Genomic DNA, 52658 nt, shown 5'->3' with positions numbered 1-52658 from the left:
CTTTCACAGATTGCTTAAAACATCTTATATAAGTGTTCTATAAGTCTTTTTCAGCTTGACTGATGATGCAATGTTAGTTTTGGTATTAACTGTAAGTCCCGTAAATGGATCTTTCAATATGATATCAACACACCTCAACGATATTGTGGAATATAGTGTAAGGTGATTCAAGATAAACACGCAAATACGTAAAGAACACAAGAAGATGCTTCAAAACACACGTTGTATTAACGTCGGGTGCTTAAGCACTTGATTACACAATACTCGTTCAACCTAACAACAAAGTGAACGGCTCCCTCTTACCCTATACACATATTCTATATACAGGGACACCAATCAAGCCCAACACATAGCCCAAGCCCACCGAGGTCACATTGTGATCTCGGCTTACATACACAAACACATAAACACAACCTACTATAATAAACTAAGTCCAAACCATAAATATAGACCCAACAAACTCCCCATTGGTTTGTAGCTTCGTCCTTTAGTCATGTTCCATGATATCAACATCGGCATCCTTTAAACCACCTGCCCAAAAACCTGTTCTGACAATGGAAGCTACCATTCTGGTGTATTCCATTGCAGCCGCTTCAAAAATTGGATCAGCAATGATTTGGAAATTGCTGAGAGTCTTGATATCACGCTCTCCAAACTTGAGCAAGTCCCTTGAATCAACAAACCTGTATTGCCCTTTACCATTCTGTAGACGTATGAAAACGGTAGTAGTCTCACTGTCGAACATTCAGAACCTCATATTATCCAGGGTACCATCAGGAATGGCACTATGAACAGGAATATGAGTAGCCTTATTTGTTGCAGGCCACATAACGTTCACCATGGCCTTCTCTGTCCTTGGATCCCTAACCCCCTTAGCCTTCTTTAGAAAAGAATCAGCAGTCTTCATGTTTGGGAGCCCATTATCGACTTGCCGTCTCAGAAAATTCCAGAAATCATTGGCTCGCTTATCGTGAGTTGGGTTGTGGAATGAAGCATTGATCAGGTCGCTGAGATCTACCTTATTCCAATATCTGAAGTCCTTCATCTTCTTATAGTCCTCAGTATTCCCAAACCTTCGTTTAACCCACCACATGTTCTTTTCAGCATCAAAACCTCATGACATGATTCAAGAACGATCACCGTATTTTTCTGAGAATCCCTTTTGAAAAGTGACAATTAACTTGTCTGGATGATCGAAAGATTCAACATTCTGATTAGAATTCTTCCTAATGAGGAGCTTTTTCTGATGCGATCCGATTGTTCAGCAGTCTTGGGTGTAATTTAAAGATAATGCTCCAGTGAGTCGGATGCGTCAGCATGTGCAGATGTATGCGCACCGGAGCTCCCACCTTGATCGACATTGGTTGATTTCATGACAGGGTCATCACTGCTCTTGAACTCATCCCCAAATTTCTGAACGAGTTTCTGTTGAAGATCCAAATACATAGCAGTTAGGCCTCCCATGTTGGACTAAAGCTCTTTGATTTTATAATCTTTATCAGAGTTGCTAGCTTCGAGCTCTTGAATACGCAAGTCCTTAATAACCGAATCTTGTTCGAGTTCAAAAACTCGACGTTGCAAAGCTTGTACGTCCACAGGAGCATCTTCTAGTACAACCTCTTTTCCTTTATTCTGCAAATAAGTGTCTTGCATGGCGAGAATCTGAGCAATCTTCTCGGAAGCACAAGAGCTAGACTGACCCTGATCAATTAGGTCAGATGATACAGATGGTGCATCAAAATGTGGGATATCTGCCTCAAAATCGAACGCTTGAGCAATGTCATCAAAAATCTATTCTTGTGTTTGATGCTCAGCAGTGGATGGACTCGCATCAACATGAGTCTCAGAAACTTCCGACTCACGTTGATGTTGTTGTTGTTGTTGGTTTGTTGTTGTTGGAGTAGCTTCAGTGACCAGCACGCCAGGTCTCGGATCTTTCTTCCTTCGTTTCCGTGGAATGAGATCGGCGGCTAGTTCTTCAAGGGTATCATTATCTTCATTTACAGTGACTACTTGAGAAGGCTTCAAGGCAGTCGACTGCAGCAGTTCTTTGAAGCTTTCAAAATTCTTTAATTGCTCAGCAGACGGAGCAGCTTCTGTTTCACGGTGTTCAAACTCCATATGTTGTACGGGAGTCTCCTCATCTTTTTCATCTGAAATAATCTCAAGTGTAGCTGTGCGCCTCTGAACTAGCGCCACATGCTCTTCAGCAACCTGAGCTCTAACTGGTACAGTCTCTGTTTCATTAAAATGGCCAAACTTGACTAGCTCATGAAGGCCCTGATAGACAACCTTTGACTCTTTCCTGGACTGCTTCATCAATCCAAAGGTATTGGGTCCCATCTACTTCATATCCAATGTCTCAACATATTTAACAAGATCAGTGTAACGTGAATCAAAGATCATCTGTAAGAACCGAGGATACATAAGAAACATTTATTTCTTCTTTCCCATCAGGTTTCTCATCATCTCATCGAAAACAAACTTGGAATAATTGAAATTCCCATTCATGATCAGAGCAACTACAGCCGACATCTGAATGTGGCTAATCTTGTCAAATCCTCCTTTTTGTCCCAACACACAAGTGAAGAACGTGTGTATCAAAAATCTCCTGTAAGGATGGAAAAGTTTCTTGATTGCATGAGGATAAGATCCCTCGTAACCCATTCTTGTTAATACTTCAGTAACAACAGCTGTCGAGTATTCCATTGGGTAATTAGGTTAATCCCCAAATGAAAGGACCTGGCGTATAATGGCCTCTGTGATGACGACCGGCTTCTTTTGCACTTTGGAGTCTATTGAAACAACTCCATCTACTCCTCGTTGGTTGATCGAAGCATTGTTCCAGAACTCTGTGATAATCTTCTTGCATATGACAGGAGTTTCTCATAGGGCGTGAGAAATCCTGCAAGTGTTGAGACCGACGATCATGGATTTGAACTCCTTATGTGCCAAAGGAGGGTCAAACAAGCGTCCACCAATATTGTGAGTATCGACGAATTTTAGTGGAGCCTGATCAGCCATTACTGCAACAAACGAGTCAAGTTAAAAAATATTTTCATAACTTGAATAACCATCGTAAGCTTAAGGGCACAATTGTTAATTTCTTAAACATTTAGGACCAATTGTGATAAAAACATATTAAAGGGACCATAAGTAATACATATAATGTTTTAAATTGGATTTCGGTCCAAAAATGTGTTTTCGGTCCACACAGGTGGATAATGGTCAAGGATAGAAGTTTTCCGTCAAAGAAACATGTTTTCTGTCCAGTCCCACCGAGAACACTGGTTCTCGGTCAAAGATGAGAGATCCTGGTCAATAAAAGTCAACCAAGAACTCTTGGTTGACCAAGGGTTTTCGGTCAACATATCTGGGACGAATGTCACACCCCGACTTAAGGCCTAGGCGTGTGACCAATAGTTGGTACCTGTTTTGTAAATATATCAGAGTTGCGGGTTTGTTTAGCGAAAGTCTTTAAATATAAATATTCATTTATAAAATGTTGGATTAAAATATCCTTTCAATGTTTACAAAGCATGTTTGAGAAAATAATTTTTTTTCAGCGGAAGTCTTGAATAAAATATTATTATATTAAAAACTCGGGTCCAAATACCCATTTAATATCTCAAATACATTTCTTTAGAAAACATAATTCTTTATAATATTTTGAAATAAAATATCTGAGCCACCAGATAGCATCTAATGACTATAACTCCAATATTCTATTCCTTCTTGCTTGTCTGTTCTAACCTTTCTTGCTTTCCTGTAAAATGGTTAGAAAATACGTCAGCACACAGCTGGTGAATGACACTGACTCTTTGTAAAAATCTTTTCAATACCTTTGTGAAACCAACAATAATACCTTTGTGACTACTCATTAGGCACCCAACTACATTGGGATCAAATTACCCTAAGTACCTTGTACAATCAATTATATACACAAATCGTTTCTCATCAAGCTTCCGGAGACATGTTGATGATTTGCATGGCCTCGGGAAAATGTCGAGTCACCATGTATCAATGGATCCAGACACATGTATACTCTTAATCAGAGTGTCCGTTTCTTATTATTGTAACACAAAGTTTTAAGGATTCCTGTTTTCTGTTTTCTGCTTCTTGACTTGTTACCTCGGACCAATAGTACGAGAATAACCTTTTGTATAAATAACTAGATCATCGATCTAGATTTAGACCTTTAGTTCGTTTTGTATAGCTTTAACCTTGATAAAAACATTTGTTTGTATAAAATATTTGGACCTTTAGTCCTCTTGTTTATTTACCAATCATATACTATGTTTCTTCTTCAGGAAGAAACGTATATACCGAGTTTCTTCTTAGAGAAGAAACATTAATTTAATTATATTCTTTGAATATTTATATTTCTTAATAATAAAGAAATACTATTTTAATTATACCCTTTGTATATACTTGCTTACGTTTCTTAATCAAGAAGAAACAATATTTTGACTATAACCTTTGTTTAAGAAAAGTTATATAATACAAAATCGTAATCAAGGTTTGGCTATATCTCCGACTATGGTCTAAGCCATCTATAATAATAAATTAATAACTTAGGCAGAACCCCTACCTCGCACGGATATTCGGAGTTATACGGGCAGCACTTCTACTCTATATACACGTTTATCGAGGCGTTCTTGATCCACTTTTCCTTGGCACGCAAATTGAGATGATGTGTAGGTGTCTCGGGGTTGTGCACGTACTTCGAGACGGAATATCGGCTACTTCTGGTTGGCACGCACTTCAAGGAAATCACGAGGTATTTGGCACAGATTACGAGGTGATGATTGTCGGGTCGGTGGCACGCAAAACGGTGCTAGTCACATAAAACGAGGTAGAGAGAGTGTGTAAATCTAGAGAGAGAGTGGCAATGTGTGTGTGAGAATGAGCCGTAGCCTCCCCTTTTATAGCCAATTTTACACCCCATTGCGATACGCGATGGAATTCTTCATGTGGCTGTCGCGTATCGCGACGCCGCCACTTCTGCATGAACGCCACGTGTCGCCACGTGGCCTGACACATCTGCCACATGTCACCAGAGTGTGACACGTGTCTCTAAGTCATCACGGACCATCGCGAAACGCGATGACCGTGTTCTTGGACTCATCGCGATGGGTCCCTGGATATTATATTTCATTTTTAGTCCCTTGTCTTTGATAGCTTGTCACATCTAGGTCTAATTCTCGTTATCCAAAAATACTAAGGCGGCTCTTAAAGCGGCTCGCGGCGATGCGAGCATGCGAAGTGCGCCATTTATTAAGTAGCCAGAAAACACACATAAAGCCCAACAGATTTTAACCAAATCAAAAGTAGCCCATTTTGAACATTTGATTCGAGGAGAGTAGTTTCGAGATGAAAACAAAAATTTAAGTAAAATAATAAATAAATATAAACAACAATAGCACGAAACACAAGTCTTCTTGTAATTTTAATAAAATTTTGGGATCAGATTTCAGTTTTTCTGATAAAATCGTCGTCTTTATGAAAAGATCCGAACATGGAATCTTATTGTTTAAGGTGTTGTCACAAGGATTCATGTTCAACGTTATTATGACATAAAGAGACAAGTTGATAGCAGGTATAAATACTTAGCATGATTTTCATTGCGTTAGTGATATGGATTAAGTGCAATTAGGCATAAAACTCATATGGACATCACTCATGGACCTGTGATGCCTCCTATCTCTTCTCAAATCTTATTTGGCTTTCCCCATATCACCCTAATTTGACTCCAACCCCCTAGTGCTTGATCAAATGATTTTTATAGATAGACAAATAAAATTTTAGGCTTCAAGGTTGAACGTTGGACTTAAATGCTTTTCATTCAGAGTGTTTAGGACTTACTTAAGTGCCCCACCCCTGTAGTTCTGGTTTGACCCTTTAAGCGTTAAAAAATATTTAATGAATACATGTATATATATAAAAAAAATTTATATTTCTTTTTAAATAATAATAAGCATAGTAGCACAATATTTTTGGTGATCAAGACACTAATGGCCTCGTGTATGACTGTGTAATTGCTTTTTCGCCTATCCTTCGAAGAGATGTATATGGAGACATGCAAATTTCTTCAAAATGACTTTCCACAGTAAGTTTAGCAAATTTAGTTTATATCACTTCAACTCTTACGCATCATGGAAAGCTACCATACAAATCAATGACTGTCAGAGCCTTTTAAGCTTAATAACTTCACCCATTAGGAACACGGAAACAATTTTTCTATCACTTTCCAAAGGTTGGATAATGTTTTGAAGCTTCAAAAAGATGTCAACTGAATAATCATATCACTTCCCAGAGAGTTACAAAAGACACAATTTTAAAACTCAGTCACCCCGGTCACTCTTAGTTTTCAGGTAAATGGCTATCCCATATGTCCACAAGTGGTTAACAGGACCAAACACATATGAGAATACATGTTCCTCAAACTTAGAAATACCAAGTGAAAGAATTCAAAACACAAAAAAACATCACAATCGCCTTGGATGCTTTCAGTCTTTAGATAAACGATCATGTAAATCTACGAGTAAATGACCGGACCAAGCATATATAAGTATATGTCCCTCAAACTTGAGAAGCCGACATAATTTTAAGCGAAAGTGAATAATAAAAGAAGATTTTTTTTAATGAAATAAGAAAACGGACACACACTATTTTTGACTTTTTGATTTTTCTCCCCCCAAATATGTGCAAATTTAGAAAATATGTACAAATTTATACTAAAAAAGACTAAGTCCTAGAAACGGAGCATTTTAAGAAAACTCACAAACGCATTAAATCTTGCTATTCCGACCGGTTTTGTAAATAAGTCTGCCACATTTTTATCAGTGTGAACTTGCTCAAGATGAATCAATTTTCGGTCGTAACAGTCGCGAAATAAAATGTATTTTAATATCAATGTGCTTGGTTTTTTAGTGTTGAACCATATTTTTAATGATTGCAATGGCTGCATCATTATCACAAAAAATAGGAGTGTCAAGAAATTTCAAACCGTAATCCAGCGATTGATGTTGCATCTAGATAACCAGTGAGCAGCAAGCTGACGTAGCAACATATTCAGCCTCGGCACTTGATGTAGATACTGTTTGTTGTTTCTTGCATTGCCATGAGATGAGACGATCGCCCAAAAACTAGCAGCCGGCAGATGTGGATTTCCTGTCACTGTTATCTCCACCATAATTGTTATCAGCAAAGGCATAAAGATCAAAATCTGAGTTTTTGGGATACCAAAAACCTAACTTCGGTTGTCCCTTCAGATATCTAAAAATACGTTGAACAGCAATTAAATGAGAAAGTTTAGGATTAGCCTGGAAACGAGCACATTGATAGACTGCGAACATGATATCAGGACGAATGGCGGTGAGATACATCAGGGACCCGATCATCGATCGATAGTACGTTTGATATACGAGACTCCCTTCAAGATCAGACGACAATAGAGGCCTTTCCACCATAGGAGTGGTAGCACTCTTGGAATCTTGAAATTCAAATTTGGCCAGCGTGTCTTCAACATACTTTCCTTGATGCAGCAAGATTCCTGTCGAGCTCTGACGAACTTGCAACCCCAGAAACGTTGTGATTTCTCCCAACGAGCTCATTTCGAACCTCTTCTTCATTACATCTTCAAATTCAGAACACAAATCGACGCTGGTAGACCCAAAAATAATGTCATCCACATAGATCTAAACCATAATTAAAAACTTTCCCGACGGTTGTAAGGAACAGAGTTTGTTCAATGGTCCCCCTTTTACAACCATGACCCAGAAGATGTGTCGTCAATGTAGCATACCACGCCCGAGGAGCCTGATGAAGCCTACACAACGCTTTATCTTACTTGTAGACATGAGTGGGATTCTTAGAGTCTACAAACCCCGGTGGCTGATCCACGTAAATCTCTTCTTTAACTTCGCCATACAGAAACACGGTCATAACATCCATCTGATACACCGTGAAACACATGAATGACGCATAAGCCAGAAAAATCCGAATGGCCTCAAGTCTAGCTACGGGAGCATAGACTTCGGTGTAATCTAAACCTTCAACCTGATGAAAACCACGAACGACTAACCGTGCCTTGTTTCGAACAATAAAGTTAATGTCAAATCCGTTCTGCTTCATAGAATCATCATCCAAACCAAACTCCAAGACCGCATCTATCGAGCCCAATGCACCTCCATAGATGAAGGCAATATGTACGATGAAACGTCATGTGGAGCTGAACTGCAACTCGAAACCAAACCCGATGGCTTGCTTTATTTTCTTAATTGTTTGTGGGTTCCCGATCGTGATGAACTTCGTACTTTCATTCTCGACGAAGCTCATATGTCGCGATATTCCGTGCATCCCCGTGCAGATAAGATGTATTTCTATCTTCGATCTATTTATTGTTGGCCGGGTATGAAAAAGTACGTGGCACTTTATGTCTCAAAATGTATTACATGCTCAAAGGTTAAAGCCGAACATCAAAAACCTTTTGGTTTACTCGAGCAACCACCTATTCCCGTTTGGAAATGGGAAGACATTGCTATGGACTTCATCACCAAATTACCCCCCCAACCACTCAAAAGCAAAATGATAGCATTTGGGTCATCATGGATTGACTAACCAAATCGGCTCACTTCAACCCGATCCGCTAGAAGTACTCGGTTGAACAACTCGCTCAAATCTATGTTCGTGAAATTATATGCCGCCATGGTATTCCGTTGACCATTATTTCCGATCGTGATGCTCGTTTCAACTCCCGTTTTTGGAAATTGCTTCAAGAAGCTTTGGGTACTCGTCTCGATATTAGTACCCGCTTATCACTCAAATCGATGTCCAATCCGAGCGCACAATCCAAACCCGTGAAGATATGCTTCGATTTTGTGTTCTTGATTTTGGTGGAAATTGGGATTCTCATCTCCCACTAATTGAATTCTCATACAACAATAGCTATCATTATAGCATTGATATGGATTCTTTCCAAGCTCTTTATGGTCATAAGTGTCGTTATCCGATTTGTTGGAACGAAATTGGTGAAACCCAAATCACTGGTCCCGAGATGGTCCAGGACACTACCGATGGTATCGATCAAATCCCCAAAAATATCCTCGCTGCTAGAAGTCATCAAAAGAGCTATGTCGATAAACGGCGAAAGCCTCTCGAATCCAATGTTGGCAACTTTGTCCTTCTCAAAGTATCTCCTTTGAAGGGGGTAGTCCGTTTTGGAAAAAGGAAAGCTAGCTCCCTGTTTCGTAGGCCCATTTAAAATCCGCGAAAGGATTGGAAAAGTGGCTTATAAACTCGAATAACCGCAAGAACTTACCGGTGTTCATCCAACCTTTCATGTCTCAAGCCTCAAAAAGTTCTTAGCCGAAGGTAATCTCCATATACCTCTCGGCGAAGTACGTATCGATGAAACCATGCAAATGATCGAAAAACCCGTTGAAATCATGGACCGCAATGAAAAAGGAACCAAACATATCCGCATCCATTTAGTTAAAGTCCGATGGGAATCACGAAGTGGCGCTGAATTTACTTGGGAACGAGAAGACGAGATGAAGGAAAAGTACCCGCATTTGTTTACTAAGGATTCTTCTTAATTTCAGGACGAAATTTCCTAAGTAGGTAAGACTGTAACATTTGTCATTTTCGGATTTTTCTTGTATTTGTATTGTATCAAAAACCCAACCCGTTTTGATCTTTCGGATCCGTCATTATTAATAAAACATTGGGTTTTATGTTCGTTTATGTTACACAAGTTTCGGATAAAGAAAACACCCTTTTCGATTCGTTAAAACACCTCTTATTGACGAAAAAAGACTTAAAAACAAACTTTAGGGACTAATATTGTCAATTATCAAAAGCTGGAACCAAACAACCCCCCCCCCCCCAATAGGTCTGTCGCGCCACGCGACCACCCTCTCCTTTGAGGCTGCGTGGCGCCTAGTCGCGTCTGCAGATCCAAGTTCACTTTTGGTTTGTTGTTTTGTGCATTGTTGACCATTCTAACCTATCACATGAAATTTTGCCCCATTTGAATGAACCATACCTCTACCATGATAAAAGCAATGTCCCATGCACCACTTAGGTTGTTCTTCTTCTCCAAACTCTCTCTCAAATCCAAGTGTTCATCTTCAACCTCTTGTTAGTTTGATTACTTAAGGTCAAACTAATGCTAACATTGTTTCTAACTAATTCTTATTACTTAAAGCTTGATGTTGCAACATATATATAATATACACCCCCTGTTTCCCTCGGCTTTCACTTCTCCGGTGACGGTTGGTTGAAGTGTTGTGCTACAAGGCAAGGCTACATGGAGGACTATTATAGTCCTTGATTTATGCTTTAATTCATACTTTAGTTTATGCTTTAATTTTGTTTATGCTTATCAATATTGTTTAGTCCTTACTTACTCTTAGTTTCCAAATCATTTTTAATAGTTCAATGGTAATGGGTATGTGGCCACCATTTTCATTTCATCCCGAGTCAAGAGCCGAACCAAAACCGAACTTTTGTTTAATACTTTATTGTTAACATATTGTAGTAAATATTTGAGTATTATTATTTTAAGTTGATTTAAATGAGTTCTATGGTATTGATATGTGGCAACTATCCTCAGTTTATTTCCGAGTCAAGGACCGAACCAAAACCGAACTCTTGTTTAAACACTTTATTTTAACATGTTGTATGTAAACTTGAGTATTATCATTTCTAAGTTATTTTAATAAAGTTCCATGGTATTGGATATATGGTAACCATCCTCATTCTTATTCCGAGTTAAGGACCGAACTAAACCGAGTTCACTCGCTTAAGACACACTAGTGTGTTTTGAGCCACCGAATCTCATATTTTCTATAAAACTATTTTATAAACTAATTTTAAATTGTTTTCTCAAAACACTTGGTATGTTGGATCTAACGTGATCTTATAACAATTTTGGACCGACAAAACCAAACACTCGATTAACGGACGTCGAGGTTCTTCTTAATATAACTACACACTTTGTTAAGTTTTTTTTATTTCATTAAGTTATCTCATAACATTTTGGAATCTCGGCTTCGAGCTTGACCAATTATTAAGACACGAACCGGCAAATCCGAGCACTCGTAAAATCTCGTTTTGGTAGTTATTTAACTTTGAAATATTGCAATTATACCCCAATATTTACTTAACAAAGGTTAAATAAAAACTAATTAATAGATTACTGAGACCCGACTTCGAGTAAACTTACTTTTCAAAAACCATTACTTTAATTCCTTATGTTTTTACATTTTAGCCATCAAACTTTAATTATTTATGTTACTTATCAAGTTGTTTTACTTTAAAGCCTTCAAAAATCATCTACTAACTCAAGACCCTTTTCAATTTAGGTCTTGCCCATTGAACTTACCCTTCCCCCATTTTATCGCAAACTATCCTTCAAGTTACTTATTTCATGCGAGAACATTTAATCCCCCGTTTTCATTTTATACTTTGGGGGTAACATGCATACTTATCCAAAACAAGAACGATTTATAATACTCTATCTTCAAACCACAAACTCTAGGGTGTATGATACTTAGAATACTTGCTCTATTGTGTGTTATATGTTTTATATGTTTTACGTGCACGAGTGTTTATTTTTATGTTGTTGTGGAACGAAATAAGTATGATCATACGCACCCCTAACTACTTAGCCTTGTGCAAGTAGCATAGGGCATCATTATCCGAGTATGCCGGTTGCTACCGATTATAAAGGATCTTCATTTACATATGTTTTATATACCACGATCGATTCTTTTATTTATAGTCTCATATACGTTTGTGGATTTTGCTCATATTATATATACTCAAAACTATGAAATTTCTCACCAACATACGTGTTGACAAATATTATTTTATGCATTGTTACATGTTTGATTATTGGTTAATTAGAATTCGAGGATGCTATTTTATTTTGAGACCGTTTAAGTTATTAGAAGAATGAACAATTAATTTCTTATGTTTGTTGTTATTTTGTATGAACAAGTTGTGTTATTTGGTTGATTGAATGAAATGAATGAGTTGTTTAAATATTGTCACTTTAATAGTGTTTTGTGTTCATGGGCAATCCGTTGCACCCCGGCATGTTCCGCCGCCTTTGGTCGGGGTGTGACAGATTGGTTTTTTACTATAAAATTGGTTGTTTAATTATAAATGATATATATCTTTTTTTAAATAAATCATATATTATTTTTTAGTATTTTCCTACTTTATAGGATTTTTATATCAAATATTTAGTGAGCTTAGTTTTTAATTTATTGAGATGTTATAACCCGTTTTTGGAATATCTGGGTTTGATGAGACCCATACCCATGAATTCGGGTCAAATGCATGAGAAGCCTCCATTTAAAAATCAAGCAAATCTGGTGACTTCAAAAAAAGGGGGAGCGACCACATCGTGACACGTATGATTTTTATGATTTCGTTTATATGTGTGTGTGTGTGCAGGTATTATAATGATATATTAATAATAATAAACTTTATTTTATTAAAACCCGACATTTCTAATTCACATTTTCTCATAGTTGAACGTCTTTACAAACTTCTTATATTTATTATATATATATATATATATATATATATATGTATTTATTTATATAAAATAATATAGATGTGTTAAACGTGTTATCTATATTTATACCTTTAGATTTTCGTTAAAAATCTCAAAATATATATTATATGATAACTAGTGTTTTTCCCGACGCGTTGTGCCGGGCAGGTCGGTAAAACACAAGCGTTGATACGGTAAGTCGACGCGAATTTGGTCGGTTTCGGTTACATGCGTTATTGTATCAGAACTAAGAAAAAAAACAAAAAGAATTATAAAAATTAAGGTGGCCAATGGCGTAGTGTCGGTCAGTAAAACTCGATCATTTGTAAATCCTGACCGTTATCGATCCCGGTCGTTGAGACGGTTGAGTCTACGCGAATTCAGTCGCATTTTGTCACATTCGTTACGGTACCATAACTAAAAAAACAAAAATTAACATTCGGTAGTCGTTTTCGTCATGTTCTTTACTGTACCGGAACTAAAAAACAAAAATCAGCATTGTGTCGGTTTTCGTTACGGTACTGGAACTAAAACAAAACGTGGTAAGTTTACACGAATTATTTCGGAGGCCGTCACGTTCGGCACAATACCATAACTAAAACAAAATAATAAAAAAGTACATAAACAGAATTCACATTCGGTAGGTTTTCAATATGTTCATTACGGCCGTAACTAAAACAAAAGAAAACAAAAACAAAAAAAGTACCAATAGGGTGCCTCAAAGTGGCCTAATCGGGGCTTTGCGGCACCAAACTCCTTAATTATATTATATAATAATTATGTATTTAAACGTTGGTATTAAATTATTTATCATATTACAAGTTAAATTTATTTATATATATTCATTATATTATTTATACTTTTACTTATTTAAATATTTATATAATTGTATTATATTTATACCTCATAATTTGTTTCTAAAAAGTATATATTAATGGTATTTTGTAAATAAAGCTAATAATGTTATAAATAAATGGTGAATAATAATATTGTTCTCACTATAACAATAACCGTATAGTTCAATTAACCGATAAATAACCATTCTAATCAAACCTAACTCAACCCCATCGAAATCTCAAATCTATTATATGTGTTATCTCATTTGTTAATAACTCATAATATTAAATTATTTAACTAGGAATCCTTGTCGGTGAATCCCGAAGGGTTAATGTTCTATCATCATCATTTGCGTTATCCTTGCTCATCTAATCAGGTGAGTATCCCACTCCCTCTTTTTATTGTTTTGGGGACATATGCGTTCGTAGATATTTTATTACTACATATTACTCAACTTGCAATTGTTAGTCATGGGTGTTTAACAATTTATGCCTAACGTGTTATATGCTTATATGCTTTACTTGAATACATTTCGGAGAGGTCCAACATATTCTCATATTAGTATGATCATACGCTCGTCGTGTTAGTCATCGTCTAGTTCATCTGGCATCGAGCTTAACGACAACATATCTACGTGCTTATGTAGTAGTCATCTCCCAGTTCGTCTGACACCGTGCGTATCTACAACTTATTACTTGCTCACTGGTTAAATTATTTATCTCACTTGACACAGTTTGCACTTTTATTTGTTATTATATATTCATAAAAATCTTGTGTTTTACTCACTCAACCTCGTGTTGACAAAACCTATTGTATTTTTGACGCATATGTAGGTTACCGCATGATATGATTATCAAGTTTTGTTTGAAGAAACTTAGGATGCATGTTTGAGAAGAAGATATACAAGAATTTAATTTTGGATGTTTGTTTACTTGTTTAATTATGTATATTATGTACTTTGATTATTTGAATTTGTTGGACTATTTAAATTGGAATAATAGATGTTGTAATTTTAATTTTGTATGATAGTACCTTGAGAGCTGTGAGCAATCAGCTCACGCCCCGACATTTCCGCCTTAGATTGGGTTGTGACAAATAAGGAGTACCTCGTTTTATCACAAATGTCACACAAATATAACAACAGATGTATTTTGGAATTCAAACAAATATCTTTTAGTAAGCTAAAGGTATATCTGATACATGACGGGTGATTACATGACCCATACCCAATGGATATTGGATTATGTATGAGATAGTTTAAAATTAAATTTGAGACTGAGATTACCGATATTCGTCTTGAACACGTCTTATTGTCATTCCCAAACAAGTTAATTAATTTTAAAATCAAGATGATTAGTTATTTTAAGTTATACAACAAGAAGTTTCGTTTCCAAAAAAAATTATCATTTTTTTAAGATATACAACAAGGCGTTTCGTTTTCAAAAGAAATTTATCACCACATTAAAAAGTATGCGATTATGATTTTAAAGACTTATGTAAACCTTCTTGACAATCACATGTTTGTAGTAGGGGTGAGAAAGTTAACCGCTATAACTGTTTAACCGAACCAAAACCGACATAACCAAACCGATTTTAGCCGATAACCGATATAACCGGTGGGTCGGTTTAATGAAATTTTAAAAACCGTCAAATACGGGTCGGTTTTGGTTAAGGATAATTCCAAAACCGCCATAACCGAACCGACCCATTTATTTAACCAACAATATGTTTGGGATTAACTTCCACCAAGCATGTTGTTGGATTATATCATTTTGATGTTTTTAGCTCAACGTTTGTTATCAAATGAAGTTGGATTATATAATTTCTTTTTAATATTTGATATTAACATTAACGATTATATACTTTATTAGATTATGTCATGTTAGATTATGTCATGTTGTTTTTTGTAATAATCGGTACCAAACTTTTAAGACCAGTTACATTCTTTTGGTTACGGTTAGACGACCCATAACCGACTCACTGTAACCTACAAAACCAATTAACCATAACCGCTATAACGAGTCAGTTATGGTTATGGTTATTCATTAACTGACATATCGGTTATGGTTATGGGTTTGGCTCAAAACCGCCTCAAACTGACCCATGCACACCCCATAGTTTGTAGCTTGGAAAATAATAAATTTGATTATAAATTCATAATCAATGGACCAATCAACATGTTAAGGTGTGGTGTTTCCATCTAAATACTACCCCCGCCTAATTATATTAATGTCATATTAGATTTTTCATTCCTTCAATAAAAAATAAAAAATAAAAAGACTAATTTCATTGGTAAATAATTACAAGACTAAACTTAAAAACTACATTTCATTTTGTAAACGTTGATAAAATAGATAATTTCAATGTTTTGCTAACTTTAGTTCGCTCAAATGATCACGGGGCTTGACAAAGAACTCTCACTCCCTTTCTTTGCATTTGCTTTTATGACACGCGTCTTGTTCCTCTTGGATGTTTAACTTTTGGTTTTGGGTTTATGGGGCGGGGCGCATACAATTGTGATGGTGATTGTACTTGGAAATTGTTGAATCCGGGCCATTTGGTTAAATCTTGAATGAGAATGATTTTGAAATTGTTGTCACATAAACATTCGGTTAATTAATGTTTAGAATGGATCAAACTTGGGACAATCTTGTGAGCTTGACTCCCTATCATAACTTGAACTCTTGGTGTGTTTTTTGTGGCCACACTTATTGGATGATAAATTCATTTTGAGATCAATCAAGGTATGAAATTGATGTTTGGAGAAAGAATATTAGAAATAAATTGGTGTTAGTTAGCATAGTTTATTTGGTGGGGGATGAGATTATAGAGTGAATTATTTTAAAAAAGTCTTAACCATCTTGGAGGTGGAAGAGTTGTTGCACGACGGCGTGATCAACAAAAGCTTATTGGCCACCAATCCATCACCACGTATGGGTGGAGCAAACGGTACCTAATATTGTCATAACACGGACTTTCTCCATGTCGTGTCAAGCCTGCTCCAATCACAATTGTATATATAGTCAAAACAGGGAGAGCGACCTAGGTGGTAAAAAAACACTGTGTATTTATTTTTCAAGATGATAACAAGTAGTAGAAAAAAAGTGGGCATAATTAAAGAGAAACAGCACAAATTAGTGTGCATTTGCATGATGATGATATGTTTGTGAATCTTAATTATATACCCATAACGTCAGTGCGTGATAAAAGAAGTGAAAGTGTAAGATTTTATTTGTGAATAAAAGAAGTAATGAGCTTGAAAAGACAATAATGCGTGCGTTGTTCCAATGGTTGTGTAACATAACCCTAAAAGACCAATTTTACCAACCAACACAAGGTAATAAGTTGTTTAACACCTCTCTCTCCTTCCTTTGCCCTTTCATTTCATATTTATATATTATTATTATTATTATTATCCCACCCACAAATACATATTTCATTGCAACATCTGTGCTTTTGTCTGTTTTATTCTTTCTGCAATGTCTTGTGTTCTTTACCCTATCGTCGTTCTTGTTAGATCTCTTTATCATACGCTAACAAAAGGCTGAATTGGATTATCTGACATTTTAGCATGTGTTCAATTGCATAAATTGTTGATATTTGATACAAAAAGAAGAAGAACCTGAATTAGGTTTAATTGGGTAATTTGAAAAGCTGAATTAGGTTTAATTGGATAATTTGACGTTTTTGCATGTGTGTTAACGCATAAATAATTGTTTTGATATAAGAAAAGGCTGAATTAGGTTTAATTGGATTATTTGACATTTTAGCATGTGTTCAGTTGTATAAAATCTTTTATATGAATGATTGAATGTTACAATTGTTGTTTGTAATTTGTGAATTTGATTAGGTTCTGTTACTGCATCGATATGTTGACATTGAACTGTAAAGAAATTTACTTTTTTGTTGATAGTTTGGGGATCCGAATTCCAAGTAGTTGTTTTAGATATCGAATGTTATGTTATTTGTAGTTTCAGATGGATGATGATGGATTGATGAGAAATTGGGGATATTATGAACCTTCTTCATTCAAGGAACCCCTTGGTCTCCAACTCATGTCTCCAATGCTTGACCACAGAGGTTCAAACCCATCTCCCCCCATCATGATCAACCCTAACGGCCTGCTGCCTTACCACCACCCTGTTTCAGAACCGCATCTTCCAATGCACTACAGGAGAGACGCTGGTTGGGTTCAAAGAGAAAGAATTCTTCATATGCTACCTAATTTCTCGTTCGTTCCTGATCATTCGCCTTCTTCATCCATGCTCATGTTGCCGCCGGTCGAATCTTCAAAGGAGATGATTGCAGAAGATTACCCACCTGGCGACGGTCAGATGAAGAAAAGAACCGTGGCATCAATTGCTGCACCCAAATCACCAAAAGCCAAGAAGCCAAAGAAAGCAAGATCTTTACCAAGAGAAACCGGGAACACCTCGGGTCAACGGGCAAAGTCAATGAAGAGAAACATGGATGTGGTGATTAATGGAATAGATATGGATATTTCTAGTATTCCAATACCGGTTTGCTCATGCACAGGGGTCCCACAACAGTGTTACCGGTGGGGATGTGGCGGGTGGCAGTCGGCTTGCTGCACAACCACCATATCCATGTATCCGTTGCCAATGAGTACTAAACGGCGTGGGGCCCGCATTGCGGGTAGGAAGATGAGTCAAGGTGCGTTCAAGAAGGTTCTGGAGAAACTTTCATCTGAAGGTTACAACTTTGCTAATGCAATTGATTTGAAGGCTCATTGGGCAAAACATGGTACCAACAAGTTTGTAACCATCAGGTAGATCAAAATCTAAACTTGTTTGGTTTTATAACTTGTATATATTCTGGTACCCCTGTTAACCCATGATTTTTCAGAGCCACGATACCTGTTATTTTTTTTATTTGAGCGTTTAGACATTCGGGTTCTGAACTTCTGATATCATTATTTCATTTTTACTTGAGATTATGCGAAATGTTATTTCCTTGGCATCTTTTGATCATGGAATTATGGTTCTTTAATCACTTTTCTTTTATCTGTTTTCTTCACTTGCTGTAATTTGTTTTTTTTGCGTATCTTCACAAAAATTAAGTTCTATGGTTGACTTTCTTTGACCTTTAGTTGCATGGTCAATAGTGTCTTGAAGGTTTTTGTTAGTGCAATACTGCAATATACAGATTTAATTCGTAAGCTAGGGATGTGCAAGATTGGTTTTTTTGTTATGGTACGGTTCAGATATGGGTATATAAAATTCAGGCAAGAAACTTTGGGCCTAAATCAATGAATTTTAGACTATAAATCCAGTAACGAACGTTCAAGGATGTTCGGTGTCGTACGATTTGGTTTTGATTTCGGCTTGGTTTTGGAGTTTGGTTCGGTTTAGAGCTAGACATTAACGAAACTGAACTGTAATTTTTTGTTTTAGTGAAAAGAAAGCCAACACTGAACACACTGCTGGTAACAGTTATTTTAGTTATTTATTTATTTTTTTATATTATTGTTATTATTGTAAACCAAAATCGAACATTTAAACTTTAAAACGGAATCAAACCAATCGCTAGTGTCAACTTATTAGCCCTTGTATGTTCCAAAATAAGGCATGACATAAGCTGTGAAATTGCATCTTTATTTCAGACCCGCAAAATGAAAATGCTATTAGAGCATTGCCATCCACAATGGTGAGGTCAGTTGCAGCCATTTGCTTAGCTCCACATCGACACTGCCACAACATAGTTTGCAGCCATCCGGGGGTGAGGACATTGGAGATGCTATAGACTTAATAACTTAGAATGAAGAGATCTGCATCTGCATATTATTATTAGCAGAATCAAGAACAAGAGGCTCTCCATAAAACTGCGGATCAACAAATTGAAAATTGCCATTTTTGGCAACATCTAATTTTGTTCAGAAGAATACAGTTCATGAAAAAGTTGATTCAAAGGTACAGGGGTGAGAAGCCCAATACATAATCGCTAAACGGAACTCAATAAGAGAACACAAAAGCATGAAACCAAGTCAACCAAAAGCATGAGACAGGGTCATGCAGAAGCAGTCGTGAGTGTGAGTGTGCCGAGTAAAGCAGTCATAACTTATTGTTGATCATTTTGCTAATATAATCATTTATATGTTTTTTTGGTATGAAGAATTTTTAAAAACAAATTATAGTACAATTTTATGGTTTAGTCCGGTTTTATATTGCTGACTTTCGGTAAACTTAACTGTTCACTACGGTTTAAAATGTTTGAAAACGACCAATCAAAAATTTGACCATGAAACCAAAATTGGTGACCAGTTTATATAGTTTAAAGGCTTTTGGCTTTATCTTTTTGACAATCACATAACCTAAACAAAGTCTCACCCAAATTATTACCTAGTAACTGAACATGTGATACGTCTCATAAATGGAGTAAACAGTTAACAGAAATAGACATGGGTAGTTTTCACAAAATGAATTCAAACATTTATCCAACAAATTTTAGTTCATCTAAAAATATCAAAATCTTTACAAATCAAGTCAGCATGCCTATTATTCAAGATTCTTCATAATTAATTATATGAGTCATTCAAAGCTTCCTACTACAACTTTCTTTGACTTTTAGTTAGACCAGTGTGGTCCAGCACAGTCTTTGCAATCAGATGTTAGATTTGCTGGATCCCTTTTTCTTGTCTTCACCAAGACCAAAAGCACCTTTGTTTAGCAGTAGCGCTGCACAAATCAGTTTTTGGACCCAAATGGTTCGGTTTGAAACCGGTCCGGCTTGGATAAAAGATGACCAACATTGGCTTTGGTCAAACCCGTTTATAAAGGGAAAAGGATTGGTTCATTTTTAACTGGTTTTTATCTAGTTTCGTACAGTTTGAACCGGTTCCGGTCGCCTTTCAAACTGGTTTTTTTCCCGGTTTCTGTTCATGAATTGGTTTTCAATAGCATGTCAGATTAAGTTGGGCCTTGGTCAAATAAAAGGTAGTAAAACCTTGTAATCAACAAACGTAAATCGACGTAAACGAACAGGGCCGTCCAAGAAAATCCGTAAAAAATCAAAGGCTCATAGCGAGTGAAAAATGAGCTCTGAAAATATAAACTCAACGTGTATATATAAAAAGTCATTATTACAACGATAATTGTGATAATAATAAACAAAATAAAAATATTTTAGCAACATGATCAAGTTTGAACATAAATATGAATCGTCAGTCTTTCCTAATATTTTTGGTTTTAAATCAAAGGGCATTTTTGTTCTTTATTAAAAATAAAATAATATGACAGAAAAATATTAACTAGTTGGTTGGCATGTGGTTTTAGTCACAACTCACAAGTCACAACAGTTGAAGAAAATGGCTTCCTCTTCTGTCGGCACTGTTTCTAGTTCTGCAGCTCGATTATCATCAATTTGGGTTCATTTCGAGGTATGTCAAATGTCGCCTGGTCCAGCAAAAGCTCATTGCGTTCATTGTGGTTCTATGTTGAGGTCGGATTCGATAACGATTTTAAATCAACATGTGAAGTCATGTCGAGCAGCTCGAGTCGAAGACTTTTTGAAAAGATGATTGGAACTCAGGACCCGCGGGACTAAATGAAGATGATCAACTTCATCGAAGGCGATTTGGTGATTTATTTTATCCAGAAGGACCGCAACTATCTATGTAGAAAATGAGTTTTTTTAATACTTGAAAATAGGGTATTCAAATACCCGGAAAATGGGTTTTTTCAATACCAGAAAATAAGGTATTCAAATACCCGGGTATTGAAGACCCGATTAAATACCCGAGCCGAACCCAGTACATAGAGTATGATTTTTTAAGCCTATACCCGAACCCGACCCGAGTATTGCTAATACCCGATCAAACCTGAACCCGGTTCCATACCCGAACTCAGGTTTTTCTAACACCCGATTTGTGCATCTCTAAATGTTGTCCAATCTAAACAAAATAAAAATCCAAAAAAAATGAATATCAACAAAAAAAAAATGTGAAATGCAATTTTCAAACTAGAACATCTCACTAGATGGAATAGTATTCTACAAAGTAAAAACTACCAATCATTTATTCATTTGTTAACTTACATGGACACGTATATATTATATAATAAAAGCATAATTATTGTTGAGTTCAGCAAAATTTGGGTCGTCGACCTCCATGTCCCCCCCCTATGAGTCGGGTCTGTAAATAAATATAACTGAACAAATAAGTCTTTAGACCATACGCTATGGGGCGGGGTGGGCTAAGGTGGCATGGGGCAATGGGCGCGAACACCGCTGTGGGGCGTGGTTGTTCGATGGGCGTCGTTGATTCCAGCGTTCAAACGGCCGGCGCGGAAGGTTGGGTTTTGGTGGGTCCCTCCCCCCCAACGGTCATTTTGAACGGCTAGTTTTTTTTAAAAACAACTATTTATTTTATAATAAATACTAACTCATTTTATCATTCTATACACAAACAAATACCAAATACTATCAAATTTCAAAACAAAAAACTCTCAAATTTCACCGGCTCGAGCTCAAATCCGAACCCAAACCAGAACACGAGCTCGAGCTCAAACCCTAACCAAAACCCGAACACCAACCCAAACCCGTGGGATCCGTCTCAAAGGTGGTGGGCTAGTTTACTCGCTAACAATGACCCTACCAACCCTTACTTTGCCAACCAACATGTACCCGCAATGCCTCCAAACGATATGTTTTATCGAATGCCAATGCCGTTTATGTCTCCGCCATCCCAAACCCAAACACCCGAAACCCAAACGCCCGAAACCCAAGTTGTCGAAACCCAAATTCCCGAAACCCAAGTCGACGAGAGCCAAGTCCGTTGCAAGCGAAGCCATAAAAAGAAGGTCGTTGCCGATCAAACACCAACCGAATTGTACGATAGGAAGAAGTGGGAAGACGATGAGGAAGCGGCGTTGGAGCAAACGTGGATCGACTCATCCGAAGAGTCGGTGTTAGGTGACGGTAAACGCACCGCGATATTTTGGGCAGAAATACGTGGTAAGTTTTTTGAGATAATGGGTCGAGGTCGCTACCGCGGGGATGATTCCGTCTCCAACAAATGGAAGGCAATGGTTTTAAAAATGAACCACTTTTCCACAATTCACACTCGCCTTAAGAACAACAAAGGAAGCGGCACGAACGACGCCGACCTTCTTGAGGGTGTGTTGAAACAATACAAGGGCCTTCATGGTCACCACTTCGGCATGGGGATGTTTGAAATTTGGAAAAAATGCACGAGCTCGTCAAAGTGGCATCCGATCCCGACATCTTCACCGCGACCGTCCAAACGGTCAAAAACAACGTCTACTTCGGCCGATCAATCGCCGTCTCAAGCTGCATCGGATGCTCGTTCTCAATTTAACATAAACGAGATTGATCCTGATTTTCTTTTTGATGAACCGGATGAGTTGCCACGTCCGGTAGGAAGAGACAGGGTCAAGGCGGCGGCTAGAGGTGGGGGGTCTTCGTCTAGAACGACATCCTCGATGAGTTCCGACGTGAGCGCGCGGTTTGACAACTTGGAGCTTGCACTTAAAGAGTTTCGCGAGGAAAAAAACACTCGAAAGAGGAACTCAAAGCCATGCATGAAGAAAGAAAAGCGATGCATGCGGAATACAAAGCCATGCATGAAGAAAGAAAGAAGGCTAAATCGGAACGGCAACGAGAGAAGGACTTCGAGCTCCTCGCAAAGGATCTCTCGCATCTAGATCCGGCCACGCGGACGTTTTTGAAGAAAAAGAAAGAAAGGATAATGGCAAAATACGCAAACGAGGACTCAGACGCCGAAAATTAGTTGTATTTTTTTTTCTATTTGTATGTTTTTTTTATGTTTCTTAGGTTAATTAAGTTTGATTTTTATTATTTAGTTGAATTTAGTTTGTATTTTATTATTAAGTTATTATATTAAGTTTGTTAGTTTTATTAAATTTATAAAAAAAATTAAGGGGCTTCGAAGCCCCCACACCATTGAGGGGCATCTTTGGGGTGGGGCTTTGAAGCCCCCAGTGCACACGTGGCGCTGACGTGGCACTGGGGAGGGGCTTCGAAGCCCCTCACCATGGTGACCAGTCTTATGTTTGTTTATTTAGCTAATCAAACATAATTTTTTGTTTATATTCGTTTATTTATTATACGAGTGAACGCCACAATTTACCAACAGTTCCTTTGACGTAGAATTTATTTACAGCTATGCACATCCTAACACATGACTAAAAGTGAATTAGTGAAAGAAAGTTTTAAATATAAATATAACGACACATGTTCTTTACTTTATGAAAAAAAAAAACTAGAGAATAAATTTCTTTTCGATTTATTCTTTACCCTTCATTTCACTTTTCTTAAAAAAAAAGGTGTTTATATATATATATATATATATACACACACACACTAGTTTTTATCTCCCGTATTACGGGGGCTGTTTTATATTACTCGTATTTAATATTTATATACTTTTTTGGGTTTAATTTTATTTGTTGTAATGAAATTTATAATATACTTAGAGTTTGATGATAAAAAGGTTTCACAATAACTAAGATGTCATAACCCGGTTTAAAAGTTATCTGGGTTTGGTTAGACCCAAGCCCGCTTACTTTTTTTACTATAAAATTGTTTCTTAATTATATATAATATTTTTTAAAAAAAAATCATATAATAATTTTTAGTATATTCTATTTTATAGAATTTTGACATCAATAATTTGGTGAGAATAATTTTTAATTTAATGAGATATTTATAACCCGTTTAAGGAATATCTGAGTTTGGTAAGACCCATACTTGTGAATTCGGGTCAAATGCATGAGAAGCCTCCATTTAAAAATCAAGCAAATCTGATGACTACAAAAAAAGGGGAAGCGACCACATCGCGACATATAGGATTTTTATGTTTTCGTTTATATATTACTAGTTTTTATCCCTGTATTACGGGGGTTGTTTTATATTATATGTTCTAATATTTATTTATTTTTTGAATTTATATTTTTGTATTGTATGAAAGTTAATAATATACTTATTATTTGATGATAAATTGTTTCACAAATAAATGAAATGTTATAACCCAGTTCAAAAGCTATATGGTTTTGATGAGACCTAAGACCCATTTATTTCTTTACTATAAAATTGGTTTTTTAATTATAAATAATATTCATGAAAGTTAATAATATACTTATGGTTTGATGAGACCCAAAACCCGTTTATTTTTTACTTTAAAATTGTTTTTTTTAATTTAAATAATATATATATATCTTTTTTAAAATAAATAAGATATTAATTTTTAATATATCCTATTTTATAGGATTTTTACATCAACAATTTGGTGAGAATAATTTTTAATTTAATGAGATGTTATAACCCATTTAAGGAATATCTAGGTTTGGTAAGACATATCCCTATAAATTTGGATCAAATGATGAGAAGCCTCTATTTAAAAATTAAGCAAATCTGGTGACTCCAAAAAAAGGGAGCGACCACATCGCGACACGTAGGATTTTTATGTTTTCGTTTATAATATATATATATATATATATATATATATATGATTGATTTCTTTTGAGAACCACTTTGAGCTTTAAGAACTCGAAAGAACTCAACGTAACAAATTTGTTTTTGAATTTTTTTTACACATGTGTAATGTACAAAAAATTACAGTATTTTTTTACACATCGAATCGACTTTTTACACATGTGTAACTAACATTTAAACTTGTGTAATCATCAAAAATACGTATTCTCTCTCCTAATTCATTTTTTAATTAAATTTAATCTCAGCCACATATTTCATACCATTTAGTTTAATATGTGGTCTAGAATTGAGTTCTCAAAGTTCTTACAACTCATTAAGTTCTCAAAATATCTCTCCCATATATATATATACTAGACGAGTGCCCACACGATGCAGCGGGTCTTTGAACGCGGACTCTATTAATCACGTAACAATTATGAGTGTTCATGGTTCGGTTTAAAACCTTGAAACCGTTTAAACTGGTCATCGGCTTGGTTTCACGGCTAGGTTGTTTACTTTCAGTCGTTTTGTTACTTCCTTTATCCTTTCAAGTATCATATTTTGACTTAGTTGGAATTGATGATACAATTATATTAATAATCATTTTAAGCAACTTTTATTATCAAAGCTTAAACTCTTAAACCAAACCAGAACCAGACCGTTAATAACAGTTTGGTTTTAATTTTTAATGGTTTAGTTTTCGTTTAAAAACAATCAAAACCGGCATTGAACACCCCTAAGTAACATATTATTTTTTTTCAATAGAAAAAATTATAATAGTTTTATATACAAGTTAAAGAGAATAAAATACTCGTTTTTATGGGGCAATATTTTTACAAAAATATTAACGTATGAAAAACTTGTTGTCGTTTAAAAATCGTGGGTGAGAAGTTGGTTTAAAGTTGAAACTAAAAACATGATATGGTTAAAGATGAGGGGGCAAACTTGTAAGTTGAGTGAATTGTGTTTAAAAGACAAGTTTACCCTTAATTACACATGTACTTCATGCTTTAAGTGTTGTAAATAACTTAAAAATGGGTGTCTTAATTTGCCCTTGTTTGGTGTATTATATATAGTATATATATATATACTAGGTTAGTTACCCGTGTAGCACACATGTTAGAATAAGTAAAATTTTTAAATAATAACATAATGTGAAATACAAAAAAAAAAATGTATCACATATTTGCATATTAACAGTAAAAATTACACATTACGCAATTTGGAAATAAAAAGTTGTTAGAAAATTCATAATCTATAAATTATTTCTTTGTTATCTTCTATATCAAAACTTAGTTGTAAATAGCAAGTTTTTTAAACCAACTCATGGACCAAAACTCATTTCAATCTTAAACTGTTTTAACATGAACAATGTTTGATACTTTAATCAATTAAAGAAACTTACCCGTTTCGTATTGGTTACTTATAAAAATCTAATATTAATAACTAATGCAATACATTTTATATTAAACAAATTAACATATTTATGATGGTATTAATTCTTTGAAATTATGATGGAATTATTAAAAATTGAAAATGAAATATTAAAAGAAAAATGTAGTTAATGTGAGATAGATGAGGGGAAACTATTTGACTAAAATCGCAGATTTCAACAAACCATAGGGACGAAAACCGCATGTCACTCAATAATAATATATTGAAATAAAAAAAGATAAAATATAAAACTATTAATAAGAAAAAGAAATATATATTTAACATGAGAGAAATGGGAAAATTTTGTAAGGATCACTCATGTGTAATGACATATGACATTAAGACCCGTGTAGAACACGGGTTAGAATAAATAAATTTGATTAGATAATAACACAATGTAATATGTCAAATGATATATATAAAGATATAACATATGGTAGAGTAATATTGAATAACCAAATTATATATATATATATATATATATATATATATAATGGATTGAGAAAAGGTATTTAGCTTATGTCAAATAATTAAATGTACGATTAGCTGAGTAATTAATAAATGATAATCAACCAAATTATATTTTCATAGAACAATTTAATACTAATAACGTTACAACAACGGGTTAAAATAATAGTTTAAAACCCCTCTTCTTTTTATATTATTCTTTTACGTGGATAGTTAGTCGAAGTAGTAACATTAACTTAACCTAGACCTAATGGCTTAAAAACCCTCTTTTTTCAATGTAACTTTTTTTATACGGGTCAGCCTTTTGCTAACCGGCATCTTTATTTATGAATTTTGTAGTTAAAAAAAAGCATAGTCACTTTAGCAGTTGTATATCTTGTTAATATGGTAATCAGATAGCTATCGAACAGACGTCTTTAATCTCAATCTCACATCTAATTATAAAATCATGTTTTATGCTAGACTCAATTTTTTTAAGGACAAATTAAATGATATAAATATTGAAGAGAAATCTAGCAAGAAGCTAAATAACATGAGCTTATTGCTTACATAATTTTTACGGGTGTTGCTAAACGTACCCTCTGTAAGGCCCTGTTACCGGTGCCTCACATTTGGACATTGGATTTACTCATAAACACAGTTCTAAATATCAGAGTTAATTAAAACTTTACGCGGAATATAAATCTTTCATAAACGTTGCATAATAAATTCATAACATGTCTTAAAACATTCTTCTTGTCTTTCAAAATCAAAACGTAACTTATAAAACATAATAGGTCTTTAGATGCCAGACTCTTATTCTTCTGCCATGTGTCCCCGCTCAAGCCAGTTGTCTCATTCTACTCACCTGCGTGCATACTAAAAGTCAGCTACGCTGAGTGAGTTCTAGTTAATCATACATCATACAATACTTTTACTTACCGTCAATTACGCATCCGAAGATACATAATAATTACTTTACTCATTTACTTTCATTACATAATTTCATGCATACGTTCATACTTTATTATTTTCATACTATATAATTACTGTTCATTCTATCTCAGATATTATTAGGGCCTGATCCTTCTTTCCTTTGTCTATCTCAGATTTTATTAGGGTCTGATCCCTTTCTTGTCTATCTCATATATTATTAGGGTCTGATCCCTCTTTCCTTTGTCTATCTCAGATATTATTAGGGTCTGATCCCTTTCTTGTCTATCTCATATATTATTAGGATCTGATCCCTTTTTACTTCTCTATCTCAGATATTATTAGGGTCTGATCCCTTTCTTCTTTGTCTCAGATATTATTAGGGTCTGATCCCTTACTTCTTCATCTTCGTACATACTGTCTATACATACCCGTACCATACATATTCTTTCTTTAGTCATTTATACATATTCGTATGTTGTACACACACACACACATATATATATATCATACACATTCATCTTTCATATACATACCTCCCTTGTCAATACGTGCAATATCCGAAGATCGTTCACGTACCAACAAACTTTCATTCACAATCATAACATAATATCTATCACAAAAATCATACATGACATACACTTACCATTTAAGGTAGGTGTATTAACTATCACATCGAGTATGCACACAGCCCCGAAAACATAATAAGGAAATGGGGCTAGAAACTCACCTGGATTCGGTTGCGCTCGCCGTTAATCGTAATCCTCTTCTTTAGTTGAGAACGGCTAACTGTTATACATATATATATATATATATATATATGTTAATCACCTGTATACTTAATTAAGTGGGTTATTTAGTTAGCTTAAGCATCTTCTAAGTTGGGCTTGTTGTTAGATGGGTTATGGGTTTAGGCCAGGCCCAACTGTCCATTAAAGTTTAGGCCCAGCTAGGGTCGGTCAAAAACAACGTCTACTTCGGCCGATCAATCGCCGTCTCAAGCTGCATCGGATGCTCGTTCTCAATTTAACATAAACGAGATTGATCCTGATTTTCTTTTTGATGAACCGGATGAGTTGCCACGTCCGGTAGGAAGAGACAGGGTCAAGGCGGCGGCTAGAGGTGGGGGGTCTTCGTCTAGAACGACATCCTCGATGAGTTCCGACGTGAGCGCGCGGTTTGACAACTTGGAGCTTGCACTTAAAGAGTTTCGCGAGGAAAAAAACACTCGAAAGAGGAACTCAAAGCCATGCATGAAGAAAGAAAAGCGATGCATGCGGAATACAAAGCCATGCATGAAGAAAGAAAGAAGGCTAAATCGGAACGGCAACGAGAGAAGGACTTCGAGCTCCTCGCAAAGGATCTCTCGCATCTAGATCCGGCCACGCGGACGTTTTTGAAGAAAAAGAAAGAAAGGATAATGGCAAAATACGCAAACGAGGACTCAGACGCCGAAAATTAGTTGTATTTTTTTTTCTATTTGTATGTTTTTTTTATGTTTCTTAGGTTAATTAAGTTTGATTTTTATTATTTAGTTGAATTTAGTTTGTATTTTATTATTAAGTTATTATATTAAGTTTGTTAGTTTTATTAAATTTATAAAAAAAATTAAGGGGCTTCGAAGCCCCCACACCATTGAGGGGCATCTTTGGGGTGGGGCTTTGAAGCCCCCAGTGCACACGTGGCGCTGACGTGGCACTGGGGAGGGGCTTCGAAGCCCCTCACCATGGTGACCAGTCTTATGTTTGTTTATTTAGCTAATCAAACATAATTTTTTGTTTATATTCGTTTATTTATTATACGAGTGAACGCCACAATTTACCAACAGTTCCTTTGACGTAGAATTTATTTACAGCTATGCACATCCTAACACATGACTAAAAGTGAATTAGTGAAAGAAAGTTTTAAATATAAATATAACGACACATGTTCTTTACTTTATGAAAAAAAAAAACTAGAGAATAAATTTCTTTTCGATTTATTCTTTACCCTTCATTTCACTTTTCTTAAAAAAAAAGGTGTTTATATATATATATATATATATACACACACACACTAGTTTTTATCTCCCGTATTACGGGGGCTGTTTTATATTACTCGTATTTAATATTTATATACTTTTTTGGGTTTAATTTTATTTGTTGTAATGAAATTTATAATATACTTAGAGTTTGATGATAAAAAGGTTTCACAATAACTAAGATGTCATAACCCGGTTTAAAAGTTATCTGGGTTTGGTTAGACCCAAGCCCGCTTACTTTTTTTACTATAAAATTGTTTCTTAATTATATATAATATTTTTTAAAAAAAAATCATATAATAATTTTTAGTATATTCTATTTTATAGAATTTTGACATCAATAATTTGGTGAGAATAATTTTTAATTTAATGAGATATTTATAACCCGTTTAAGGAATATCTGAGTTTGGTAAGACCCATACTTGTGAATTCGGGTCAAATGCATGAGAAGCCTCCATTTAAAAATCAAGCAAATCTGATGACTACAAAAAAAGGGGAAGCGACCACATCGCGACATATAGGATTTTTATGTTTTCGTTTATATATTACTAGTTTTTATCCCTGTATTACGGGGGTTGTTTTATATTATATGTTCTAATATTTATTTATTTTTTGAATTTATATTTTTGTATTGTATGAAAGTTAATAATATACTTATTATTTGATGATAAATTGTTTCACAAATAAATGAAATGTTATAACCCAGTTCAAAAGCTATATGGTTTTGATGAGACCTAAGACCCATTTATTTCTTTACTATAAAATTGGTTTTTTAATTATAAATAATATTCATGAAAGTTAATAATATACTTATGGTTTGATGAGACCCAAAACCCGTTTATTTTTTACTTTAAAATTGTTTTTTTTAATTTAAATAATATATATATATCTTTTTTAAAATAAATAAGATATTAATTTTTAATATATCCTATTTTATAGGATTTTTACATCAACAATTTGGTGAGAATAATTTTTAATTTAATGAGATGTTATAACCCATTTAAGGAATATCTAGGTTTGGTAAGACATATCCCTATAAATTTGGATCAAATGATGAGAAGCCTCTATTTAAAAATTAAGCAAATCTGGTGACTCCAAAAAAAGGGAGCGACCACATCGCGACACGTAGGATTTTTATGTTTTCGTTTATAATATATATATATATATATATATATATATATGATTGATTTCTTTTGAGAACCACTTTGAGCTTTAAGAACTCGAAAGAACTCAACGTAACAAATTTGTTTTTGAATTTTTTTTACACATGTGTAATGTACAAAAAATTACAGTATTTTTTTACACATCGAATCGACTTTTTACACATGTGTAACTAACATTTAAACTTGTGTAATCATCAAAAATACGTATTCTCTCTCCTAATTCATTTTTTAATTAAATTTAATCTCAGCCACATATTTCATACCATTTAGTTTAATATGTGGTCTAGAATTGAGTTCTCAAAGTTCTTACAACTCATTAAGTTCTCAAAATATCTCTCCCATATATATATATACTAGACGAGTGCCCACACGATGCAGCGGGTCTTTGAACGCGGACTCTATTAATCACGTAACAATTATGAGTGTTCATGGTTCGGTTTAAAACCTTGAAACCGTTTAAACTGGTCATCGGCTTGGTTTCACGGCTAGGTTGTTTACTTTCAGTCGTTTTGTTACTTCCTTTATCCTTTCAAGTATCATATTTTGACTTAGTTGGAATTGATGATACAATTATATTAATAATCATTTTAAGCAACTTTTATTATCAAAGCTTAAACTCTTAAACCAAACCAGAACCAGACCGTTAATAACAGTTTGGTTTTAATTTTTAATGGTTTAGTTTTCGTTTAAAAACAATCAAAACCGGCATTGAACACCCCTAAGTAACATATTATTTTTTTTCAATAGAAAAAATTATAATAGTTTTATATACAAGTTAAAGAGAATAAAATACTCGTTTTTATGGGGCAATATTTTTACAAAAATATTAACGTATGAAAAACTTGTTGTCGTTTAAAAATCGTGGGTGAGAAGTTGGTTTAAAGTTGAAACTAAAAACATGATATGGTTAAAGATGAGGGGGCAAACTTGTAAGTTGAGTGAATTGTGTTTAAAAGACAAGTTTACCCTTAATTACACATGTACTTCATGCTTTAAGTGTTGTAAATAACTTAAAAATGGGTGTCTTAATTTGCCCTTGTTTGGTGTATTATATATAGTATATATATATATACTAGGTTAGTTACCCGTGTAGCACACATGTTAGAATAAGTAAAATTTTTAAATAATAACATAATGTGAAATACAAAAAAAAAAATGTATCACATATTTGCATATTAACAGTAAAAATTACACATTACGCAATTTGGAAATAAAAAGTTGTTAGAAAATTCATAATCTATAAATTATTTCTTTGTTATCTTCTATATCAAAACTTAGTTGTAAATAGCAAGTTTTTTAAACCAACTCATGGACCAAAACTCATTTCAATCTTAAACTGTTTTAACATGAACAATGTTTGATACTTTAATCAATTAAAGAAACTTACCCGTTTCGTATTGGTTACTTATAAAAATCTAATATTAATAACTAATGCAATACATTTTATATTAAACAAATTAACATATTTATGATGGTATTAATTCTTTGAAATTATGATGGAATTATTAAAAATTGAAAATGAAATATTAAAAGAAAAATGTAGTTAATGTGAGATAGATGAGGGGAAACTATTTGACTAAAATCGCAGATTTCAACAAACCATAGGGACGAAAACCGCATGTCACTCAATAATAATATATTGAAATAAAAAAAGATAAAATATAAAACTATTAATAAGAAAAAGAAATATATATTTAACATGAGAGAAATGGGAAAATTTTGTAAGGATCACTCATGTGTAATGACATATGACATTAAGACCCGTGTAGAACACGGGTTAGAATAAATAAATTTGATTAGATAATAACACAATGTAATATGTCAAATGATATATATAAAGATATAACATATGGTAGAGTAATATTGAATAACCAAATTATATATATATATATATATATATATATATATATATATATAATGGATTGAGAAAAGGTATTTAGCTTATGTCAAATAATTAAATGTACGATTAGCTGAGTAATTAATAAATGATAATCAACCAAATTATATTTTCATAGAACAATTTAATACTAATAACGTTACAACAACGGGTTAAAATAATAGTTTAAAACCCCTCTTCTTTTTATATTATTCTTTTACGTGGATAGTTAGTCGAAGTAGTAACATTATCTTAACCTAGACCTAATGGCTTAAAAACCCTCTTTTTTCAATGTAACTTTTTTTATACGGGTCAGCCTTTTGCTAACCGGCATCTTTATTTATGAATTTTGTAGTTAAAAAAAAGCATAGTCACTTTAGCAGTTGTATATCTTGTTAATATGGTAATCAGATAGCTATCGAACAGACGTCTTTAATCTCAATCTCACATCTAATTATAAAATCATGTTTTATGCTAGACTCAATTTTTTTAAGGACAAATTAAATGATATAAATATTGAAGAGAAATCTAGCAAGAAGCTAAATAACATGAGCTTATTGCTTACATAATTTTTACGGGTGTTGCTAAACGTACCCTCTGTAAGGCCCTGTTACCGGTGCCTCACATTTGGACATTGGATTTACTCATAAACACAGTTCTAAATATCAGAGTTAATTAAAACTTTACGCGGAATATAAATCTTTCATAAACGTTGCATAATAAATTCATAACATGTCTTAAAACATTCTTCTTGTCTTTCAAAATCAAAACGTAACTTATAAAACATAATAGGTCTTTAGATGCCAGACTCTTATTCTTCTGCCATGTGTCCCCGCTCAAGCCAGTTGTCTCATTCTACTCACCTGCGTGCATACTAAAAGTCAGCTACGCTGAGTGAGTTCTAGTTAATCATACATCATACAATACTTTTACTTACCGTCAATTACGCATCCGAAGATACATAATAATTACTTTACTCATTTACTTTCATTACATAATTTCATGCATACGTTCATACTTTATTATTTTCATACTATATAATTACTGTTCATTCTATCTCAGATATTATTAGGGCCTGATCCTTCTTTCCTTTGTCTATCTCAGATTTTATTAGGGTCTGATCCCTTTCTTGTCTATCTCATATATTATTAGGGTCTGATCCCTCTTTCCTTTGTCTATCTCAGATATTATTAGGGTCTGATCCCTTTCTTGTCTATCTCATATATTATTAGGATCTGATCCCTTTTTACTTCTCTATCTCAGATATTATTAGGGTCTGATCCCTTTCTTCTTTGTCTCAGATATTATTAGGGTCTGATCCCTTACTTCTTCATCTTCGTACATACTGTCTATACATACCCGTACCATACATATTCTTTCTTTAGTCATTTATACATATTCGTATGTTGTACACACACACACACATATATATATATCATACACATTCATCTTTCATATACATACCTCCCTTGTCAATACGTGCAATATCCGAAGATCGTTCACGTACCAACAAACTTTCATTCACAATCATAACATAATATCTATCACAAAAATCATACATGACATACACTTACCATTTAAGGTAGGTGTATTAACTATCACATCGAGTATGCACACAGCCCCGAAAACATAATAAGGAAATGGGGCTAGAAACTCACCTGGATTCGGTTGCGCTCGCCGTTAATCGTAATCCTCTTCTTTAGTTGAGAACGGCTAACTGTTATATATATATATATATATATGTTAATCACATGTATACTTAATTAAGTGGGTTATTTAGTTAGCTTAAGCATCTTCTAAGTTGGGCTTGTTGTTAAATGGGTTATGGGTTTAGGCCAGGCCCAACTGTCCATTAAAGTTTAGGCCCAGCTAGGGTCAGGCCCAAACAGAAACTGGGTCAGCCGAGAACTCTAGGCAGAAATCCCCAGTTTGACCAAGAACCGTGTTTTTGGCCAAGAACATCATGACCGAGAACCACATGGCCGAGAACCACATGCCCGAGAACTTTTGTTGACTGTCCGGTTGCCCGAAAACCCCCAGCTCAATTTGTTTTTCTACCCCAGGTTCCCACCTTGCCCAGCCAATTTGTTATATGGCTCAAATCATGACCTTTAACCCTTTTATTATCATTACTCATAATCGTTTTACACTCGTTAGTAGTCCTTCATCAAGATCTAGTCTATTTTAGGTACCAAGTTTAAACCTTTATCCCGTTTTAGGTCTAAATCTTAAAGCTTTATCAGTTTTAAACCCATTTTAGCTTGATCCTTAGCTAATGAATAGATTAAGTCCACTTTTATCATCAAGTTTGCAACTTTATGAAACACCTAGACCCGATCTACTCTAGGGTTAAGTTTCATAGCAAACCGTTCATAAAAACGTAAACTTTAGGACCAAGAACATACCTTTAATCGTTAGTAAAGTCACGGTCTAGCTCGGTTATGAACTTGTAGCTTGTATACCAAATATCTATCAATAAAAGGCTTGATTTGACCTCGGATCTTCCTTTTCCTCTCACGGCCGCAAATGGAAAGTTTGTGTGTGTTTTATGGAGGTGTAGGGAATATTATGGATAAGATAGATGGAAATGGAAAGATTTAGGGTTTAAGGGGGTATTTATACTCCCTTAAGCCCATTGACCTAAGGCCCATCTTTCCTTTTTAGTCCATGATTAATCCATCTAATTAGCCTACTTCTCTTTCCATCTTTTATTATTTTATTTATTACTCCAAGTAAACTTTTCCATTAAGAATAATATATAAAATATTATTATTTGAATTTCGGAATGTTACACCCCCTCTATATCATTTTAATTGAATATGCACCCCCCTAAACTTATAGATGAATTACTATTAGCTATTAACATTATTTATATATATTAGTCCCTATAACATTTTTTTCATTTAATATTCTCCACTACATATATTAAGCTAAAAATTATCAAATATCACTATTAATATATTTTTGGAATATTGGATTTTAACAATCCCTATTGAATGGTATTGGCCGATAATAATCCTTATTCATTTTATCGCTACTGGCGGTCCCAAATTCAAAAAAGTTGCCCCCCAATGGTCCCCCGTTAAAAATGACTTAACGACGTTATACTTTTTTCCGAATTTCAAACTAACTTTTAAGGGCTATTAATCGGGAGGAATATACGAGTTGAATGATATAAAACTTTGCTCCAAACAATGATCCAAACGACTTGATTTTGGTTAATTGTAAGTTTGAACACCCGAATTGAAGCATTGTTCCGTCATTTTGAAGCACAGTTTCGAACTAAGGTTTACACCAATCGACTCGTATCCTCCTAACGATCAAAAGCCCTAAAACATTGGCTTGATATTCAGAAAGAACTATAACGCCGTTAAGTCATATTTAACGGGGGACCATTGGGAGGCAACTTCTTTGAATTTGGGACCGCCAGTGATGATAAAATGAATAGGGATTATTATCGGCCAATATCATTCAATAGGGATTATTAAAATCCAATATTCCTTTATTTTTAATATTAATATTGTAAATATTTATAATATCTTTTTTTTGAATTTTAATAGCGTGTGTGTATATATATGTGTGTGTTGTATTATAAATATAATAATACATCGATAATGATCGATAATAATAAATATTATTATTATGATCAAAGACAATAAACACAAAAAAGTGAGGAAAAAAACTTTAATTTTTAAGTTAATATCTTATAGAGAGACCATAAAATATAAAAAAATGTTACATGGAAGTAATATGTAAAATAAAATTCTTAAAAGAAAATGAAAGTTAAGAGGTCATAAAAAAAATAAAAAAACTTTATAATTTTAGTTTAATATTTTCAGTGGACACCATAAAATGCAATAAAATGTTACAGTGGAGTAATATGTCAAATAAAATTTTTAAAGAAATTGAAAGTTCAGGGGAAGAGGTATGACAAGTAGAGGATGGAGTACGTTTAGTATAACCCATTTTTTACGCGTGTGTTGGGGGTGGGGGCCGATATTCTTCTTAGCTAATGAGCGAGTCTTATTGGAATACAATTTATGCCTTTATATTTTATTAAGGAAATTATGTCTAATTTTTGGATTAACAATGTTGTTTTTTTTCCTTTTTTATAAAAAAGTAAAATTTACATGTTCGTTTGCGTTCGTAAACAAGTTCGATTCATTAACGAACGGACACAGACAGAACTTTTCGTTCGTTTAGCGTTCATAAACCTTATGTGAACAAGCTAAAAAACTCTACTGATATGTAAAAATTTCTTTCAATGATTTTAATTTACCATTGCGTTTGGTCTAAAGGGTAAGGATAGTTTGATCATTCACACTCATTTAATAGAAAATAATAATAACATCCAAGTATCCAACGGCTGAGACATTGGTGTTACTCGCTTGCAAAAACGTTAAAACATATAATTTTAGAGATAATGTAATAAACATGTAATATGAGTAAACTCTAAGAACCAACAATGCAATTAAATAAAAATAATATTTTTAATATAAGGCAGAGACATATGTTGGTGACTTTAAACTAATTTTAATAAAATAAATTTAAATTTGTAGAAAACAGCACATTACACATTGATTTATCGGCATCAATAATGCACTCAATTTGGACTATCTTGATTTTTTATTTTTATTTTTTATAAATAATAATAAATCATTTATGTAACTTAGTGGCAGTGGTGTAAAGTGGCGGTGAGCCGGTGACGGTGTAAACTGTTGGTGGTGGTAAGTTATAGGATTGATTAATTGATAAAAATGATGTTTAGTTTTATTAAGCGAATTAGCTTTTGAACCCTTGTATTACACGAGATTTGTAAAATAAAAAAGAAAAAAAGATTCATTATCTGAAAGAATGAACAAAATTATATATAAAAAGAAGATAAAATATATAGTACAAACAATAAGAAGTATAGAATCTCAAATTTATAAATTCGATTTTTTTTATATAACATTTGCAAAAACTGTTTTAACCAATTACCCGTGGATCTATGATAATGAGATGAGAGATTAAAGAATTTATAGAGAAATTATAACCAATTTTTCAAAATTGTTTTGTCTCATTACCCATGGATATGTAGGATAAATAAGATGAGAAATTAGAGAATAAGAAATTAAATTATAACCCATTTGGCAAAATTATTTTGACCCATGACCAATGGATAATTAGGGTGAATGAGATGACAGATTAGAGAATTAGAAAAAGAATTATAACCCATTTGCCAATATGGCTTTGCTCCATAACCCATGAATAGGTAGGATGAATGAGAAGAGAGATTAGACCAAGAATGAATGTGAGATTGCCACATCATCCTCATTATTTTCTTTTATTAGTATAGTCTTACTATAAAAGCAACATATATTTTTCACATGTTATTTAAATATGTCATCAACATAAGATGACAAGTATACAATTCTATAAATAAACTATCCACCTAATAAACAATTTTATTTTAAACATTAACTCTTAAGTTGAAACATGTTTCAAATTAAATAAGTGGTTATACTCACCATTTATTGAGTAATAAAGTCAATTAATTGTCTTTATTGTTATTTTTTAAAAGTATGAGACTTTGTTATTTTATTTATTTTTTTTTTAGATTTTGGGAGATAATTATGAACGTTTGGAATGAAATGGTGATTTAAGTCACGAAATTTGGATTTTATTGTTACTTTATTAAAAGTTTCAATCAAAATTATAATTGTTATATCCCATTGTTATATTTGTAGCATTTTTTATGTTGTGCACCTATATGTTTAATAATTTCAATAAAAATAGTTTTATAACACCCAACTTATGTTACAACATCTACATGTTTACGCTTCATAGTTTACAATATAAGACTTTAGTAGATGATGAAGTTTTTAATTAATGTCTTTTTTTGTTTCATGGTATATGTTAGAAATATGTGGTATAAGTTATAAATATGTTTTAAATTGTTATTTTTATCTACTTATCGTTGTATATTGGATAATTTTAATTAAAACAACAATGTGATACTTATGTTAATAATGTTAAATTATCTAACGTTTACAATTTATTAAAATGTATAATACATATATATATATAATGTATGTATATATATATAGTTTTATATATATTTTCACCCGTGTCTAACACGGGATCTAACCTAGTTGTAATTACGTTTCACTAAGATAACTTTGATTTTTTTTAAAAAAAGGAAAAAATTGTATCAAATATCCAACCAAAATTATTGATTGTTCCACGAAAGTCACTAATTTTTTTTTGTTATAGTAAAATCAATCTAACTTTTAATCTATTATGTGTTTTAATATAGTAATATTTACAGTTTTTTATCAAGTTAGTAAGTTACACATGTTAACGTATCAATTTTAGTTATTTTTGTTGTTTAAAATGCTTATATATATTTGTAAGTGATGATGTAAAGTTTTTTAAAAAAAATTGGTGCCTCCATTAGCATTTTCTTCAACCTCTAATCCATCCATTTTTTCCTAACTACTGATACAGATACCAGTTGAGATATAAGAAAAAAAAATAGATGGTTACATTCACTAATTTGAGTTGAGTTGATAAGAAAACTTATGAGAATGTTGAAACATTGAAACTTGACTACACACTTTGTTACTTTATAGCTTTGCTTAATCGAATAAATTGAACTATTTACTATAATAAATTAATAACACAAGCCATAATGCAGGAGATGAAAGCCGACAACAGGGAAGAATCACAGACGCATTGAAGTCCAAGGTGACCCTTGTAATTTGTCAGGCCTAGATGTCTCTCTAAATTGTATTAGGCACTTGAAGATTGAACTATGTTGACGATATTTTGAAATTTCAATCGGATAATTTTAAAAGAAACACAATAAGAGATTTAGACCAAAGGCCTATCATATATATAGAACAAACAATTAAATGGATACGCTACAACTCTTCATTAAAGAGTTTAATTGTTAACGATTATGATTGTTGACAATTAAACATTTCTTTTAGAAGAAGTGGTAAGTTACCATTTATCACTCATGAACTAAATTGTTACAGATAGTAGTAAGTTGCTACTAATGATTACCACTAATGTTCAGTTATGCGTGATGTCCCTTAAACCTTTTAGTTTGTTGGTATATGAAATAGAAACGTTATGATCGGAGTGTATACTTTAACCCTTTAAACCATATCAATATAAACATGTTTCTCTTAGCACCAAATAAAATGTGATTCAGAAAACAACAAATATTCATAATTGTTTCATTTATATCATTAAAAAAAGTAACAATAATAACAATAGAAATTTTCACATGAATGAAATAATAATGAAATTTAAGCATTTTTTATTATATTCAATTGATCATACGCTCCCCAATATAGAAAAACCTAAAAGTAAAAGTTATACTTATATGATCTTAATTAATGCCAAATTTAAAGTATGTTGATAATAATAAAAATAAATAACTTTATAACACAAATCTTGGTTTGCTTTAGATTATCATACTTTGCATAAAATAAGTCACATGACATGAAACTAACTTTTCTCCCGGGTGGCATGAATCCGGGACATAAACAAAGCAAACTAAAAAAAGAAGAAGAATAATATAAAGACAAGACAGGACAGCCCATTGCATTGACATCTTTACGACTAGACTTTACCACCACTTTCTCACTATTGAATTTTGCTTTGCTTTGCTTTGCTTCGCTTTGCTTCTTCACATCAACATTCATCGCAATCGTTGCAGGTAATGCCGTCTCTTCGTTAATTTCATTCCGCATTCGATATATCTCTGTTTTTATGCCGCTAGCTAATATATATCTGTATCTGTATCTGTGTTTTCGTCTTTATAATCTATTCGGAAATCGTTATGTCTGTTGCATTATTCGTTGAGATCGTTATTAATCAGAGCTCAATTTAGGAAGATACTTACTGATCACTTCATCTTCTCTAATGCTGCTGCCGCTGATTAACTTTTGAGATCTGTAGCTTTCTGTATTTACAGAATCTTCTCTCTTCATTCTGCATAGGCTTACATTTGACTGATTGAAGCTTAAATTAGGTTATTGTATTGCTTTCTATGAATAATGTTATTTTGTAATTGATTTTTATTTTAGGTATACATGGGGCCCAGAGTCTCTAGCTCACCTCAGTGTGCTGCTTCTCCCAACAGGTCTTATGATCCGTCCCTAAAGTATGTAACGTTTATTATATTGTTTATGATCTCTTGAGGATTTTTGGCTGATAGTTTAAGTGTTGTCGTTTAATAGACAAGGTGCCGTATCTTCCTCACCGGGTGTTCCTGCATATCATGCAAGGTTGTTATTAGCCTTTTGTAATTCTGGTTCATGTTTGTATAGTTGGTTTGTATGAGATTATTATATATGACGTGAACTGATTTCAGTGAGCTAGGACCATGGTGTACTGTGATATCCTATGAGGCGTGTGTTCGCTTGTGTCTTAAGCACTTCTTTCGAGGCAGCTCTGAGGCTCGTGGCTTCTTACAAAACGAATGTTCTCTCCTTCGAAACGCTTTTTGGTAAGTAGTAAATAATAATAACAGTGATAACTTATGATGTTGATTCACGCTAACTTTATGAGAAACTTTGTTTATGATATAGTTTGGACAAAAACCTATTACAACCAGAAGGGGAGTTATTGAACAAAAATGCTTCAGAGTTGGTTGTTCATGGAGTTCAGAAGAAACCGCAGAAAACTTTTGGAAAATTAAAGATTCAAGGTAAGTGTTATCATCTTATATTGCAATGAATATCATTTTAATCACTTTATGGATTTATGATTTTATTACAATTTTTGTGATTTAGTGAAAAAAGTAAAAATGGGTGTGGATGCACCAAATGGATGCACTTTTTCATCAATAAAGAACCCGTCTGCGTTGAAGCTGCAAAAGTTTAACCGCCGTTTGTCTGGTGCTAAATTAACCGTTCATTCAGAATGGGAGGCGCTAAAGCGAGTCCGGGTGGCGCCAAATTTTTCTGCTGATAGATCACTATCTCACCAAAGTTTGGCTTATTTACATTTTGGCAAAAATTATATGAAAGACATGGCAGGCGTCCTGAAAGTAGGTATAACAAGCTTAAATAATAATGCTTTAACTCCTCCAGAACCACCACAAGGTATGCAGTTTTTATGTTGTAGTTTTGAAGTTTGAAACATTTGCAAATCATGTTATCAAGACATTCTTTTTGACAATGCAGAAACATATATATGTTCTTTGAGATTAAAAAGTTCATTGGATGCTGATGTTACACGTATGCAGCCAGGATCTTGTGAAACCCATGTATTGTGTGTGCATCTTCTATATTCTCTCTCTTTTTTTTTCTCAATAGATGTGGCAAGGTGGGTGGGTTGGGTAGCTGGTAAATGGGTTGGATGGGGTCGGGTCGTATTGAGTTGTCCCGAAACGCTTTTAGAAAAAGAAGTCATAAATATTTTGTGTGGTAAACATGATTACAAAGTTATTGTTTCAATAATACTATAGTTTTCTAAATAAATTGTTTTAGGAGGGTTCTCAATGCGTTTAACTCATTTCCTTTTGAGTTCTTTTTGGTTTGAATCATTAGAGATAAAACATTATCAACTGCAGTTTGCCAGATAGCATGAGAGATGATTTGATTATCGAAGTTACTGATTCAAAAGGGAAGTATTGTGGTCATGTAACTGCTCAAATGGCAGACATAGCAGATGATACGGTATGGTTGAATACAGTTATTAATTTATTATTTAGAGATATTTGTTTAGTAAGTCTAACAAAGTAAGATATTTAAACATAAAGGGGGATAAGCTTCGTTGGTGGCCAATATATCACGAACCAGAACACGAGCTTGTTGGAAGAACACAGTTAAATATACACTATTCAACCAGTACAGATGAGAGTAACAATGTAAAGGTAAAAGAAATACTGCATTTTTCATTTTCTGGTTATATAGTGGTGTAAATCTTATCGGGTTGGTGGGTTGAATTCTTCAACCTTAACCCATATACTTATTTGTGTTGACCTGTTCTATTTCATTGACGAATATGAGTAATACCTAATAACTTAGTACCAACTTAAAACATTTAATTACTCTGATTAATATGAAATCTTTTGTAATTTGTGTTATTTTAATTGTTTTTGTGTATTTATCTCTCATCCCTAATTAACAAATGCGAGTTTATATATTTAGCTCGATATTAGAATATGCGAATGGGAATAATTGGAAAATTGGCAGTTAGAACTAATAAAACAAAATTGTTGGAAGTTAAGAGTGGATAAAAACGTTCAAACTCTTAAATGGGTTTACAGGTCAACTCACTTTTTAAGCAGGCCGTTTCAGGTTGAACTGTTTACTAAAACGGCTTGTGCCAACCGACCCAAAACCTTGTATTTTCTTGACGTGTTCGGGCGATTTTACATGATTAAGAAACTACTATTCTGATATTAAATTGAAAAAACAACTGTAGTGAATTCTGTCCCGATTTAGACATGCAAAATGGGCTTTGATGTATACATCTGTTTTTGTTTTTCTAGTGTGGTATTGTTGCTGAAATTGTTGCATACGATACGGTTTTAGAAGCAGCAATGAAAGCCCAAAATTTTAAACAAAGAAATTTGCTTCTTCGTGGCTCGTGGAAGTGGTTGGTAACTAACTTTGCTACTTATTATGGAGTTTCTGATGCATATGCTAAACTAAGGTGCGTTTTAAACCAAATTTAGACAATTATACACAGTCATTGTAATTAAGGTTTTTTTCTATTATATTATGTGTCGGTTTTTGCAGATACCTTTCATATGTTATGGATGTTGCTACACCAACTGCAGATTGCTTAAATGTCATATATGATTTATTGTCTCCAGTTATTGCAGTGAAGGGCACTTTGAGTGAGCAAGAGGTGAGAATCATTCGTGTGTTTTTATAGGCTCACTGGACTGCATATTGAGGTGGTGATTTTGACTAGTTCAGTTATGAACGGGTCAATCTGGGTTGACAGTCGCCATGACTGTATTGTAATGCATACAGCATCCTAAACGATTTATATTTGAAAATCTGGATTATTGTTATAATATCATTATTTTTGAAATCATAATAAACATCGAGTTAGTTATTTTAAAATTTGGCAAAAAAAATGATTGTCGGTCAAACCGGACCAGCTCATTTCGATCCGTTTCGATTTTAACCAAATAAACGGACCCAAACAAAACTGACGGTTTGTTTTTATGCTTTAGTAAAAACTTGACTTTTGGTTCAGTTTTGGTTTTGCGTGTAATAAAAACTGAAAAAACCGCACTGAACTTGTGGATTTACATTTTTAGGTTTGAGTTTTAAGTAATATATAAGAATTCTATTATAGTTTGACTCATATTTTTTTAGCCCAGCTATAATATAATCAATTAATATTTCATTAGCAAATGATTTAGGTGCAAATTCATTATTGGCTAACTTTTCTTTTACGGCCGAACGGTTTTCAAAAACTGAAATTTCGGTTTCAGCCCAAAACTGACAGCAGCTCGGCTATACAAAAAGAATGGATGTAGTTGAACTTAATGTTTTATGCTTTAATTTAAATTGGTTATTAATACTGGTTTTTTATTGTGAAATTTGTCCAGAAACGCATGCTGGCTACGCTTTCTGACAAAGTTGAACAGCTCATTGCCGTAGTTTTTGAAAACTACAAATCACTTGATGAAAATCAACCATCAGGATTGACCGATAATCCTACACCATCTGGTGTCATATCACCTGCTCTGAAACCTGCTTTGAAACTATACAATCTTTTGCATGAAATATCTCCAGAATCACAAATGCAGTTATGTAAATATTTTCAGGTATTAAACTAAACATCGGTTCACTTTTATAATAATTCTTTTCTTTACCCTCCCATTTCAATGTCTAATAATTATAACTCTTTCAGAGTGCTGTAAGAAAGATTTTAAGAAGACACTTGGCAGAGACCGATGAGTTTGTTTCTTGTAGCAGTGAAAAGTCAACAGTTGACCAATCTGTTTATTCAAATGCTTATCAGAAGATGAAAACTCTTTGCGCAACTATTAGAGATGAAATTTTTAGTGACATAAAAATACAACATCAGAATGTGCTCCCCGGGTATGTGATCTTTAGTTTACATTCATTCATATTATTACTTATGAATGGGTTAATCTGGGCTGTGTTTATGTCAAACGGGTCAAATCATATCAAATGGGTTGAAAGTTGGCCACAGTCTAATATAGGGATGAGCATGGTACCGTACCGGTACCGAAAATACCGATCCCAAAAATCGGAAATTCTTGGTACCGGTACCGGTACCGAAATATTCTTGATTTCGGTATCGGTACCGGTACCGATTTTGATCATCCCTAGTCTAGTAACCTCCTAAATCGCTTTATTAGAAGATTTTACACTTCTATTGTAATAATATTGCATAACTACCACTTACGCATTAATTAACTATTAACTAAAAAAACTAAAAATGGTTAAAAAGTGTTTGCAGGTTAATCCAATCCTGCCCTGTTTCTACGGAAACCTAGGGGTGTGAAGAGCTGAGCCCAAGCTCGACTTAGCTGGATCTCGGCTTGTTTATTAATTTTAAATAATTATATATATTTTTAATATTTAGTTAGTTTTATTATAAGTTTATATATAATAATCAAATAAATTCATAGAGCCTGATAAATGAAGCTCGGGCTCACTTATTAAACAAGCTTATTTTTAGGTTCTAGCTCGGCTTATTTCAAGCTTTTAGTGAGCCAATCTCGGGTAGCTCACTCTCACTAGTGGCTTGGGCCTACCAGAACCTATTTTGACCCGTTACCCAGCCCGCCCAATCCACCTTTGTTGCACGGCACTTGTTTGATGTTTCCCAGGATTCATTATGTTAATAACCGGCTTCCATTTTTTACTTGTAGGTTCATAGACTTACATAATCTTTCTTCAGCTCTTTATAGTACCGAGCTTTCCAATAGAATACGCGGTTTTCTTCTTTCATGCCCGCCTGTTAACCTCTCACCTCCTGTGACACAGCTAATTATCACAACTTGTGATTTTCAGAAGGATCTTGCTTACCAGAATATAAGGTAAGAAACTGCTCTCTCTCTCTCTCTCTCTCTCTCTCTCTCATCTCTATACAATATTTGATATTTCAGTAACGTCCATTTGAATATTCTTTAATTTACATGCAGTCCCGTCAAAGGTGGTGTTGATGCCAAAGAATTGTTCCACATATACATAAAGCACCTTATTCACGATAAACGGTCTCAATTGCTTGAAAATTGCAAGCTTGATAAGGTACATATGTTTCTATAGATGTGTGAATTTTTTTATTTTTGGAGGGGGGTGGGAGTAACCAGGTTAGGTTCGTCATATGGATAATTTTTAAAGCACCAAAGGTTAAATTTTATTAACAGATAATAGTGTGCAAACATGATTATAAAAGTTATATGACTTTAATAATAATATACTTTTTTTAATAAAGGAGTTAATTACACAGATGGCCTTTGTGGTTTGGGCAAAGTAACACCTTTCATTAACTTTTTTGTTAACTTTAGTTCAAATGACCAAAGTTTAACTAATAGGGTATTTGGTCATATTACCTAAAGTTAGGTAAAATGACCAAAATACCCTTTTTATTTAAGTTTTAGTCATTTTATCTGAGGTTAACACTTAACAGAAGTTATCCTTAAGGTGTTACTTTGCCCAAACCACAGGGAGGATTTGTGTAATTAATTTTTAATAAAATGATTTAGGATGTTTTCTTTATAACAAACTTTTATTTAAATATTTTACGGTTTTACCCATTCGGCGTTCCCAAGTAAACGGGTTAAAGTTGACAATGTAATATACTTACATAATTTAGTTGGATTTCATACTTCAATATAGCTCGAAAAGTATTATATTTTTCTAACCACTATTTGCACAATGCCGTTTTACTCTTTTGCCCTCCAGGGTACCGGACCACAAATTTCCACATCAGTATTCGTTGATGATATGTACAGGCAACTGAAAGAAACGTTGCGTGAATATCAAGTCATCGTTTCTCATTGGCCCGAATACACTTTGGATTTGGAAAAGGTATTATCAACAGTTTTAGATTTCTGGAAATAATATAAAATACTTATTTATCCATATTCTATTTAATATTATATTGCTACTAATAGGTTATAGCGGACACTGAAAGGGCAATTACGGAAAATATAGAGAAAAAGTATGGTGACATTTTATCAACATTAAAGGAAAACACAATCCCCCTTAAAGCAGTACAATATGTTCAAAGATTTGCCAAAGGAAAATCATTGCCTTACAGTGTTCCCAACGAGGTTAGAATTTATATAATCTCCCATGTAATTATCCCTATGAACTAAATCAGAAGGCTATATTAGTCTTTTGGTATGAGGGTTGTTAAATCTTTCTGTTAATCAGAAGGGTATAAGTATTTTACTATTTTAGTTTTTTGGTATGCGGGTCATCTTTCTGTTAACCAGAAGGCAATTTTAGTCTTTTGGTATGAGGGTCGTTAAATCATTTTGTTAATTAGAAGGGCATTTTAGTCTTTTGGTATGTGGGCCCTTAAATCTTTCTGTTAGCCTGAAGGGCATTTTTATTATGTTTTTAGAGATGTACCATCTTGATTAATACTTGTACCTCTTACCAAATGACTAATATGCTCTTATGGTTAACAGAACATCTAACAGCGTTAGCCAAATGGTTACAGAAATGCAACCTCAGGGCATGATATGTCCAAAGATTCTCTTTTGGACTGAACGGGTTAAACAGGCCAAACCTCAGTGACCAAAAGCGTAATTTACTCATAAAAGAATTTGAATTTTTGTTTAATTTTTTATTTTTTTTTATTGTTTTTCAGTTGGGAGATCTTTTTAATTCAATGAAGATGATGCTTGATGTGCTACAACCTGAAATAGAAGAACAGTTTAAGTCACGAATTTCGTGCGTTTCACATAGTGAAAATGCAATTCCAGGAGAACTTTTGAGTGAAGTAACTGTAACACTAAGGACAAAATTCAGAAATTATATGCAAGCGGCTGTCGAGAAACTTGCTGGAAATGTGAGTTTATTTAAATGTTTAGATTAATTGATTATTGCATTAAATAAACTAAAAGCTTCAAAATCTTAGATTTAAGTAGGGCGTGTGCTTGAAACTGAACCGAAACAAGATCCGACCAGTTTAGTTTTATGTTTTTGTAAAAACTGAACTTCTGGTTCCGTTGCGGTTTTGCATGTAGTTAAAACCGAAAAACTGATTTTTATATTTTTATTTTTATTTTTAAGTTTTAAGTAATTTATAAAAACTTTATAGTGTATCACAAATATTTATATTTTAGTTAACAAAAAGATTTAGGCACAAGTTCATTTTTTTTCGGGCCAAATTGTATGTGATTCGTGTTTACGGATTTTACCACAAATTGGCCCAAATTAATGAATTTGGGCTTGAAGCTTTGTGCTTTTTTTTTTGGTTAAGTAATAACTAAATTATTTATTACACAACTGGACCTAAATTTTTTATCATTTATTAAGTTATCTATTTTGTATCTACTCTAATAAAGTAGGATCCCTAATGTCACGTATTGTTGTCTCCATATCCCTTCTCACCATTTTTTTCCCATCTTTCTCTATTATTAAAAATACCTGGATCTTTTTTATAGTGTTTTATTTTTAGAAGAAAATATTAATTATACTAAAACACATGTATCTTAAATTATCCCTTATTGTAAGAAACTTTGAAATCTGATTATATAACTTTTGTTTTCAATCAAATAGTAATGAAAGTCAAATTACATTAAATAGTAATTTATGTAATTATGAAACCCAAATATATAGTAAGTTTTATGTATTTTTGATTTTTTAAAATCGTTAGTATATGCAATACATTTTTCCAAGACATAAATAAAGATTCAAGAATTTTATGTATTAATATTTTCCACCCCCCGGAGTACACGGGTTCTAAGCTAGTTTCTTAAAAATGACTAAAAGTCGTTTTTTTTTGTTTTTAGATTTAGTAAAACTGAAACTGAATCAAACTGAAAAGCATGGCAAATATTAGTTGGTGAAGTTTTATCATCCGTTTGTTATATCGGGCTTACGTATTTTATTTCTCAACTACAGCCAAGGTTACAAAATGCTACAAACCTGAAGAAAGTAATCCAAGAAGCAAAGGATAGTGTTGGTGAAACCGATATAAGAAACAGAATGCAACCTTTAAAAGATATTCTGACAAAGACGATTACTGATCTGCATGGTATTCTTGATAATCAAGTCTTTGTGATCTTGTGTCGAACTTTATGGGATCGAATGGGAAAGGTGACATAAATTTACATTATCTTATTAATCCATTTTTTTCTTTTATTAATTATTTCATCATATTATCAACAGGATGTGCTGAAAGTATTGGAGAATAAAAAAGAGAATTGGACTTGTAAAGCCTCGCGCGTTGCACTTTTTGTATGTCACCTCTCTTTCGGGTCAAATTGGGTTCGGGTTTGGGTTCCGGATTAAGTTAATATGAAACATTGCGTCCAGATATTTCGAAAATATCATATATAATGATTTACTAATTATCATGCATTTGGGCTAAAATATTTAGGTTACACTATTTTATTAAATTCTAGATATTACTTATTTAAAATAAAAATGAAAATCCATAAATTCGGTTTGGTTTGGTCTTTTCGGTTTTTAATTACATGCAAAATCGAAACCGAACTGAAAATTTGGTTTTTACAAAAACATAAAACTGAATCATCGATATTTGTTTCAGTTTGCTTTTTCTGTTTTATGCACATGTCTAATGATCACATAGATAATGGTGTGCATGGGTCCGTCTTGGGCTTGAACCGAACCAAGAAACCAAAATTCGATATTTGAGTTTTTGAAAACCGTTGGTGTCGGTTCTGGTTTTTTTCGGTTTTATCATTTGGGCCGAAAAAACTTTGGCATAAGTGTTTTTGTTAATTATATCTGGACGCAACTAATCATTATATATGATATTTTCGAAACTTTGGCATAAATTTTAATTGAATTCTCTTAAATAAGATTCAAAACAAAAGGTGAAAATCCATAAACTAGGTCCGGTTGAGTTTTTAGTAATACATTTTGACATATTAAGCCCGCTTGACCTGTTTCTTTTCGTGTTAACTTTTATAAGGGGTTTGATTGATAAAACATAACCTGACCTGAATTGTTAATTGGTTGGCAGGTTTTAAATGAAACATTTGCAACAGAAATGCAAAGATTAGTTGGGCACACGCTAGAGGATAAAGATGTGGAAGCACCCAGATCGATAATGGAGGTGCAGTCGATATTGCGCAAATGAAACAGTGAAACTGTATAATTATTAGTTAGTTAATTGATAGGTTAGTTATTTAATAGGGAAAACCTGATGGTAATATTACGATTTTTTTATATAAAATTTCTATTTTAGGTTTGTAGGAATTTAGTGCAAGTCTTATAGTAGTTACTAACAGTTCTATTTAACTAGTCTTGACTGTTACAATCAACTAATTTAGCAACTAGCCTTTCTAAAATAAAAAAAAAAAAAAAAATTAAACAACTAACTAGTCTGTTATATTAGTTAGTATACCAACTTATACCATAACAGAAACTTGAAAGGATATCTAACTCATCTCGCTCCTGAGTTCTTGACTTGGACCATAACTCACCCAAATCATTGTTGGCTTTCTCACTAACGAACTCTAATGTGTGGGTAGAATAGATTTGGTTTAATAACCAAGAAAATAAGAAAGAAGGTAGATGAACTTAGAGAGAGAGAGAGAGAGAGAGAGAGAGAGAGAGAGTGGAATAATTTTCTGCATATATATCAAAATGAAGGCAAAGTCTTTTAAAGGGAAACAAACCAGAATAATTCAAAACTACTTCCTAACTAATGGGAAAATAAGGTACAGGAAATACATGGGCATCCCCATGACTTCCATTATTTTAGCACATGACAAACAAAAAGCAATTCAAATAAATATATAAAATAGAACGTGAGATCAAGGCTTCACGGGCTTCACATGTTCCTTGTGCATGGGTTTAGGCACATAACAAACTCACTTCCGTGTTTTACAAACGGCTACAAACCATCACTCAAACACACAGTTGTCGACCCTTGCGCCAAGAAAATTGATATCATACTTGTTTACCTATCTTTAAACTATATTTGAGAAACACTATATTCGATTGATCAATTCATATCGATTAAACTATGGATCTAGTTATTTGATATGCGTATGTGAGTTATAGATTAGTGAACAAAGTGTATGAGTAATCAATTGGGCAGAGTAATGCCTTGAGAGAGATAACTTAACACTTGTTAAATTACTTAGGCATGAACAGCCAATTTATAGAAAACGAATGCCATTCATTACACATGCCGTAACGAATGGCCTTCATTCGTCTTCATTACAATAAGTAACATAATGGTATAACGAATGACTCTTTCGCTATACCCCATTCATCAACATTCCATGACGAATGGGTACATAACAATAACGATTAAGGTCCATTTGTTAAACATCCTTAACAACGAATGGACACGTATAATAGTTTAAACTCTCATTCGTTAAACATGATTAACGAATGAACATACATAACTTAACGAATGGCTTGGTAATTACCAAAATACCCTTATATTATAATAATAATAAATTACAAATGATTACAGAAACTCGAGTCAACCAAAACCGTGTACTAACAAACACCCCCTCGTCTCGTGCTCTTTGTCTTTACTTTATTTAAACCGCTTCGTCTTCCAATCGCGACAACTATGAATTCCGAACGCATGACACACACGTACACCGCGTTGGAACTGCATATCGCGGTTACAATCTTCATGTCTTGCAAAAAGGATCATGTTCTCGAATAAAACAGCATTGTCGGTCTATGATAAATTAACAAGCCACATTGGATCTATGACTCACATAAAGTTAGTCTTCAGACATTTTCCCAAAACAATAACCGCCTCACCCGTATGGTTGTCGTAGTACCGTAGATTGAATGACAAGTGAAGATCTTGCGGAAATGTCTTCACCGACACTCGCTTCATCGTCTTTGGCGGCTTAAAATTCAACACGAGCTTTCTCCAACCAGTTTGAGGATCAATCTCATTAATATATTTCCTAATTGGCACCTGCGGTTTAAAAAATTTAAACCCGTGGTTGACCTCAAATAGCAGATGTTGGTGAAACCATCCTGCTAATTGATTTCCACGACGGTTGACGGTTGATGAAAGGCCGATTGGCGAGAGTCCGCATATCCCACCTTGGCAGTGAGAGAACGCCAGTAATATATTGAAAGTACTGAATGCCGTTCTCCCACTTGATAATACATACTCGCAACTCTGAATCATATAACCAAGAAACGATGTCACCTTTAACGATTGGCACGAACTTGAATGTGGTATTCTGATTAGCTTTGGCCCGTGCACTGACATCCAACTGGTGCTCTCGGTCAACATACCTATAAGCATGTCTGAGTTCGGCTTTAGCATTAGAGGATGAGTCAGTTTCGGTCTTGTCGGGATTAGGCTTGGAATCCTTTCGGGACATTGTTCCATCCCTAACATGACTGTCGGTGTGGGAAACAGCTAGATCCATAGCTCACCGATGGTTAAGGGATCACGACTCACCACAACATCACAAAAAATGTTTGGTAAACCGCGAATGTATCTCTGAATGCCGCAATTCTCGGGGGTTACAAGGTGGGGTACGATTCGGCTAAGTTCATGGAAGCGGTTAGAGTAGGTAGAGTTATCCCCACCAACTTGCTTGAGTTCCCAAAACTCGGCTTCAAGCCTTTGCAGCTCATGTTGAGGGCATAATTCCTTCTTCATTGCCTCTTTGAGGTCTTCCCAAGGCATGGCTACCACCAAATCAGATCCTTGGTCGGCCTTCAAAGCATTCCACCATGTGATAGCTCGGTCCTCGAACATGCTCGAGGA

General features: G+C 33.8%; 1 protein-coding gene and 1 pseudogene across 1 annotated transcript; both read left to right on the top strand.

The window, feature by feature from the left end:
* Positions 1-17246: 17246 nt before the first annotated feature.
* On the top strand, positions 17247-18388 carry LOC143588125 (protein BASIC PENTACYSTEINE2 pseudogene; annotated as a pseudogene).
* A 3665-nt stretch (positions 18389-22053) lies between these two features.
* On the top strand, positions 22054-50162 carry LOC143588124 (uncharacterized). Its single transcript, XM_077069226.1, has 21 exons — positions 22054-22878; positions 40832-40887; positions 40985-41032; positions 41119-41253; positions 41336-41454; positions 41540-41851; positions 41933-42020; positions 42322-42427; positions 42511-42624; positions 43246-43409; positions 43496-43607; positions 44323-44541; positions 44628-44818; positions 45619-45786; positions 45892-45997; positions 46655-46780; positions 46867-47025; positions 47571-47771; positions 48830-49024; positions 49097-49165; positions 49917-50162. Exons 1-21 carry the CDS (start codon positions 22054-22056, stop codon positions 50031-50033), a joined length of 3630 nt encoding a protein of 1209 aa, XP_076925341.1. The 3' UTR covers positions 50034-50162.
* Positions 50163-52658: the final 2496 nt, after the last annotated feature.

Source organism: Bidens hawaiensis, unplaced genomic scaffold (assembly GCF_021521415.1).
Source record: "Bidens hawaiensis isolate Kalapana, Puna unplaced genomic scaffold, B.hawaiensis_p1.1 tig00035997_1, whole genome shotgun sequence".
In the NCBI taxonomy this organism is placed as follows: Eukaryota; Viridiplantae; Streptophyta; class Magnoliopsida; order Asterales; family Asteraceae; genus Bidens; species Bidens hawaiensis.
This window is presented reverse-complemented; position numbering and strand designations above follow the sequence as displayed.

Bases quoted from the DNA above. Each gene is read 5' to 3' on its own strand.
- LOC143588124 (XM_077069226.1), top strand. From the start codon at position 22,054: ATGCCTCCAAACGATATGTTTTATCGAATGCCAATGCCGTTTATGTCT. The intron at 45,998-46,654 runs GTACATATGTTT...TTTGCCCTCCAG, and splicing joins AAAATTGCAAGCTTGATAAG to GGTACCGGACCACAAATTTC. The intron at 49,166-49,916 runs GTATGTCACCTC...ATTGGTTGGCAG, and splicing joins CCTCGCGCGTTGCACTTTTT to GTTTTAAATGAAACATTTGC.